At 52.5% G+C, this 70028-nt stretch overlaps 2 protein-coding genes across 7 annotated transcripts in view; both read left to right on the plus strand.

Moving 5' to 3' along the window:
* The first annotated feature begins 9127 nt into the window (after positions 1-9127).
* Positions 9128-47158, plus strand: LOC485179 (guanylate cyclase D-like). Its single transcript, XM_038569340.1, has 18 exons — positions 9128-9848; positions 12168-12463; positions 14485-14839; positions 18073-18157; positions 18781-18877; positions 18964-19092; positions 20400-20480; positions 23620-23796; positions 24027-24183; positions 24460-24609; positions 28121-28269; positions 31322-31485; positions 31897-32089; positions 38265-38439; positions 39455-39553; positions 40581-40675; positions 42440-42525; positions 46852-47158. The coding sequence occupies exons 1-18, from the start codon at positions 9128-9130 to the stop codon at positions 46958-46960; spliced, it is 3318 nt and encodes a 1105-aa protein (XP_038425268.1). The 3' UTR covers positions 46961-47158.
* Positions 47159-61791: 14633 nt separating this feature from the next.
* LRRC32 (leucine rich repeat containing 32) overlaps positions 61792-70028 on the plus strand; it is a 19450-nt gene continuing 11213 nt past the window's right edge. For 2 of the 6 annotated variants that reach the window (XR_005375638.1, XM_038568553.1), the window contains exons 1-3: positions 61795-61924; positions 65641-66014; positions 66680-66767. Coding sequence is in view for 5 of the 6 variants with exons in the window: in XM_038568553.1 (XP_038424481.1) it covers positions 66684-66767 (84 nt within the window). In the remaining variant the exon portion in view is untranslated. Of the gene's footprint in view, positions 61925-65640; positions 66112-66679; positions 66768-70028 lie in introns of all 6 variants that reach the window. The other 4 variants (XM_038568555.1, XM_038568556.1, XM_038568554.1 and 1 more) reach the window with 4 other exon arrangements.

A 70028-nucleotide genomic window follows, 5' to 3' on the forward strand; every position in this document is an offset into this window, starting at 1 on the left:
CATTATAGGAAAACTGGTGTCAATGAGGTCTGTGGATAGTTCTCTCAGAATAGGCACAGGGTATGAAGATACACATCCCATGCAAATGCCCCACCAGAGGGCATGCATGCCAGAGAAAGCCCTCAATACTTAGACGGACAAGATGAGCTGTGGTTATCAGTCAGCTTCTTCCCAGCCACTCCAGGCACTTGTTTAATGGGCTCATATACAAAGTGGCCATGGCAGCCAGAATGGAGACTGTGTGTGGGCTCCATAACATGGACTTCTGTGGCTCATCTGACCACTGCCACAGCTCAGTGCCCAACCTGCCAGTAGCAGAGGCCACGCTAAACACACAAACTAGCACCATTTCCCTAGGAGGCTCAGCCACCTACCTGTTATATCAGATCTTTCCCCTCATAGAGGAGGCAATACTTTTTTCTACTCACAGAGATAGGACTATAACTGTATATAGATTTGCTTTCCTTGCCCACTTTGTTTTTGTCAGAACTGTTATTCCTGGTTTTACTGTAGTGACTTCTACAACAGTGATCTGAGAAGGGGAGCATCTGACTGCAAAGAAGCTGCAGCAGTGGACTCGCTGATTTAACTTCAACTCCCATCATCCAGAAGCATCTGGCCTGATAGGACTGTGGGATGGTCTGCTGAGGCTCAGTTACAGAATGAGCTGGAAATGCTGGCTTGTACTTACAGGATGCAATATATGCTTTATACTATGACCGAGTGTGTTGTCTTCCTGTGGACAGAATGCACAGTTGGAAACCAAAATAAAGAGCAGTGGCCTCTCTCATTCTTAACCCACTGGAAGACTGTTTGCTGCCACTTGTGCTTGATCTTGGACCTGGCAGTCTGGAACATTTATTTTCTAGGAGACAAACAGTTCCACTGGAGAATGCAACAATTCATCTTAAGGATTGGAAGCTGAAGCTGTCCCTTGACCATTTTGTCCTTATGACCCTGAATCAACAGGCAGTGAAGGGAATCACTACTATAGAAGCCAAGTGATGGGTCCCAGTTGTTATGAGGAAATGTCATTTGTTGCCTCACAGTGGCAGGGAGGACTGTAACCAGCACCCAGGACATTAACTGGGGACCCTGTTAGTCCTCCCTTGCCACTCGGTCCTGATCAATAGTAAATGGGGTAAATCAGTAAAGAGCAGGCCACTGAGGACTCAGTTCCTTCAGGAATGAAGGTTTGGATCACTACACCAGGTAGAGAAGCCCCACCTGAGATGCTGTAAGAGGCTAAGGGTACATAGAATAATGGCAGATGGAGGCAGCTCTGATTGGTACCTCACATGACCAATAGGCTTTGGAGATGGGGACTGTAGCAGCCATGTGCTATGTAAATTATTTCTTTTGTACCCACTTTCCTATACAAAGAACACTAGTAGTGACTAATGTTTTAGTTTCAAGTGGTTGTAGGGTGAATTGACAGTCCCCTAATATAGTAGCTGAAGGGACTTCTCATGTCTTCTATCTAAGTGACAACCTCTCCTGGATGAAGGACAGGAGTGAACAGCGACAGGTAAAGAGGTGGGCTGTACCACACACTTTCCCTTTGCCTGCCAGGTGATCTCTCCACCTCCCTCACTCTGACCTGGGAAGCGGGCATGTGTGAAAACACCATCAAACCTCCGTGCCTGCTGGCTGCTGCCTGGGTTTGACCAAGTAGAGACCTGGGAGATCAAAAGGAGCAAGGTCAAGATATTTATTTCCATTGCTGCTTCCATGCAGGGTTGTCTCGAACTGGTTGTATCCTTCAACCAAAGGTCATTGCCTCCATCAAGGCAGCCTTCTCTCATGACTTTATCCTCCTAGGGGCTAGTAACTGTGCCTCCCCTCCCTTTGCAGCCAAGAATGGTAGCAGCTCACTACTGCTATATCCTTTTGTGAACAGTTCTTTGGTAAATAAATCCTCCTTGAATTATCCAAATTTGTGTGTACCTCTGCTTCTAGCTGGGATCCTGACTGATATAATCTTTCCTTTCTTTAAACACCCTCCTCTCCTGTATGACTCAAGGGCACTGAGAACTTTCTATTTTTCTATTTTATTTTTTACTTTGTATTTCTTGCACTTTCTTTTTAGAATTATGTGATCTGTACCTGCATCTAGTAAGTGCTTGGTAACGGTGATGATGGTGATTATTATCATTATTAGTGTTCATCGTTTACCAAATGCTTTAACATTCACCTCATAGCTTCCCTGTGAGATAGATACTATAATAGTATCACAGTTTTTAGATAAGGAAACTGAAGCTCAGAGAGGCTAAGTGACTTGCCTAGGGTTACTCAGAAAGTGAATGATGTGTTGATGATTTTAACCTAAGTCTATAGACCTCAGAGTTCCTAGTTACTGTGCCATGATGGGTTTATCCACTCTTAAATCATAACTGATTATTTCTTCCATCCCAAAACTCTCCCCAGTGATTATTTATGGTCCCAAGTGTCTAAGAGTCAACCTTAATTCTCTTGGAGCAAATCATCTTGTTGCCTTATTGTCTGTATCAGCCCAGCAGATACCCTGGGCTGGAAATCCTAGTAAGTCTATATTTACCATCAGTCCCTTAGTGCGAAAATGACCTTTATGTCCTCCTAAGAGAAGATTTTAGACTAGAGAATGGGGTCGTGCATGGAGCATGGCAGGGAGCAAGAGGAAGATGATAGAAGTTAGTGGTGGAGTATGGAGGGAAGGAAAGAAGATGGTTCTGGCTCTCCCCTTAGCAGAATCATAAAGCTAGTGATGATGATTTTCATAGGAAGCATGGGTTCTAGTTCTAGCCCTGACCCAGTTTGCTGTGGAAAGAACTCCTTGAGGCTCTCAGTTTCTTCCACTATTATATGCCTGTGGTGGACAGATTCTAAGGTTGCCTCCACAACTCCTGCCTCCTGGTATTTGTGCCCTTGTATAACTCTCCCTTTGAGTGTGAGTGGAACCTGCAACTTGCTTTGAACCCATAGAATATGGTAAATAATATAGTATGATGCTACTCTGATGATTCTGTTGCATTAGATTTTGTTATATCTTGTAAGACTATCTGGCTAGCAGACTCTGTTGCTGGCTTTAAAGAAGCAAGTTCCCATGAATCCTATAGACAACAACCTGAGGGAGTTTGGAAGCAGATCCTTCCCTAGCTGAGCCTCCAGATTACCTCAACCTTGACCAATATTGTGATTGTGCCCTGTGAGACCTTAACCTGAAGTCTCACTAAGCTGCACCCATACCTATGACCCACAGAAACTGAGATAATACACATATGCTGTTTTAAGTCACTAAGTTTGTGGTAATTTGTCATACAACATACAAAACTAATACAATGTATGATTTTTTAAAATGCTAGTTGAATTTTTAAAAATTAGGGGTGCCTGGGTGGCTCAGTCGGTCTCTTGATTTTGGCTCAGGTCATGATCTCAGGTTTGTGGGATCAAGCCCCATGTCAGGCTCTGCACTCAGCAGGGAATCTGCTTGGGATTTTCTCTCCCTCTCCCTCTGGGCCTCCCTTCACCCTACACTAGCTCTTGCACTCTCTCTCTCAAATAAATAATAAATAAATAAATCTTATTGTACTGAATGCTGAAGAGGATTTGGTGAAACTTGTATACCTACATTGTTAATTGGTATTAACACTACTTTCTCTTATTATGCAAGTTCTCAAACACAAGCAAAAGTAGGAAGAATAGTTATAACCAACCCAAGTACAACCATAGCTTACATTAAAAAATTAAGATATTTTCATACTTTATCTCTCCCAATTTGTATAATAATTTCAAAACAAATCCCAGAAATCATGTCGTTTCCCTCTACGTAATTCAAATATGCATAGTTGAAAACAAATGGCAAATTTCTTTACATAACCACCTTGCCATTATTACACCTAAAAATCTTAACAATAACTGTGTATCAGTTGAGGCTCAGTCCATCTTCAAATGTCTCCAATTATCTGAAGAATATTTTGACAATAATGTTGACATTAATACATTACAATATGAAGCAATATGTAGTGAGTCCCTTAAAAATGTTTCTTTGAGCTAGTCTGGCTATTCTAAGTTTTATCATAAAGAAAAATTAAAAAGATGATACAGGAATGATATTTATTAAAGAATTATTCATATTGATGAGAAATTGCAAACAACTCAAATATATAATATATGAGTCATGGTATACTCTGGAAAACACACTCCTCATCAATAGTGGGAAATTAGAGTAGGAGAGCAATTACAAAAGTGTTGGGATATGAAGCAGTTCACACATCAGCAACAGCAGAAAACCTCTACCACCCCTACTGGGGAAGGGGAAAGGGGGAAAGAAGGTGGTATAGTACCTGAGCCCGGAAATTGGAGCCACATCAGGAAGGATGTTTGAAGAGGCCAGGACCAGAGAGACACAGCCATTGCTGGGATATTCTCTACATGTGGGCGTGGGTGGGGGAATCTCTGGCTTCTCTCTTTCTCCTTTCCATCATTCTCCTTTGAATGTCTCCTCTTGGCTAGATCCAGCCAGAAGCCAGAGGCAAGGGATGCTGGGAGTGAAGTTTTCAAGTCAGCTCTCTGTGGGATAGAGCTGCCTCCTTAACCTCCCTACTGGGAGCCCAGTCGGGTTTGGGAAAGTCAGCAAATGGATCTGAGAGCAAAAAGCATAAGTCGGGCACATCAACAAGGGCCCTAAAATCCTTCCAGAAAAAGATTAGGGCTAAAAATATACAACAAAAAGATAATTACTGACTTATGAAACATCCACCCAGTGTGTTCCTTGACCATTAAGTTTATAAATATGAAGATTGAGTAGCAATATATAAAATACTTATGTTGAATTATACTACATTGTTATCTTTCTTTACTTTTTCTTTTTATACCAACTATCACTATGTAAAATAAAAAATAAATCTATTTATCATGTTTATTGTTTTTTAATAGCTTACCCCTGCTACAAAGTTAGTTCTGTGAAGGGGAACATTTTTTTTTGCTTTTTTTGTTTGTTTATCTTAAGTGAACAGTGCCTGAAACATAGTAGGTGGTAAGTCAATATTGTTAGTATGAATAAAGTGATGTGAAGTAAGGAAAATACAACACCCACTTTATAAGGTTGTAAAAGTTAAATGAATTGGGATCACTAGCACATGGTAAATACTTAGTGTACTTAGTCAATTTCACCTAGGTAGGAGAGAACAGGTAGAGAAGGAAAAGCTGAAAATCCACTGGACTATAGTATCTATCTTCATAAAAGGACTCACCCCAAAAAGGAAGATAGAAAAATCACCATTATAATCCCAAAGAATCAATGTGGTGTGAGGAGCAGAAGCCTGGACATGTAATTGGCCCTGCCACTTACTAGCTCTGTGCCCTTGGTCAATTTACCTAACCTCTCTGGGTAGTATTTTCCTTATCTATAGAGTGAGAACAACAATAATACCTGTCTCACTAGGTTGTATAAACGCTGCCCAGCACAGGGCTTGGCACATACTGGATGCTCAGTAATGCTGCTTTCTTTTTTGCGGCTTGCCCAGCCTTCCTTCCTCCAGGCTGGAGCTGTCCGGAGTGCTGAAGACATCCTCCCTCCTTCCCTCCCTCAGTTCCTTTCTCCTTCATTCTCTCCTTCCTTTCTCTGCTTGGCTCCCCAGAGCCCTAGCATCTAAATAGATTGAATTTTCCAAGTGGCTTCTTCAGGCCCCTGAAGGGGACAGGGAGGAAATGAGCCATATATGAGGCGCTCCTTGGGCAAGAGCCCTGGGAAGCTGACAGGCCACTGAAGCTGGAGTGTTAACTGTGGGGATTGTGGTGGGAATGGGGGCTCCCCAGGTCAGAGCCAACTTGACATCTGAGACCCTGGCACAACAACCTTAGGATCCACAATGAGATGGTGAGTCAGTCCAAATGGCACAGCATAGCAGCTGGGAAGACAAGAATGGCCAGGCTGGGGGCAGGGGTGGTGTGGGGTCCAGTCATGAGGATGACCCTTGGCTATAGGAGCTAAAGGAGCCCTGGCTCTAACAGGAATCCTCCATCTTCCTTCCTTGTGTTCCCATTACTTTTTAATTTTGCTCATTTGTCTTTTAATGCAGCCAAAGGCATCTTTCTCTTTTTGAATTATGATACTATGAGTTGACTAATTCCATGGGCTTGGCTCTATGAGCCAAGAAATCTGTGCCTATTCATCAGCATCCATCTCCTAGAGTCTAAAAATACAAATGGTTTTCCCTAGGAGGGTGTTGAATTAACCCATTGTGCTGGAGGCAGAAGCACTGACAGCTCACACACTCCTGGGGGAAGGGCTGGGAGATATGGCCAACTTCAGAGACAAAAACCACTCATTTCCTGATTTTTACTGACAAGGAGAGCATTAGAGCTGAAGGATCTTTGGAGACCTACACATCTAAACTAAGTCTTCCTTGTACAGATGGGAAAATCAAGGCACAGAAAGAGGTGTGGACTCTTGTTCCAAACGTCAGCAGCAGAGCTGAGCTAAAAGTAGCTCTGGGCCTGAGTCTACTCTGAGTCCCTGCATGCCATCAGCTGCAGGATTTCTGGGATGCTGAGTGTAGCCAGCAGGACTGTGTGCCATGGGAGCCTGCTCCTGATTTTTGGGACTAAAGGAAATCCATATGCCTTCTGTACCTCAGTTTCTCCATCTGTACATAGAGGAGTTGGTTTAAGTACTTAGATCTTCAAGGATCCTTCAGTTGTGATATTCTAGGCGTTTGATAAAAAGTTGATTTTTGTCTTTGGTTGGGAGGTAGGAAGCCAAGCTCCAGTCCCAACACAGTCCTAACTTTTGGCAAGAGCTTAGACGTATTGCTGTTCCCTCGGAGTCAATTTTCTGCTCCAGAAAAGAGGGTAAAAGGTTTCTTCTTGGGGTGTCTGGGAGGACAAGGCAAAGTAGTGGATCACAGGTGCTTTGGAAAGTACAAATTAGGGGGAGAGGTGGCTGTCATTAGCATCAGGCATATATGCTGACGTTTCCAACCGGAAACAATTAGCTCTCTGTGAGCCCAGAACAAGCCCAGCTGCTCAGAGGGGTTCATCCCGAGGGGTGGGGATGCTAGGAGACCACTTGGTGCATCATAGCAGAAGAGGAGGGAGGGCACAGAGCGTGCTCCTCAGAGGCTTGCAGGAGAGCAGCCTTCCCCAAGTCACTGAGTCCTGAGCTGAGAGAACAGCAGCATCACAGGCCTGAAGAGCTCGAGGTTGGCTAGCACTGCAACCTGGCTACTTTCACAGACAGGGAGGCGGAGGCCTCAAGGAGGGCAGGGGCAGGACTGGGGCTGAAACTCAGGCCTCCACCTCGCAGTCCAGCTCTCTCTACACCATACTAACCTGCTGCTCCTCAAAGATCTCAAGATGGTGATGATCATGGCGATGACAGTGCTGGTGATGATGATAACTATTCCACATAGTAAGTATCCACTTACTTCCATTTAGCGAGTACTACTTACTACTTCTTACCTCCCTACCATTGTAGGTACTCTACGCATTTTAGTCTTTGGCACAATATCTGCCAGATAGCTATTGTCGTCTGCACTTTACTGATGAGAAAATGGAGGCCAGAGAAGTTAAGCATCTCATCCAGGGTTAGGGACAAGGGAGTGATAAAATCAGGGCTTATTCCTCTGTATGATTCCAAGGAACTTCTTATTCCTCTGCACTGAACATAATATCTTTTTTAAAAATTATTTATTTATTTGAGAGAGAGCGAGAGCATGAGCAGAAGGGGCAGAGGGAGAGGGAGAGAGACTCTCCAGTGGGCACTGAGCTCACACAGGGCTCAATCTTGTAACCCTGAGATCATGACCTGAGTCAAAACCAAGAGTTGGATGCTTAACCTACTGCGCTAGTCAGGTGCTCAGGAATAAAATTTCTAAAGACCTCCTCTGCACAGACCATTGTTATTGGCATTGAGAAGGCATCCCCTTACTCTCCTGACCTGCACTTCCAAGTATAGGCTGCTTCCAGCCTGCCTCCTCTGGAAAGCCCTCCATGAGCTCACAGTACCTCTCTACTGGTCCTGCCTACTGCCTGCACTTGTGGTCAGCTCTTCATTTGGCTGGAAACTACCTCCCTATCGGCCTGGCAATTTCTTAAGGGTGAGATTGGATTTTACACCTTCCTGGGGCACCCATAGTGGAAGGTTGCTGGCTGCATGAGGGAGGTGGGATGACTTGGCTGAGTGCCATGGATCGGGAATGGGCCACAACAAGGCTGTTGGCAGAGGCTAAGCAGAAGTGGTAGGGCTTCAGGGTGGACATCAAAGTCGGGGACAGTAGGATGGAGTGGGGCTGCTCTAGTCTGAATATCCTTGTCAAGGAGGTCCTGCATGGGTTGGAGGATGCATTGGAGAGACTTGTCCTTATCCTGTCTCTCCGCCAACTCCATTCATCTCCCCTAGTTTCCTCACCTGTACAGTGAAGATAGAAAGATCGTTGTCTGAACAGGGCCGAGGGGATTAGAGATGGGACTGCGCATGTGCATTGTAAACCCACTTGCTGCAAACACGATGAGGTCCCTGCCCGTATCCAGGCCCTGGTAGCACTACAGAGCCCCAGAGTCCAGCAGAGTCAAGTGCTGTGGGATGGTGCTGGGCTGGAGGGGAAGGGCAGGGGCAGGCTCAGAAGGGCACCCGAAGAACTAGCCCACCTGGGATGATGAGTGCAGGAAACAAATCATAGATTGAGAAAAGCAGGATTTATTGAACACCTAAGGACCAGAGATTATGCTAAGTCATCACATAAAGTAGGCTTTGTTTTCCACATTTTTACAGGAATAGGGAATGAGACTCAGAAACCTCAGGGATTGGTCTAGGGCAAGAAGGATGGGAAGCAGTGAGCCAGGGCTGGCACATTCTGAGTCCAGAGCCTGAACTTCAGCCCAGGACTGTGCGTGGGCATCACCAGGCTGTGAGACAGTCTCAGAGAGGATGTTAGGCCCCTCGAGTGGGGGCAGCAGGGGATGTCTTCAGATATGATGGGCCCAAATCCCTCATATTATCAATGAGGAGGCTGAGATTCTGGGGGAAGGTGCTGTCTGCTTCAGAATCATGCAGGGAGTAATGGCAGAAAATGCTAGAAAGCAACTTTATTCTTGTCCCTTTTTCCCAGGACTAGAGGGAGGCTTGTACCCTGAAGGTTGGTACTGGATGCTGCCACATGGGAAGATGTGCCTGCCTTGCCAGGGCCCATGGGGGTCCACGTTCAGTCATCTGAGGACAGCATTTTTCCGTCCTCTTCTCTCTGTGGTGCTTTGGGGTGCTCTTCTGTGGGCCGGCTCCCTCCCTGATCTGGCCCAGGGGGCAGGGACCTTCACCTTAGGGGTGCTGGGTCCCTGGGACTGTGACCCCATCTTTGCCCAGGCCCTCCCCAGTGTGGCTGCCCAACTGGCTGTGGACCAAGCCAACCAGGACTCCTCCCTGGTGCTGGGCTCAAGGCTGGTTTCCGTGGTCCTTCCCACAGGCTGTGACACCCCTCACGCCCTGGCCACATTTCTGGCCCACAAGAATACCATAGCTGCTTTTGTGGGTCCCGTCAATCCTGGTTACTGCCAAGCAGCAGCCCTGCTGGCCCAAGGCTGGGGCAAGACCCTCTTCTCTTGGGCGTGCGGAGCTCCGGAAGGAGGAAGTGAGCTGGTGCCCACCTTGCCTTCTGCTGCCCATGTGCTGCTGTCTATCATGAGACACTTTGGCTGGGCTCACGTGGCCATTGTGTCCTCCCACCAGGACATCTGGGTGGCCACAGCCCGGCAGGTGGCCATGACTCTCAGGACACATGGGCTGCCTGTGGGGTTGGTGACCTCTCTAGGACCTGGAGAGCAGGGGGCCACGGAGGTCCTGGAGCAGCTCTGCAGCGTGGATGGCCTGAAAAGTAAGTGTACATGGGTGCCTTCCTCCCGCGGGCAACAGGGCCTCATATGGCCGCTGATGGGGAGTTTTCTCTGCCTCAGACACTGGCCTGAGCACTTGATGACAGCCCTGCGTTTAATCTCACAGCAGCTCTGTGAGCTAGTCCTGTGGAGCTCTGCACTTTGCAGCTCAGAGAAGGTATGTAACTTGCCCAAGTCACACAGCTGGCAAGCCGTGCAGTCAGATTTTGAGCTCTGATTCAAGCTCTGTGGAGTGGGAGCCAAAAGCTTTCTCGCTTCCTGCCTGGTAAACTGAGGGAAATGAGAATGTAGCAGTATTTGAGCCCAGGAAGGCAGCTAGAGTCAGAATCACTTTTTTCTTAAGATTTTATTTTTAAGTAATCTCTATACCCAACGCAGGGCTGGAGTTTACAACCTGGAGATTAAGAGGTGCATGCTCCACTTACTGAGCCAGCTGGGTGGCCTGATAAATCTCTTCTTGCATTTATCAAGTCCCTGCTGTGCTGAGTGCTGGGTCGCATGGGTGAACAGGACAGACAAGGGGGAGGGTCTCTGGGGAGACTATCTAATAGAGACACAGGTATATAAGCAGGTGGTTATGACAGAGAGGTCAAGGCCGTCCAAGGGAATAGAGCTTGGAGAATCAGAGGAGGAATAGAGCTGGGCCCTGGAGGTCTCAGGAGGTAGCAGAGGAAAGTGTTTTCTGAAACCCCCAACTGTGTCCTCCATCTGAGCGAATCAAAGCCGTTGCACGGGGAGGGTGGGTGGGCGGCCCCCGAGCTGGTGTGGCCGCATCCGGAGCTCCTGCCAGGTGGGCAGTGAGACCTGGCCCCAGTGAGCCTGCTGCCCATGAGGAACAGGACCTCGCTTCTCTGAGCCCTGGTTTTCCAGCAGGTGAAATGGGGATAATGACACCTCTCTCGCAGGGTCATGAGCAGCAGATGCTGAGCACTTTGTAAACACTTTATTCAGCCACATTGAGTGCTACTCGGGGCCAGAGCCTGGCTAGGAGCCTAGGGAGGTGGAGGGGAGAGGGTGCCCAGGGAGCTGGACGGGAGCCGCTTTACTCTGGGGGAGGGAGGGCTTCACAGAGGAGGTGGCACCAGGGTAGGGCCTGAGAAGAAGTTGATGGCAGGCGGCAAGGAAGAGGAAGGTGTTCCAGGCAAAGGGCTAGAGAAAAGGAATGGAGGAAACATGTTGATGGGACTAGGAAAATGGACAGCTCAGTTCTGTGTGGCCAGAGCACGGTGGCAGGAGGTGGAGGACACCTCATCAGACTCCTCCTCCACCCCTGCTGCAGGTTATTGAGTTCCAACCAAATTGGGGGCTTTCGGGGGCCAGGAGTCAGACTGGTTCAGGACACATTCCCTGAGGTTGGATTGCCAGAGTCTCATTCCTGGCCCCACCTCCTACCAGCTGTGTGACCTCCGGCAACTCACTGAACCTCTCTGTGCTATAGTGTCCTCATCAGTGACCTGAGGCTAATAAACCCCCTCCATCATAGGGTTGTGGAGATGAGAGGCCTACAGCACATAAGGGGCTTACAATAGTGCCCAGCATCAGTGACCACCGCTTGCCATCAGTGTGGAACTTGCCCAGTCCATGCTTCCTCCCGGATGTGGCCACCAGCTTTCCTTTGTGGCCAACTGCAGAACAGCTCCCCCAACTTATAAAACAAAGGCTTTTTTGGGGTTAGAAGCCAGAACAAGCACAAGGCAGAAGAGTTGGGGCAAAGGAAGCCCTGGTTCTGTTTCTTCCCAGTCTTAGTGAGTGAGTCTCTGAGGGTCCTCCCTGCTAAGCCAGGACAGGGAGCAAGTGGCTCGTGGTCCGTGGCCCACACAGCATCCAGAGGCTCCGCAGAGCCCAGGGCTCCAGGCTCTGACTCCCACATGACCAGAGGGCCTCAGGCACCAGCAGGGGAACCCCTAGCCTTCCTTGGTGGCTCCGTTTCCCTGGATTTCCTAGAGAAGGGGATTGCAGTAGGAACCTGGACCACGGCCAAGGTGAGTGGTGACCCTTTGTTGGGTGAGGCTGTAGCCCTGGCCAGGGACCCAAGTGGAGAAGAGAGGAAAGACCCAGGGGATCTCTACCTGGGAGAGGTGTGTGAGGCCCTTGCCTTGGACAGGGGCTCTCTTCTGTCCTGGGTGCCTGGGGACAAAACTGGCTGCCTTATCACCAAGGCCCTATCTCCTTCACTAAGGTAAAGAGCAATGTGTTCATGGTAGGGGAGTGGACCTGAGAGCCATGAGCAGCTCTCCAGGGCCACAAACCTTGGGCTTCAGGGAAGGCCTGCAAGGTAAGCCTGCCGCTTCTACCCCTAGTTGTGGTGCTGTGCATGCACTCGGCGCTCCTGGGGGGCTTGGAGCAGACTGCCCTGCTAAGCCGAGCGTGGGCCCAGGGCCTAGCAGATGGGAGGCTGGTCTTCCTGCCCTACGATACCATGCTCTTCGCCTTGCCCTACCGCAACCACTCCTACCTGGCCCTTGGCAACAGTGGGCCCCTGCAGGAGGTCTATGATGCAGTCCTCACCATCAGCCTGGAGTCTGACCCTGTGGACAAGGCCTTTGAAGCTGCCAAGGCCAGTGGAGAAGTGGCTGCCCACCTGGAGCCAGAGCAGGTAGGTCAGTACCGGCCCTCACAGGGCCCAGGGTGTGGGGCTGCAAGCAGGTTACGTGCATTTCTCACCCACTCTAGGCCTTCTTGGCCTTGGCCAGCCAACCACCTGGCCAACCAGTCCCACCTCCACTGTGGGTACATGACCTGTCCCTTGTCGGACCAAGTGTCTCTCCCTAGTCCCTAGATATATGTTCTCCAACTCTCTCTCTCTTTATCTCTTTCTCTCTCTCTCTCTCTCTCTCTCTCTCATGTCTATGTGTGTGTGTGTGTGTGTGTGTGTGCGTGTGTTCAGGCATGTGTGTGTCTATTAATTGCTCTCGGCCTGCTTTGTCAACTTTCCTTCTCTTGTGACTTTATGCTTCTATTTTTCTATCTCCAACTCAGTGCCCGGAATTTTCATTTCTGGCCCAGCTGTTCTTCTTCTCTCAGACACTGTCCCTTGTCTTCCTCTGCATCTGCCTAGCAAATTGTGCAGATGGGTAGGAGAGATATTGGGGTGTGGGAGAATGGGAAATTTTTCCGGAGTCACTGCTATAAATCTGAGGAGTGCCAGTGGTGGGGGTGTGGGTGCTGGCTCAGCTTTGATGTATAAGACTCAGCTGCTTAAGTCCCTCTTGGGATGTCTATTTCTTGGTGACAAGAAGGAAACAGTGTCTGGAGGTGGTGACAGGGATGCAGATGCTGATGGAGGGCCTTAGAACCAGCCATTCATCTGACAGACGTGAACTGAGTCTTTCTGCTGTGCCCCTGGGCCAGGCGTCAGGAACACAGTGATGGATAAGACAGCCCTGGCCTTCAGAGAGCTTCCATTATATTGGGGCAAACAGATAATACCCAAGCAACCATATAGCCAAATTCAAATCACAATAATGTTGCCAAAAAAATTAAACGGGATTAAATAACAGAGAGTGGTCGGGATGGAATAGTGGGTAACAAGCTTTATAACAGGCAGGGATGTCCACTGTGAGGAGGTGACACTTGAGCTGAGTCCTGAATGGGAAGGAGCAGGGAGGTGAAGATCTGTGTGAGAGTGACCAGGCAGGGCAAGTGTCAGGTGTAAAGGCCTGGGGGCAGAGTGAGCTTTGGAGGCTAGAGGAACAGGCAGAGGGCATGGAGAGGCTGGATTGTCATGAAAGGTGGGAACAGGGGTCTGAGATGAGCTTGGGGCCAAGCCACGTGAGGCATTGTATGCCAGGGTAGGGAGTCTCAACTTATAAGTGAAACGGGAAACCATCAACAGGTGTTAAGTATGAAATCATTTGATTTATGTTTTTGAAAAAGATTTTTTTGAGAGAGAAAGAGAGTACAAGTGGGAGGGGCAGAGAGAAAGGAAGGGAGAATCTGAAGCAGACTCTGTGCTGAGCATAGAGCCTGACCCAGGGCTCCATCCCACAACCCTGAGATCATGACCTGAGCCAAAACCAAGAGTCGGCCACCCAACTGACTGTGCCACCCAGGAGCCCCTAGATTTATGTTTTTTTAAAAAAAATTCTTTGGTTGCCTGAATGTTTTGAAGAGACCCAGATGAAGCAAGGAGGCCTTTAGGAGTTTCCTGTGTGGGCTGGGTGAGCAGTGAGGGAGCAGAGGGGGTGAGGAGTCAATTGGGTTGGGAATAAATTCTGAAATAAAACCAAAAAGATTCAAAGATGAACTGGACAAGAGAAAGAGAGGAATTGGGAATCAAACCTAGACTTGAGACACCAGATAGATGGTAGTTCCATTTCCCAAAGTGTGGGAAGAGTGGGGTTTGTGTAGCAGAATCAGAGAGAACCTACCTCAAAGAGGGCTCCAATTCAGACATATCAGGCAGATTTGAGATGCCTGTGAGAAATCAGAGTTGGTGGTGGCCTCGGAGACTGTGATACCACTGAGTAGGGGACTGAGGTCTGTGGGACCCCAGAGAGGATTGTGTTGGGGGCCTGGAAGGGGTAATAATCCACCCAATTGCTGCAGGTGGGGCTCAGAGATGTCTGGGAGCCTGTGCAATGGGGTTATAGAGTTGAGGGACCTTCTCTTCCACAGGTGTCCCCGCTCTTTGGGACCATCTATGATGCTGTTGTCCTGCTGGCCCACGCCCTGAACCGCTCTGAGAGCCATGGTGCAGGACTCTCAGGGGCCCGTTTGGGGGACCATACTGGGGCTCTGAATGTGGCTGGCTTTAGCCAGAGGATCCGGACAGATGAGAAGGGCAGGAGGCTGGCTCAGTATGTCATTTTGGACACAGATGGTCGGGGAAGCCAGCTGGTCCCCACTCACATTCTGGACACAGGCACATGGCAAGTGCAGCCCCTGGACAGGGCCATACACTTTCCAGGAGGGGCCCCTCCGGCACGTGACTCCAGCTGCTGGTTTGACCCCAAAATGCTATGCGTGAGAGGTAATTCACCATTCATCTATCCATTCATCTCTCCGTCCATCCATCCATCCATCCATCCATCCACCCAACCAATGCATTTTCCTCTTCCTGGAGTGCTCCCCACCTTGCCTGGTTAAATCTTACTTGTCTTACCTGTTAGGGCTGAAGGCCCCTCCTTTGTGCTCCCCACAGCACGTGAGTGAATTGCTTTATGTTCATAGGGTGTGTGTCCTATGCTGAGAAGGACCAGTGTCATCTGTTCCCCAGACTCATGAAGCTACATTCACCCAATTGTTTCTTTGCACCTTCTCTTCCACAAATACTGCTGGAGGACCTCCCAAGTCTCAGGCACTGTGCACAGCCCCAGGGCTCTAGGAGTGAATGAAAAGATGTCCCTGCCCCCATAGAGCTGATGTACTTGAAGACCAGCCCCAGAGCCTGCTTTCCAGGGGCTTCGGTCTGGTGGCAGAGACAGGGACAGCTGAAAACAACATAACACAGTGTGATCAGAGCTATGAATAGGGAAGCCAGGGTGATGGGAGGCTGAGCAGCAGCACTGGCCCCAGGATGGGCCTTATCTCAGGGATCCAAACACGGTGACTTACACTGTAGCCCAGGATTGTCATGATCATCCCCAATACAACTGATCAGCCACCATGGATTGAGAGAACAGACGGCAGCGGCATTGGAGCAAATGTACTTACGGTTACAGCTCAGTGCTGCTGCCGACCAGCTGTGTGACCTTGGGCAAGTTGCATACCCTCTCTAGGTCTCCATCTCTGATACATAAATAGGAACAAAGACCTAGCACCCTCAACCACCTGTCCTTGCACGAGGGGCAAGGCCGAGTCCAGGAGCAGGTTCTGTCTCCTTGTACTTCAAGGAGACAGAACGAGCTGTGTGGTCAGGTGTTCTCAGTGAAAACCACTCCCCCAGGTGACACCTGGGAACCCTGGGGACCGGCTGGACTGTCCTATCCAGGGCTGGCTTCTCTGCTGCCTGAGTCTCAGGGTTCTTTTGGCAAGAGGATATGCCACGTTCTTTGTTTTATCTGATTCTCTTGAAATATTAACCTTAGAGATTCATTCATTCGTTCACGTCTCCTCTCAGCCCAAGCCATATTCCTTGACTCCCATTGGCAACAAGATTCCTTGAAACAGCGTCCATGCTAAGTGGATTAAATGTCACTTCCCCTCTTCTCTTCAATCTTCTCCACTGACTCTGTCCACCATTCTCTTAACAGGAGCAGCCATATGGAGGCCACCAATGGCCTCCATGGGGCTGAGGCCTAGGGCCAACTGTCATGTCAGTCTTTGCCTTGCTTGGCCAGGGCCAGGGAGAGCTCAGCTCCACTGCTCATGCCACTTCTCAGTCACCTTTTCTGTCCTCCTACAGTGCTGACCTGTTACCACCGACTCCTGTGGGCTCAGTGCTTTGAGCCTTTCTGCATTCTCTCTGCGCTCGCTCCCTTGGCAACTTATCCATTCTTATGGTCCCAGGTTGACATCTCCATCCTTGTTAGCGCCTGAACTCCATATCTCCCCAATCTCCTACTTGACAGTAAAGAGCTACCTGGAGGTCTAGTAGGCATCTCAAACTTGATGTTGTCTGAAACTGAACTCCTGATCTGCCCCCAACCTGCCTCCCACCATCTTCCCCATTGCAGGTAATGGCACCCCCAACCTCCCAGAGGCGCAGGAGCCCTCTGTCTCCTCATACCCCACATCCAGTGGGTCAACATACCCTGGGGGCTCTATCTTTAGAATTTGGCCAGAAGCAGAGCCGTTCATCATTCACTGCCCCCACCCTGGACCAGGCCCCTGACATCTCTTGCTGGATTATACCCTGTTACCCCTGGTCCTTGTACAACCTGGCAGGTTGGAGGATCCTTTAGAAACATAATCAGGTCTGACACTCTCCCTGCAGAGGCTTGGCCTTGCCTGGAGTTAAGTAGGAGTCCTGGCCTCAAGCTTCACAGCACCCTGGCCCCCTGGGCTCCTTGGCATGTCTTCTGCTCTGCTCTGCCCTCACGTGATCACACCAGGCTGCTCCTGCTTCAGATCTTGGCATTTGCTGCCATCTAGGCCTGGAATGCTTTTCTGCCACATACTGTGTGCTGGCTCCCTCCAGAAAGACTCAGAGCTTACCCCCTCGGACCCGGGGTGAGAGCCAGATTGGTGCTCTGGTTAGAAGCCCAGATGCCAGAGAAAAACTGCCACTGGGTTTGAACCCAGGCTCTGCCACTCATAGACAGTAACTTCTCTCTGTTTTCATCTTCTGTTTTCAACTCCTCTGTTTCAAAATTGTGATCATGACCATGCCTACTTCCAGAGGTCATTGTGCAGAATAACTGAAATGAAATACATAATATCCTCAGAATACGTGCTTAATGCAATACAATAGTATAATAGGATTGCAGGGTATTCACTGCTATTATTATGATGGCGTTAACTCAGATTGGGGCCTCAGCAGGGGGCAGACAGCAGTGCACCAGGGAAGGGAGGAGGCATGGAAGGAAGAAGGGATGGCTCCCTTCCTGTGGCAGCAAGAGGGCTGGGCATTTAGCTTCCTTGGCAGCCTAAGCTGAGGCCAGGGTTGCCTGAGCAAAGTAGCCCTCCCAATCTTGCCCAGTGATCCTTAGCAGCCTCTTTACATCCAGCTCCTGACACGAGGGCTGGAGACTTGGATTCAGTGTAAGGAGGGCTCTCCTAACAGTCAGAGTGAAGGACAATGAGACTGGCTGCCATAAAAGGTAGTGAGTGGCCCATCACAGCATGGATGTAAGAAGTAGGACAGCAATTGACTGGGTTACAAAATTTTTATTCAGTACCTGCCTTGTCCAGGCCCTGTGTTGGGTGCCAGGGACAGTGTGGCGAATAAGACACAGGCCCTGGTATCCAGCTACTCTGTCTAGTAGGAAGGGACCTGATAAGCCAACAGACAAAAGACCATAGTATGATCAGGACTGTAAAGGGATCTGGGCAGGATCCATGGGGACCTGGGGACAGGGAGCCCAAGAGCCCAGCTGGAAGTGCTAGGAATTAGTATCTGTGTGTGATGACCAGGCCACAGATCGGACCTTCCCACTTGGAGGCCGTTCTGAGCCTCATCCCTGGGGAGGGTTTGGATAGGGGTTTGTGCTCCCATTTCCCAGAGGAAGGACAAGGAGTAGGTGCAGGAGCTGGGGGAATGGGGTTGCCCTCCTTGTGTGGTTGTTACTGTTAGAACTCACATGCGCCCTGCTTCCGCCACAGATGTGCAGCCCCCGGGCAGCCTCATCGCTTTTGCCCTGGCCTGTATCCTGGTACTGGCCGGCGGGGCCCTCACTTGCCTCATCAGGTGAGACTCTGCCTGTACGGGAGCCTCATCCTTCCCTACCCCACAGGGGTAGGGACAGTCTTGGCAACCTGCAGGAGGCTTTCCTACCCTCCAACCCAGGACCTCAGGACCACCCAGCACTCCTGTCCATCCTAGAGCCTCCCTCAGGGCCCTATGGAGGCTGGGGTGCCTCTAGGAAAGGTCTATTTGAAAGTTGGGGAAGAAGCCTGGGACCTTAGACAAGACTGTCCCTCCCTGAGGGCAATGAGGGCTTGACCACGATGACTCCCTGGGCCCTTTAGCATTGAAAACAATTCTTCCTGGGTCTGAGCCCCAGCCACAACTGGGAGGGGTTGCACTCCGCCCTCAGCCCTCACCCCAGGCTCTGACTCCCCAGGAACCTTCCCAGGCAGTTTGGGAACTTCCAGGCTAGGGACCAGCAGGCATATCAGGTAAGGGGCCGAGCCCAGAACTGAGGTCAAGGCCTCTGCAGGAGGCAGTGCTCAGCGGTGCCATCCCAGCCCAGTTTGGGACTCCCGGGGAGACAGGAAGAGAACTCTGGATCAGCGTAGGTCCAAGGGGCCAGATCAAAGTGGAGTGGCGTGTGTGCCATCCCTCCATCCTGTACTTTCTCTTGCCTCCAGATTGGGCATCCAACAGCTGCGGCTGGTGCGGGGCCCCCACCGGATCCTGCTGACAGCCCAGGAGCTCACCTTCATCCATCGGCCCCCGAGCAGACGGGTAGGCGGGGCAGGCCTGGGGTTGGCTGGGCAAGGCGCTGACCGCACCCTGCTCCAGGGGCTTGACCATGCCTGCCCCCCCTCCAGCGGCTGCACATGGACAGTGTGAGCGATTCAAGGAGTGCGGTGGAAGGTGGGAGCCTGAGGTCGGTGGCCCAGGGGTCAGCAAGGAGCCTGCTAGCTCCCCAGGAACCCACCAATGTGGCCCTGTACCAGGTGAGGGCCTCTGCCACCCATGTCCAGGCCCAAGGAGCTGCAGTCAGTTTGGGAGAAGCCGAGGGAGCCCACAGCCTCTTGGTCTTCCATATGCCATTCTTCCTGTTACGGAGTGAGAAACTGAGGCTTGAAGAGCACCAGTGACTTTCCTGGGTCCCACAGCATATCAGTGGCCTGGGAGGAGTGGGGAAGCAGGACTCCCAGCTCCCAGTTCAGCATGATTTGTGATCTGACCTTGGGAATGGCCAGGCTCTGGCCACTTGGGGCTGGGCAGTCCCAGCATGTGGGCTTCGCTCAGCACCAGGGCCAGCCTGGGTCACCCTCTTGCCTGGTTCAGCAAGGGACAGTGAGATCGCAGGTCCCTGGGGCCCCGAGGTGTGGGGCCACGCACAACCCCAGACAGCCTGTGGGCAGAGCCTCAGCACCAGCTGATAGGGAGGCTGCAAAGTGGGGGATTAGACCCGCAGGATTCTAAAGCTGCTGAGGACACCGCGGCTCCTCGGGTGCTGTGTTCTTAAATTCGACAATCCGCTGGTGCTCTGATTCTCATATTCTGTGACTCAGTAGTTGATGAGCCGGGCTAATCACTCGGGAAGCAGCATGAGGCTCATGCTCTTTCTTTTCCACCTTCTCCCCAGGGAAATCGCATCTCTTTTATTTCTTTGATGCTGAAAGGAGGCTTCCACGATGTACACAGTGTGTTTTGTCTCTCCTCTGAGTTAGCTGACAGGCTGTGGGTGAGGCTGAGGAGACAGAAAGCCATCAGTGACAGAGCACCAAGGGCTCAGGCTGCAGCCAGCTCTGGGCCAGGTCAGGGAGGACAGAGCCCCGGCCCGCGCTTCCTTCTCTCCCGCCCGCCCCTCCCCTGCAGGCCCTGGGTCACCGAGGCCCGGTCACTTCGCGGGCTTTGGGGTGTTGTGGGTGCCCGAGGCCAGCAGAGTAAAGCTGACCCTGAGACCGGGAGCTAACATGCGCTCCATGCACCCATTGTTAGTTAGCCCTTGGCAGTGTGGGTGGGGCTCTCATCCTCGCTTTACAGAGTTGGAACACGAGGCTCAGAGAACCAAAGTCACTTGTCCGAGGTGACAGAGCCAGACAGTGGCAGAGTTAAGACTGAATTCGGGTCTGTCAGCCAAAGCCAGGCCCCTGGCTTTGCCCCACCAAAGTGAAAGTCTTTGGTTTCTGCTGGCCAGGAGCACACAGAACGGATACATTGATGGGGAAGAAGGAGAGGCCCAGGGACACTGAGGGATTTACCCAAGGTCGCATAGCAAGTAGTGAATTCTTTCTTGTTCTTCCTTGAACAGGGGGAGTGGGTGTGGCTGAAGAGGTTTGAAGCGGGGACTGCCCCGGAGCTGCGGCCCAGCTGCCTCAGCCTCCTGAGAAAGGTAGGGCTGCAGGGGGTGTGGGGAGTGGGTTGTGGAGGGGGTGCTGTCAGGAGACCCTTAGTGGGATGGAGTAGTCCCCACTCAACATAGAAGCTTCTAGTCTCAGCAAGGAGTCCTTCTTCTTCTTTTTTTAAAAAGATTTTATTTATTTGTTCATGAGAGACACACAGAGAGAGGCAGAGACACAGGCAGAAGGAGAAGCAGGCATCCCACCGAGTCCTTCTTATTGTCACAATCACTGTCCCATGGCTGACACCTCAACCACAGTTACATACCATCACTGTCATCCTTACATACCAGCATCCCTAAAGTCACATCACCACCCCAATATGGCCATCACCATGACCACCAGGGGCACCGTCCCTTCTGTCAGTATCATCAATACCCCCGAAGGACCTTATCCTGTGCCCTCCATCCCTCCATCCATATACCCATTTATTCACTGTGTATTGAGCACCCCCTATGTGCCAGGCCATGTTCTAGGTTTGGGGCTACAGCTGAGAAGAATGAGGTTCCTTCCTTCAGGGAGTTTCCACTTACTTGTTATCACTAACCACATAAGCCCCTTCACCCCTGAGATTGCCATCATCCTGAGAGGCACTGTGGGTTAGGGGACATTGCAGAGGATTTGAGTCAGGAAGGTCTCAGGTAGGGACACTTGGGTGGCTTAGAGGTTGAGCGTCTGCCTTTGGCTCACGTCATGATCCCGGGGTCCTGGGATGGAGTCCCACATTGGGCTCCCTGCGGGGAGCCTGCTTCTCCCTCTGCCTATGTCTCTGCCGCTCTCTGTGCATCTCTCGTGAATAAATTAAATAAAATAAATTTAAAAAGAAGGTCCCAGGTAGAAATCTGCCTCCATGAAATGCTTAGCTTTCCTGTAAAATGGAGCTAATTAAGTCCACTCCTGGGGAATCATGAGGTTTAGAGAGAACATATGAAATAACCCAGAACTGTCCCTGGCCAGGAGTGGGCCTTTGATAAATGGTGAATTTTATTATTATTATTTCCCATATGACTATCATCTAAAATCAAGTTTGGAAAGATTAAGTGACTAGAGGCGAGGGTAGGCATTTCCCAGTGGGCATCTTGCAACCAGAATGAGTAGATGTTCCTTAAAAGAAAAGGTCTTATATGTGGTCAAATTTCCAATTTTGGAAATTGCTTAGGTTAGCCATTGGGCTTTTCAGAATCTTTAATATGCTCTGATTATCTCTGACTGTGTAACAAATTCCCCAAAATGTTGTGGCTTCAAACAACAATCATTTTTATGATATAATTGTGTGGGTTGGAAATTTGGGCAGGGCTCAGCTGAGCAAGTCTTTGGTCCTACTTGGCATTGGTTGGGAGTCCCTCAATGGTATTCAGCTTGTAAATGGCCTGTCAGAGGTTGGCAAACTATGGCCTGTGAGCCAAACCAGTTCTACTGTTTGGTTTTATAGAGAAAGCTTTACTGGAACTCATGCTTATTCCTTTACATATTGTCTATGTCAGCTTTTGGCTTTGGATGGCAGAGGTAAGAAGTCTTTGTGACAGAGACAGTATGGGCTGCAAAGCCTAAAATATTTACTAACTGGACTTTTACAGAAGAGTTTGCTGACCTCTGGTCCAGAGGGCCTAAAATGGCTTTACTTACATACTCGGTTACTCACATGCGTGGCAGGTCATTTGGAAATGTCTGGAAGTCAGGTAGACCTGACTTTCCACTCTGTAGTCCCAGGCCTCTTCACGTGATCCCTCCAGTGTGGTGACTCTGGGTAGAGGGATTGTTTTTTTAAGATTTTATTTATTTATTTGACAGAGAGAGAGAGAGAGAGAGAGAGAGACAGCACAAACAGGGGGAGTGGCAGGTAGAGGGTGAGGGGGAAGCAGACTCCCCGATGAGCGAGAAGCCTGATGTGGGGCTTGATCTCAGGACGCTGGGATCACAAACTGAGTTGAAGGCAGGCCCTCCTGGGGAGAGGGACTTCTTACAGTCATTCAGGGTTCCAACAGAGAGGGCTCCAAGAGACAGGAAATAGAAGCTGCCAGTGTCCTAAGAACCAGACCCAACATGCACAAGATCACTTCCACCATGTTCTGTTGGTCACGGTCATCACAGAGCTCACTCATATTCAAGGGGAAAGGACAGAGGTCCCACGTCTTGAGGTCAGGAGTGTCATAGGATTGATGTCATTCTCAATTCACCGTGTATATTAATATGATTGTGACTTGTATTCAGGTCTCCCCCACTCACTTGACTCGAACTGTTTCTGTGAGGAAAGCCGCATCAAATAAGCCTTCTATCTTTCCTGCTTGAACAAATGTTAAAATTGCTGGTTGGGTTGGGGCTCTCTGACTTGCTGGGCAGCCATCAAGGAAGCTGTTTTCTTCATGAGACTGACCTCTTCTGATCTTCTTCCTCTCCTCATCAGGCCTTAAGTTTTGGGGGGAGAGAATGTACAGTTTTCAGGCACATTTTGCCAGTTAGGTTGGGAAACAGGCCTAGATCCCTATACTGTGCAGTTGGTTACAACTTATTCACTTATTTACTCATGATGCTTCCACTCACTTGTTGTTTTTTTTTAAGATTTTTATTTATTTATTCATAAGAGACACACACAGAGAGAGAGAGGCAGAGACATAGGCAGAGGGAGAAGCAGGCTCCATGAAGAGAGTCTGATATGGGACTTGATCCCAGGACTCCAGGATCACGCCCTGAGCCAAAGGCAGGCGCTTAACCACTAAGCCACCCAGGCATCCCTCCCCTCACTTGTTTACCTACTCATTTATCCATCCATCATCTATTATCCATCCATCATCCATCTATCCATCATTTATCATCCATCCATCATCCATCCATCCAATCACCCATTTATCCATCCATCCATCCATCCATCCATCCATCCATCCATCCATCTATCCATCAATAATCTATCCATCTATTATCCATCATCCATGCATCCATTCACCATCCATTCATCCATTCATCATCCATGCATCTATGCATCCATCCATCTACCCAACCATTCAACATTTCTGGTGCCTCTCTGTGCTCTGCCCTGTCCTGGGTGCTAAATATTGGAGGCCCAGGTGTGGATTGTACCTGGTCCAGCCTTGGACAAGCCCCTGGGGGCTGCTACTGTGCCTGTTGCCCCAACAGATACGGGAGCTGAGGCATGAGAACGTTGCTGCCTGCCTGGGAGTCTTTGTGGCCCCTGGGGTCAGCGCGCTCGTGCTGGAGCACTGTGCCCGGGGCAGCCTGGAGGACCTGCTGCGGAATGAAGCTCTGCGGCTGGATTGGACCTTCAAGGCCTCTCTGTTGCTGGATTTGATCCGTGTGAGAACCGTCCCTGGGCCTGGAACTATGGGGGCCATGGGGCGGGGAGGGAGACAAGAGATGCTCATATTCCCAAGACCTGGTCTCTTTCCCCTTTAAGAAAAATTTGAATAGGTGGGAAAAGGTAAGAGCAGGCAGGAAGGGTTTCTGAGGTCTATGGGATTCTGAGAGGATCAGGGGTCCCTTTCATTCATCACAGCCCTCATGGACCACCTTTATGTCCACTCCAGGGCATGAGGTATCTGCACCATCGGCATTTCCCTCACGGCCGCCTCAAGTCCCGAAACTGTGTGGTGGATGGACGCTTTGTTCTCAAGGTCACTGACCATGGTTATGCGGAACTCCTGGATGCTCAGCGGGCTCCCCGCCCCCGGCCAGCCCCAGAAGGTCAGCTCAGGGGGAGGCAGGGGCTGCCAGTAGGTTTTGAGGCCTCTGTTTAAATCAGATGCTTATGAGGCAGGGGAGGGAGGAGATGTCTGATCCTCCAGCACTTTCCATGGTGTGACCTTGAGGGTGCCTCAGGCCCTTTGCCTGTGAATGGGGCAGAACCGAAGTACCTACCTCCTCCTGGGCGAGGACGCCACCCGCGTGAAGCACCGCCCATCTCGGCCCAGCTTGGTGGTCAGTGGGTGAGGACGGCGTGGCCCTGCCCTGTGACTGCAGAGCTGCTGTGGACGGCTCCGGAGCTGCTGCGGGCGCCGGGGGCGCCTGGGCGGGGCACCCTCAAAGCAGACATCTTCAGCATCGGCATCGTCCTACAGGAGGTGCTGACTCGAGGCCCACCCTACAGCTCCTCGGGGCTCTCCGCAGAAGGTACGGCACCCCTGTCCTCCCTCCTCGGCCTTTCCCTGGCTGGAGTCCCCATGTAGCTGGGGAGCCCTGTGGCCATCAGCGGAGCGAGGCCTGGAAATAACCACACAGACGCACTTGCCCTGTGGTCACTTGGTTTGACCACGAGAATTGAGTTTCTCTGGCTTAAGCCAGGCAGCCTGCAGCAGCTCGGCCCAAATGGCAGCCGACCAGCTCCAGGGCCGAAGACATTGGTGTCTGGAAGGAAACCTCCACTCCCTTCTGCCTTTGCCAGCCAGAGTCATTGCCGTGTCTGCGGGTGCTCATGCCCTAACTAGCCCCCTTGCCCAGTGTTGACTTTGTGCTTTTACAGACCTGTTTTCCCCCTCTGTGTCACTTACTTACTACACGGTCTTACACAAATCACTTCCCCTCTCTGAGCCGCAGTTTTCTCATCTTTAAAATGGGGATGGAATAAAAAAGAATGGGCCAGACATCTGGTCCGTGTCAGAAGGGGCCAGGCTGCTCAGTATTGCGGGACTTGCTTCTCTGCCCAGATGGGGCTCCTTCAGGAGCATCTCAGTCCCTATATTTTAGGTGTGCAGGATTGTCACTCACAGCTTCCCCATCATCACCTGATCTTAGACGTTTTCTTTTCTGGGTCAGTTTCAGGGCCCAATTTCAGAAACATTTTCTCCCCTTCTGTGTTCCCTGTCAGGGTGACCCAGACTCTGGGCAGTTCTTCCAGCCATCCCCACAGCCACCCTGGCTTCTCAGCCTCAGTCCAGGACAGCGATGGAGCCGAGCCTACTATCCCCTCCCACCCCCAGTGGATAATCTTTAACTCATGGGAGGCCTGGCTCACTTCCTGTCTCCACCAAAGCACTGCTCAATGAGTAATGAGCATTCCAGGCCCCAAATTTATGAGGTGGAGGAGTGAGAAAGAGAGGGGCCTTTGTCAGACCATTTGTTCAACACTCCTCAGCAGCCCGGCCCCCCACATTTGCCCACCGAGAGAGGGAAGACCAGCCAGATGGGGTGTGCAAGCCATGCTGCCAGTGCACAGCCCTCTGGGCCTAGACTCCATGAGCCTTAAGGGGAATGGACCAGGCCTGGAATGCTCGGATGGTCACCACTGGATTGGGCTGTCTAGGGCCTGCTACTTCCTGGGGAGTGCCTTCCCTGGTCTCAGGGAGTTAAATGCAAAGAGCACCGGTACTGGGGGACACCAACCTCAGCCCAGCTCCATGCCAATCCACTTCATAACTGAGTAAATCCCTTTCAGGCAAAGAGCCTCGGTTTCATCTATCTATAAATGGGGACCATGTTGCCGGCCTCCCAGAGTGGTTGTGGGGATTCAGTGAAATAAATTCTTTATACAAAGTGCCTGACACATGATGGGCATTCCATACATATTTGCCTGACTGGTTTTAGGGATGTGCCACATTCTCTCCTGACTTCCCAACTTGGAAGCAGACCCTCGGGGAACACTTGCAGCCCCTGTGAAATGGGTAGTGCATTCCTCATAGGTAGTCAAGTGAGGCTCAGAGATGTGAAGGGACTTCTCATTCAGCAGAGAGCAGTGGGTCAGTGCTCTTGCCCTAAAATCTCCTAGAGTCATCCATGGGGCATGTTCCCACATTGCTGGATGCGTATAGCCTCTTTCCTCACCCACTGGCGTGGCTGGTCAATCACGGTGATGCATTGGGTGTGGACAGTGGGCCTGGCACGGTGAGGGAACACGAGACCTGGCCTGGCCTGGGCCGGCGGTTTGCAGCACGTCCACATATAAGGGCTCCATTTTAATGTCAAAAACGTTTGGGGCCTCACATGCCACTATTTGATTTTTAATATCCGCTGACTGAGACAATACCCAAAGACAGAATCTGCTCTGAAATCAGCAACACTTGGAAATGGATTTGTATTTTATTCATCACAACACCATCCGGACACTCTTGAAAAAAAGTTGTACGTGTGTGTGTGATGTATTATTGATTCCATCTGCCCACACTCTTTTGAAAGCACATACAGCTTTCCAGACCCTTTACTCAGAGGCCCTCAGGGTCTGATGCCTGCAGGCTGGAAGCCTCCAGGCAAAGAAAATTATGCAGGCCAGGAGATCAGGCTCAGATCTAGAGTTGGCTTTTTACCAGCCCTGTAGCTGTAGGTGAGCTACTTCATTCCCAGGAGCCTCAGTTTCCCTATCTGTAAAATGAGACAGGGGCTCAAGCAGTATTCCTGACAAGGAGGCCAACAGAAGTGTGTGTGTGTGTGTGGGGGGGGGGGTGCGTATTGAAATCCAGAAAGAAACTTCTTACTGGTGCCAAGGGCTCCCACCTCCTCCGCCAAGAGAGGAGGATCCCAGTCCTCCTCGGAGAGAAACCTGCTGTAGCTCTGACAGCTCTGGGTCTGTACTATTTTATACCCTTTTTATATGTGAGTAAACTGAGGCTCAGGGAAGTGACATAACTTAGAACATGATCTAAAAGTCCCCTCCGGATCCACTGCAAGTCTGAGCTTGGTACCCAACCTCACTTCCTCACAGTGCCCTTGTGAATCTCTTAGCTCCCTCAGTATTCCCAACAGCTTCCTGAGGCAGAGCTTTATTGGGCAGTTGTTAGATGGGGAAACTGAGGCACAGAGTGACAGCGAGTGGCTGAGCCAGAACTAGAACACTGATCTGTTGGACCTCAACTTGGTCTGGTAGTCTTTACCACAGGGAGTGGGGGCAGGAAGATCATGGCAGGGGCTGTCTTGGGAAATAATAATGTTGATGGTAATGAAAGCAGACGGTCCGGTTTCTTACATGGGGAAGTGGCACCAGAAAGTGTCTGGGTGGCAGAGCTGGTGGAAAGAGCCACAGTGTCAGGGTTTCAAGCACATGGATGGGCATCACTGGCAAGCAGCAGCAGTTGAGTTTGGGGTTAGGGGAGAGCCTGCTAGGTGTTGGCTGTCTAACATCCATCATCTCTTCCCTCTACACCCCTCTCAAGAAGGCAGTTAATTTTTTTTTAAGATTTTATTTATTTATTTGACACAGAGAGAGAGAGAGCACAAGCAGGGGGAGCAGCAGGAAGAGGGAGAAGCAGGCTCCCTGCTCCATGTGGGGCTCCCTCTCAGAACTCTGGGATCATGACTTGAGCCGAAGGCAGATGCCAACTGCCCAACTGAGCCACCCAGGCGCTCTAAGAAGGCAGTTTATTAAGTTCATTTCACAGATGGGAAGACTGAGGTTCAGAGAGATCACTCTATTGTTCACCAGCTCCTAAAGAGATGGTGGGAGATCCAGAAATCAAAACCCACTCTTTCAGCCTCTTAGCGTGAGACTCTTTCCCTGGCCACATCCTGGGCAACCCTGGCTCCATTAATAGCTTGCTCTGGGGTACGGAACAGGGGAGCCGAGAAGTACCCTCAAGGCCCGATCCCTGCACCCCCAGAGGCCTCCCTGCCTTCTCTCTCAGGACCCCAGGCCAACCGCTTCCCACGAGCCTTCCTGGGAACCTCGAGCCTGTCATCCACATGGTGTTTATTGCAGAAATCATCAGGAAGGTGGTATCACCCCCTCCCTTGTGCCGGCCCCGGGTGTCTCCTGACCATGGGCCACCCGAGTGTATCCAGCTGATGGAGCAGTGCTGGGAGGAGGCTCCAGAGGACAGACCCAGCCTAGACCAGATCTACACCCAGGTCAGTGCTTCCCAGGCCACTGCTCACATGAAATGGCTGATCAGTTCACCTCACTTTGCCCAGTAGGAGCCAGACTCTACCTCTGGGGCCTAGAAACCCTGTGTAATAAGGGGGCACAGGCCAACACCATCACTCTTGAGGGCTGGGCCTGAGGTCTACCCCCTGAGGAAAGCTTTCTCAGAACCCCAGGTTCTGGGGATGTTGGTTGAGTGCCTTCCTAAGTGTCAAGCCCCATGCTAAGTGTTATGCTTACTTCATTTGATCTTATAACAGCCCTCCAAAGAAGCACTATTATTATCTTGGCCTCATAGGAGAGAAACTGAGGCACAGAGAGGTGAAGGGCTCACCCAAGGTAACTCAGGGAGTGAAAAGTGGGGCTGGAATCCAAACTCGGGTTGGCCTCTCTGCAGAGCTGGTGCTGTACACCTCAACCCTTACTGGCCTCCCGGCACCGGAGCACACAGGCCCTTTGTGGCTGTGGAGGCAGTGCTGGTTCCCCTTGTCCGTGAGTGGAACCTGTGAGGGGCACAGGTGCCTCCCCTTCCCCCCACCAAAGTCTGCCTTGGGACTTGCCACAAGAGGGGTGAGGCAAGTCTGTACGAGTTTGCAGGGCGGTGGTGGAGTGTGCGGGCCTGATTGAGCTGGCTCAGGCTCCCACAGGACCAACCCATCAAGCCTGCGGTGACAGCTTCATGCCTCCCCTTTCTGCCCTCCACTCCCCAGCCGCAGGGAAACGTTGCCAAGGAGAGGCTCAGCAAGCAAGAGGGGCGTCCAGACAGGTGATGTGGGAGCGAGAGCCAGGAAGACAGACAGGAGGAATGCACAGGTGTCCTCCGAGAACTGCCACCCCTGACTTCCCACATCCTCTTTCCACCTCAGCTCTGGCATCAGGGGTGGTGTCCCCCTTCCACAGATGAGAAATCTGGGTCTCAGAGTAAATGAGCTCTCAGTGGCCACAGTGAGGGTGGGTTGCTGAGCTGGGACCAGCAGCCAATTCTTAAAACACGAGCCTGGAGTCTATCCAGGGATCAGAGATTGCCATGGCCAGCGGCAGGTGACTGTGGGGACAGATCCTGCCCAAGGCTCTGGGGCAGAGAAGTCAGGGACAGACATGAGGTAGGGTGAGCACCATGAGGGCTCCAAGAGCTCCAGGAATTGCATCACATTGCGGGAGTGGGGGTGGGGGGTGGAATGGAGGTGGGGGATGGGGGGTTGGGGGGAGGGCTCTGCTAAGAGCCAGAATGCCTGCATTCACATCTATCTGCAATTTACTTCCTTGCCCTTGGGCAAGTTGATTGCTCTATTGAACTTCAACCTCCCTAAAAGTGGGCCTGGAAAGACTAACTCTGGCCTGACTTGCCATACTGGAGTGACCATCAAGTGGGATAACTAAGTTAAAACGTGGTGGTTCTCTGAGAAAGAGATAGTGGATGAGGCATTAGAGAAAGAACACTGATGCCAAAATCAAAAGGCTTGGGTTCATGTTCACTTAACATTGTTCTGGGATATGTTAATATTGCTAATGCAATTAAGCAAGAAAATGAATATCAAAAAGGGAGAAGAAAACGATTGCTATCTGTAAATCCTATGATTGTGTTCCCGGGCAACCCGAGAGAAACAGTGGAAAACACATCTAAAATTTTAAAATAATTCAGTGGCGTGGCTGATGATAAAATTAACATATGGAAGATCTCAATTTGAAACTCAGTCCCGCCATTATGAGGTCCTTGGCAAGTTATTTTACCTCTTGACCTTGATCTTGGTTTTTTCATTTGTATTATGGGAGCCTTCCTTGCCAAAGTGAACCTCCGGTCAGCATTGTGTCCTTGGAGTCTCAAGGTCAGCAGCTGCCATGCCCACCCTGAGTAATCTTTAAAGCTTGCACCCCTGCTTTTAACAGGCAATACAAAATAGATGCACGTTAGCGGCTGCTGCCACTCCCCACCTCATAGGCGTTTGGTTGAGAGAAGTGGTACTAATGGAGGTAAGATATGCACATCTACACACATGCACACACATGCATATACACACACATACACACACTAAGCTGCTGGATTTAGCAGGAATGTACTCCTTCACTTTGGCCATCATTAATTTCCTTTTCTCACTGACTGCACTTTGGGAAGGTGTGAACCAGATTGGGGAAGGTTCTAGTAAACCTTTTTTGGGAACACACTGCTATATTTCCTGTAAGCTTTTCATTGAAGGTATGATTGATGACCACACATGAATGTCCTCCTATGGAGACCTAAGAGAGGTATTTCTCTTTGTTCAGCAATCAGCAGTAGTTGTGTTTCTTTTGAGCAACCAATTTAATGCTCCACTGTCTCATGGACTCTGGATTGTGTAATCTATATTTCCCTCTTTGTTGCTAGGAAGCTCATGTCCAAAATTGTGAACACTTCTAGCATGCATTTTGCTACACCAAAGTAGAAAGCATTTATTCTCCTTTTGTCCCAGTGTTTTATCATTTTATTTTGTAAAACAAAATTTTTTTGAACAAGGAGAGAAATGGAGAGGTAGAAATGATTATATACATAAATAATCTACTTATATCCTTTCTATAGATCTGTTTATCTATGCATCCATCCTTCCAACCATCATATCCACCCATCTGTGTATTTAACTATTCATCCAATCATCCATCCATCCACCTGTCTATCATCTATCATCTGTGTATCCATCCACTCATCTGTCCATCTATCCATCCACCTTTGAGAAGAACAGAGAATGTCTCTTCTATAGTGTTGTTGTGAGAACCAGAGCAGTAGGATCAGTGTTTGTTAATGGTAATGCTATGCTGGGCACAGTCCCCTTTGTAAAGTCATCTCCCTGCCTGCCCGCCCCATACAGAACTAACTCACTTTTCCTCCCATCTGTCTGTGCTTTCCCTTCTCAGAGCTGCCATCCCTTGTCTGTTCCATATCTACTCCCCACCAGCAGAGCTCCTCCAGCCAGGGATTATGTCTGCTTCTTTCCCGTGGCCCAGATTTCCAACCTGAGAGTGTGTTCACCTTCAAGGATGAATGGGGATTTTTGTTCTATTTTTCAGTTCAAAAGCATCAATCAAGGCAAGAAGACCAGTGTTGCTGACTCTATGCTATGGATGCTAGAGAAGTATTCCCAGAACCTGGAGGACCTGATCCAGGAGAGGACTGAGGAACTGGAGGTGGAGAAGCAGAAGACAGAGAGACTGCTCTCTCAGATGCTCCCTTCGTGAGTGGCCCCTTAGGGCTTGATTGGCTCTGAGCATGGGACCTGGGACATAGTAGGTGCTCAGTAAATCTAGGTTCTATGAATTCATTCAATTTATTCATTATTTATCTAATATATTTTCATAGAGTCCTTTTATGTGCCAGGCACTATGTTGCACTTTTAAGTATTAATTCTGCTACCTCACTCCCTTGAGAGCAAGGAGAGAGCATGGTGTCCCCCATTGGATTTCAGAGGAAATAATGTCCAGAAAGAAATAGGTCTTTGTTGGGGGGTGCCCAGCACACAAGCAGACCTGACCCAGATCCCCTGTTTCTCAACCCAGAAATTTCCCCCCAGTATCCATCCCTCACCTCCAAACTGTGGGAAGAGGGTCCTCCCACCTCGTCACTCTGGTCCTTCCCATTATTTCAGGTCTGTGGCTGAAGCTCTGAAAATGGGGGTACCTGTGGAACCAGAGTACTTTGACCAGGTCACCATATACTTCAGTGACATTGTGGGCTTCACCATCATCTCAGCCCTGAGTGAGCCCATTGAGGTGGTCGGCTTGCTCAACGACCTCTATACACTGTTCGATGCTGTTCTGGGCAGCCACGATGTGTATAAGGTGAGAAGACCAGGAGGCTGGCATCCCACCTCTCCTTTCTTTACTGCTGGGTTTGTGGTATACATTCACTTCTGGTCATTTATCTGTGTGTTTGTATCAGTTAGCTATTGCCATGTAACAAATAACACCAAAACCCAGTAGTGTAAAATTATAAGCATTTATTATGGCTCACAAACCTATAGGTCAGCTGGAAAGTTCTCTGGACTCAGCTGGACCACTCTGTGGGCAGTTGTGGGTGAGATAGGAAGTTCTGCTGATCTTTGCTGGGCTCTCTCACATCTCTGGAACCTTGAATGGAACAGTACATGGTCTGTTAGCCTCAAGCAGCCTGGTTGGTATCGTTCACCTGGTGTGGCAGGGTTCCGAGAGAGAAGGCAGAAGCACAGAAGCCTCTGGAGGTCTAAGTTGGGATTGGATGTGTGGCTGTTTCTGACATATTCTATTGGTCAGAGGAAGTTAAAAAGTCAACCCAGGAGCACCTGGCTAGCTCAGTCAGTAGAGCATATAATTCTTAATCTCAGGGTCATGAGTTCAAGCCCCACATTGGGCATAGAGTTGAATTAACAAAAAAGGCCAACCCAGATTCAAGAAAGGGGAAATAAAATCCACCTGTGCTAGGCAAGGGCCAACAGATGATTCATCTCCTATGCCTCCCGTCAGGGAGCTCTCAGTGCTGTAGATGAGAGAGGAAGACAATCCATAGTAAAAATGATGATCAGGGCAGGCAGAGGAGGCGAGAGGGCCCCCAACCCGGCTAGGGATAGATATGTACAGTAAAAAGCAAGAAAGGCTTCCCAGAGGAGGTGCTGTCTTGCTAGTGCTGTCCGATCTGGGTGTGGTTGCTCCAGGCAAGCCATGGAGGAGCAATGTGCCAAAGCTGGAGCCTTGGGAGGATGGGCCCAGTGAGTATGAGGAGTGCTGAATGGGTTGTAATGGCTGGACATGAAGTGGCCCAGTGGTGGAGTGGGCGGTGGCTGGCTGTCAAGACCTTCCATGATTGAGTTCCTATTCATCTCTCCATCCTGGGTCTGAGTCCCAGCTTGGCCACCAGCTTCTGTGTAGCTTCGGGAAAATGGCTTCCCCTCTCTGGACTTCTGTTTCCTCATCTATAAAATAGGAATGATGATCCCAGCCCTAGGCATTTACAGATGATGGTGGATCCTGTCCCCCTTGAAGAAGTGCTGTGTAAATTGAGACTGTAAAAGTGAATAGCATCCTAGCCCTCTGTGCCTGCTGTGTGGACCCCACCCTGATCTTGCCCCTTATGCTGATCCAGTTGCTGGATCTTGGGTCACTCCAGATACAGTGAGGGTGGGGTTGGGAGAGAGCTCCCCAGAAACCACCAGACTCAGACTCCACTGACCTCAGCCTTCTGTTGGGACCCACCAGTCACCTTCCAGCCACAGCCTCCAGGGAGGCAGGGACAGGCGAGGGTCAGGCCCTGGAGCAGAAGCCAGGACAGACAGGAGGCCTGGGCAGGAAGTTTCAGAGGCAGTCTGCTGATAGCATTATGTACAGTATCCCAACAACAATAATTGCCGGTACTTATTGAGTGCTTACTGTATACTGGACACTAGTCTAAGTACTTTTATATGTACTAGTTCATTTAACCATCGTAACAATCTGTGAGGTAGGAGATGGTGCCCCTAATGCATAGATGAAATGGGTGATTAACAGGCTTATCTAATTACATATTTCCAACGGGTTGTGAAGCTGAGATTTGAACTTGGGCATTCTGATCCCAAGACCCCCTCCAGGGGGCTCACCATCCTCATGACATGGACGTCCTTAAGATAAAGCCCAGGTTCATAGGGGCCCACAAGACCCCCTAAAAGCTGGCCCCCTTTACCTCTCCAACTGTACCTCTGGCCACTCCACATAGACCTCTGCATTCCTCACACGTGCTTTGCTCTCAGGACCACCAGGCATTTGTATATGTTGTTGCCTCCTCCTGGGACACTGCTCTCCCACCTTTTCATCTGGTTCCCTCCTACTCATTCTTCTGGCCCTGGGGTAGCTTCCTTCCCCTCCAAGACATGGTTAGGAGTTCCTGTGTGGTGCTCTCCTAAGTACCCCTGGGCAGCATAGCCACACTTTATGGCTCTAACCCAAATCACTCTGTCCCTAGAGCATGGCAATGTCCAAACCATAGTAGGTCCTCTGGAAATATATATTGACTATGTGAGGAGCTTGCTGAAGCCCAGAGAGGAAAGTGACTTGCCCAAGGTCACACAGCCGGTAGGTGGTAGAGACAGGACAAGACCTGCAACGTCTACCACCACTGCCCGGCTCTGTCTGCTACAGTGCACAGCCTCACACTGGGCCTCAGAGACCTGAGCCCCCAACACTGCATGGACGTGGCTTCCCTCCTGCTCCCTTCTCAGGAGCCCACACTCCCACCCCAGCCCCTGGTTTGGAGGTGTCGTCTCTCACACTGGCTGCATGTCCGTCTTACTTCCAGAGCCGCCCTGGCCCTGTGGGCCCCAGGAAAAGATTCTTCATCTCATCTTGCTCGGCCCTGCAGCTTTGATGTGCCCTGAGTCACCCCTGGCCTTGTCTCTTCTTCTCCTGCTAATCTTTTCTCACACATGTGTCCCTCCCAGCTCTGAATCATGCTTTCTGATCTGCTCTGAACCCTGGCCAAGAGGTCTGCATCTTTCTGGCAGAATGAAATGAAATAAAACAAGGCCCACACGCCCCTCCAGATGTGGGGGAACAGGCAGCCTGTTCCTGATGATGTGCGAGCGCGTCTCTCATCACTCACGCCATCCGCCTCGGTTTCCCCTCCGTCCCCAGCAGGATCTGGTTACCTGCTCTCTAATCCGGCCTGGGTTGGGAGGCAGCCAGGCGATCATTTCCTGGTTCCGCTGGGGTTTGTGGTTCCCTGCCAGCACGCACTGAATAAGTACTTTATGGACATCGCCCCAGAGCAGAGCCCAGGTGGACCACGGGGGCAGAGAGGACTTACCCCAGCCAATAGCCCCAGTGGGCGAGACTGGCCTTGGCCACACTGCCAAGCGACCCTGGGCAGATCACTTGGCCTCTCTGAATCTCAAGCTCCCGTTTGTAAAACAGAGACGAAAGTGCCCATGGCTTAGAAGCGTTTCACAGATTGAGCAATGCGAGAGGACGTGCTATGGTTCATTCATTCACCAACTTCAAGCCGAGCACCACCATGTTCAGGGGCTAAAACAGAGTGGGGCAGGGGCCGGGGGTGGGGCCCAGTGTCAGTCAAGCATCTACAGAGGACTGGTGCAGCCTAGGGACTATCACAGGGATGTCATTAACCCTCCCAATGGCCCGCAGAAGAATGGGCCATTATCCTTTCAGATGCAACACAGGTTCAGAGAGGTAAGTAACTAGGCCAAGGTCACACAGCAAGTCAGTGTCTAGAGTTGGAATTCACATCTGTGTTTGCTAGTGTGGAAACCTTTGCCTCACTCCTCTGGCCGTGTTCTCCCATCTGCAAAAGGACCGCAGCTGTGTATACCCTTGTTTGCAGCTGAGTGCCCACTATCATAGGGGTCTTTGAGTCAGCATCACTATGGGTCTGAGCTCCTAGGGGCCTGTGCCTGGTCGTATTTTTGTCACTGGAGTTGTAGGGGTGATTGTTAATGACACCAATCAGGTGAGCTCAGGTGGGAGGCAGGCGGATGGAGGGCTAGAGGTCAGTTTAACAGCTTAGAACAACAACCATGTTCCTCATCCCCAGTCTGGGTCTTAGGTCACCTAACAGAGGCAGCGTTGGGTCCCCAAAGTAGACATACTCTCTCTGAATGGCAGCTGTACACTTGGCGGCTAGAAGTGGGGTCAGTGAGCTGTAGGTCTCCAGGGCAGCCCCTGGGAAGCAGGAGGGACCTACAGGCACGTGCTTACCACGTGCAGGGCAAGAGCAGAGGGAAACCCCACACCACAGCCACTCTCCCCGAAAGAGAGAGGGAAAGGGCCCGAGCCATGTGTAATCAAGAGGCAGCACAGCATACAGGCTCTGGAGCTGGACTGACCCAGTTCAAGTCTGCACTGCGTGACGTTGGCAAGTGACTTCATTCTCTGGCCAGCTGCCCCCCTGCAAAGTGGTAATAGAACCTACCCCGCAGAATTCTTGTAAAGGTCTACGCGTTAATATTTGTGAAGGGTTTGGAACAGCATCTGGCATGTAAGAGCTGCTGTCCAAGTACTTAAGTGCTACGTCCTTCTTCCAAACTTGACAGATCATGTGTTCTTCCTCCCATGGGGGAGAAGTGGGTGGGCAGAGGGAAAGCCGGGCTTGATCATATTTTTCCCTCCTGGGGTATGGGGTGGGAGGTCCTCCGTGGAAATGTGCACAGAGGGGAGTAGCCATGTCCGTGCCACATTTGTTGCCAGCCCACCAGCGCTGGGTGGGCAACAGCTGGTGATGGAGAGCAAGGTGGAGCTCACAGCCCGGAGGAGGGAAACATCTGGTGACCAGGGAGATTTTATGGACATGATGAAGTGGGAGCCGGGCTGATGGAGGGCTTGGATCTCAACGAACAGGGACTGAGAGCGAGCATTTTGGGCAGAGGGACCAGGCCATCAAGTAAGCACTGGGTGTCTCTGCGGACAGCAGAAAGATTCCCGTGGGCAGAAACATGGGGAACCAGGAGCAACTGTTAGGAATTATTCAGGAAATTCTCCAAATCATGGGAATTCCTGATTGCCAGGGCCCAGGGAGCAGATGAAGGTATCTGAACAGAATGTGGCATGATTCAGGCAGGTCACTCCCTGGTTGGGGTAGAGATAGCCTGGGTGAGGGAGAGGTTTGGAGGGTGCAGGTAATAGGGCACAGTCCACAGCAAATGTGTGAGAGATTTATTGAATTACAACGCCCCCTATGGGCAGGGATATTATTATTTTATTATTATTATTACCCACCAGGTGCTGAGGAGAGCAGATAGGCCAGGCCAGGACTGCTCTGCTCCCCGGGTCCTGGGGGTGCCAGCATTTGCTCGCTTCAGGAGAGGCAGTGCAGGAGCTGGGCTCTTTAGCCTGCAGAGGGGAAAACTTGGGTGGGGCCGGTGGTGGGTAGAGTTGCCATCTTGAGTGGCCTGGCCCATGGCAGAGAAGAAGGCCACAGTACATATCTGTGTCCCCAGTACCTGAAACAGAGAAGGAGCTTGGGAAGGGTTTGTGGCTGGAGTTCAGGAGGTGGAGCTGAAACCAGCGGGTGAAAGGCAGGTTTCAATTCAACTCAACTTTTGAAAATCAGAGTTACCCAAAGGAAGAAGCAGCCACCTCTAGAAGGGGGGAACTTTCCTATCACAAGATGTAAGCACGCTGGGCCAGCCACTGAGGAGGCAGGAGGCAGGTGGGTGGACTTCAAAGCCCATCCAAGTTCTGAGATTCTGGGATTCTTTCATCTCCAAAACCATTAGCCAGGGAAATGATGATGATGACCGTGGTGGTGACAGGAGTCTCCTATCCATTGAGCATCTATGATGAGCCTAGTTCTTTAAAAAAAATTTGTTTAGGTAATATACAGTGTACTATTAGTTTCAAGGGTGGAATCTAGTGATTCAACACTTCCATACAACATCTGCTGCTCATCACAAGTGCCCTCCTTAATCCCCAACACCTGTTTCACCCATCCCCCCACTTCCCCTCTGGTAACCAGGGCCTAGTTCTTTCAATACTTTATCTTTAATATGCATTCCACCTAAGAGGAAACTGAGGCTCGCACAAGTGGGCTGCCCAAAGTAAATGGCAGAGATGGGGATTAAACCCACATTTATATGATTCCGACCCTACATTTTTTTCTAGTACATTTTGGAAAGCCTACTAGGTGTACTCCTTTTCTAAACCCCCCAGGGTATATATGGGTCCAATGTACACGCGCTCCTCTCCAGATGAAGAAGTCCTGACCTGTCGCTGTGGCATTGTGGAGACAGGGTGCCTATGTCTCCTGCCAAGGCGCTCGTGGCCTGGGGCCGGTGGACAGCAGATAGGCACGGTCACCTGCAATTCAGACCAAGGCAATTTGAAGTGTGCAGATCTAACTGTTGCTAGAGCACTGGGATGGGAGGCCTGGTAGAGACGGCACTGTGGGCCAGAGACTTGAGGGGTGGGTCAGGGGTCCTCAGAAGGGCCTTGTGCGGACTGTGGGATAGTCCAGGGAGGACGTGTTCTTGCACTGGAACATGAGGGCTGTGACTTCTAGGTGGAGACCATCGGGGATGCCTACATGGTGGCGTCGGGGCTGCCCCGGCGCAACGGGAGCCGGCACGCGGCTGAGATCGCCAACATGGCCCTGGACATCCTTAGCTCTGTGAGAGGCTTCCGGATGAGGCATGCACCTGAGGTGCCTATTTACATCCGGGCTGGCCTGCACTCAGGTATAAACAGGGGTGTGGGGGGTGACGGGCCAGACCACCCTCCCAACCCTGCCAGGGGCACTGGCCGGGGCAACCCCAGTGGTGTGCTTCTGGAATTCTGAGATTCTAAAACTCTATGATAGAAAATTTGACATTTGTTTTTTCCTTCTAATTATTTGAAGCTTCTGAGATGTTATAAGTCAAAGAATCTGTGATGCTCAGTTTCATACACACACACACACACACACACACACACACATTTTGTCTCAGCATCTGTCAAAGTCATCTGAGGCCATGCTGAGGAGCTGATAGTCTGATGGAAGAGGCAGGACAGAGACCTTCTGTGGCTTTGCAAACAACTAAATGTTTGCTGGGATGAGTCTAGGAGAGATCTCACAGTCTGTAATACAGGCTTCTCGGGCCCCCACCCCTTCCTCCCTCCATGGTTTCACCTGCAGGATAAAGTCCAAATTCCTGCCCCCCCCCCCCACAGCTTCCCAGATTCCATCCAACCTCGTCTCCTGCCACCTCCCACTTGCCACTCCAACCCCACTCAGCTGCTTGCAGCTTCCCACAGACATGTGCCTCTCTGCCTCTGTGCCTTGGCACCTGCTGTTCCCTGCCAACTCATTCTCTCGTCCTTCAAGATACGGCTCATTACACTACCTCTTCCAGAAAGTCCTCTGGGCTGGGTCAGACTCCCTTTTCTGGGCTGCCACAGCTCTGGTGCTTCCGTCTTACAACACTGATCACAGTTTACACGTCTCCTCCTACCCCCAGCAGGCTGGGAACTCCTCAAGAGCAAAAACTGCCTCTGATCTATCTGTGTCCCCCTATTGCTGGCCCAGAGCCTGGCACAGATACATCTCTTCTCTAGGTATAGTTGCAGACAGCATATAGCTTTATCTTCACCCCCAAGCTGGAGCCCTGGAAGTGGGGCCGAGATGGTAGGGGTTGGAGGGGAGGGCAAGACTGTCACGGAACCTCTCTTGGGTCCAGGACCTCCTGGAGTTCACTGGGCACATTTGAGTTTCAGGGCCCTGCGTGGCAGGGGTCGTGGGCCTCACCATGCCGCGGTACTGCCTCTTTGGTGATACTGTTAACACTGCATCCCGGATGGAGTCCACAGGACTGCGTGAGTGTCTTATATTTCTATCTTGCCTGGGGGAGGACGCTCAATGACCCCTGCAGCCTGGCTATTTGAAATAGTGCTTAGTAACCAAACCACCACCTGGTGGCAGTGTACCTCAGCTGTCAGTAAAACAATTATATGGGGATAACCTATGTCACTGGTTCTTTTAAATTTCCGTGGGGCTTTTGCGATGATCTCATGAGGGAAGACATGACTTGAGAGGCAGGAAGCCTGGGTCCTAGCCCTGTCTGCCACTGGCTTGCTTAAGTGTCCTCGGGCAAAATACTCTTCCTCTAGGTCTTGGTTTTCACATCTTTACAACTAGGAGATCCCCTCTCAATTTTTTAAAAAATATTTTATTTATTTATTCATGAGAGACACAGCGAGAAAGGTAGAGACACAGGCAGAGGGAGAAGCAGGCTCCATGCAGGGAGCCTGACGTGGGACTTGATCCTCGGACTCTAGGATTATGCCCTGGGCTGAAGGCAGCGCTAAACCGCTGAGCCACCCAGGGATCCCCCCTCTCAATTTTTTAATGCCATTTTAGGCCCTTGCTGGCAGCAGAGGCCACTCTGATGGCTTGGTTAGAGAAGGTATAAAAATTGAAGTCCTAGGACCTCTGCTTCTGGCTGTGTAAGTTGTGTGCTCTGTTGTGTCATTTGGTACACATCCTGCCTGACTAGATGTGCTGGCTCTAGTGGGAGCCCAGCTCTTAAAAGAAAAATAACTGCTTATCTGCTCTGACTCAGCCTTCACAGACTTCCTTATAAATGAAAATTATGTTCCTAGGAGTTCTGATTTCATCTTGAGTTCCTCTTAACACTCATTCTATATAATTTGTTTTTCCTCAAGGCCTCTAATTTAGTGACCAACAGTCTACCAGAGGGACAGGAAGGTCAGGTGAAGGGCATGTATGGACCAGAATTGTGTATGTCACTGGCTGGAACTGGGGCTGTTACAGGTCTTAGTATTACCAAACACCAGGTATGCTGCCACCAGGTGGTGACTTGATTACTATCTTTCTCATCAGCATACAGAATTCACGTCAGCGGAAGCACAGCCCAGACACTGCGCAGCCTGGATGAAGGCTACAGAATTGACATCAGAGGCCAGACTGAGCTAAAGGTAGGGGACTTTCTTTCCTGGAATTGATGGAAAAATCCCCCCCGAATCCAGTTTCTGTGGGCAGCATGAGAGATTCTTACTCATCTGACTGATATAGAAGGAAATGCCTGCCTGTAGTTGAGGTTGGAGCTGATCACCTTACACATCCTCATCACTCCCCAAACTCTCAAGAACTGTTTCTTCCTGGAAACCACTCCCTCAATGACTCCTCATAGAAAGAAGGACCAGGATTGAGAAGTTACTTTTTTTTTTTAAGATTTTATTTATTTATTTGTGAGACACACAGAGAGAGGCAGAGACACAAACAGAGGGAGAAGCAGACTCCCCACAGGAAGCCTGATGCGGGACTAGATCCCAGGACCCTGGGATCATGCCCTGAGCCAAAGGCAGATGCTCAACCACTGAACCACCCACGCATCCCTTTGAGAAATTACTTCTACTGATGACATACCTGGGCGGCAGGCTGGTGCTCAACATTAACATATTTATTGCCACAGTAATAATGAAAGAAGGATCAATGGCCCCATTTTATAGTTGAGGAAATGAAATTAGGCAAAATCATTCGCCCAAAGTCACATAGCTTGTATGCCAGATCTGACGGCTCTAAAGCTTGTGCTTTCTCCATAACATGATCGGGTTCCTACTCATCCCTCAGAGCCCAGGAGCAGATCTCACCTGTCACGGAAGCCTGCCCGGACCCAGGTACACCCATCTTCCTTCTCCCCAGCAGTCACTATCATGCCTTCTCTCTGTACACCCCACCGGTCCCATGATCGCCCTCTGCTGCTGCAGGTGTGTCACTGGGTTACACCTGCCCATGAGCACCTCTGCATTTTTAAAATGTTAACATTCAATAACGGTAAGGGCTCGTATTCCTACGAGTGAGTGACTTTTCTTCCTACCCTACCACCTCTCATTCTCCCATTCCTCCCAGTCAGGCTGGTGGTATGACAAGAGCAGCCTAGGCATTCAAGGCCCAGAACTATGAGTGAGCCCTAGAAATTGCCTGCTCCCTGGAACTCACTTCATCTCGCTGTGAAATGTCAGAGCAGGAGGGTGCAGCTCAGAGAGGAGCAGCAACTTGTCCATGGTCACACAGCCCCTGAGGGCTGGCATGTGTGGAATCCTTTGCTCTGGAGGTTATGGCAGAGTGAGCCGGAATGAGTCTTGTATGGGGGGAGCTGGCACGAGATGTCCTGAGGAACAGAGGATTCTGATGCCAGAGGGGAATGCAGAGAGGGGGTGGGGAGGGCAACAGGCCAACCTCACATTCTTCAAGATGGCCTGGGGGCTCTGCAGGGCAATACCCATCCCTGGCCAAGGGTGGGGTACAGAATCTATAGCCAGCCAGCCCTGGCCCCAGGGCCCCTAATGCTCTCTCTACTCCTAAGTTCCAGGCAGTCGTACCCTCATTCCAGGAAGCAACCAGGTCCTTCCCAACCAGTTTGGGAAAAATCACAGATCGTAGCATCTTGGGATCTCAGTTTTCCAGATCTGCTGGTCATAGAATTCATGATTTATTATTCATTTACTTCTCTAATAGATAAATATTAATTCACATAATCCTCACAACAACTCATGAGGTATTGAGGAACAGAGAGGTGCGGGAATTTGGCCAGAGTACACAGCTAGCCAGGGATGGAGCAGGATTTGGACCCAAAGAGTGTGGCTCCCACTCCCGCCGCTCTGCTTAGAACTGAGCCCTTTCCTCTGGCCTCGCTCTGCCCAGGAGGTGCGCTCAATCCCCTTCCCTCTCTCCTCCAGGGGAAGGGCGTAGAGGAGACCTACTGGCTGGTGGGCAAGGCAGGCTTCCCTGGGTCCCTCCCCACGCCTCTGGACATCAAACCTGGGTGAGTACCAGGAGTTTCCCCCCAAAGCTCGGCCCCCCTTTTGTTTGAAATTTGATATTCATTCTTTCTTTTCTGATTATAAGAGTGTTATCTGCCCAATGCGGGAAACCTGGAAAACACAGGATTCTTTAACGACGAGAAAGTCGGTCACCTCTCTCCGCTGCGAGACAGCCTGCTGCTGACGTTGGCGTGGGGAGGTCGGGCTGCCTGGCTAGGGCCTCGCTGACCTGTGCGCTGGTCCGCTGGTCCGGGCCGGGCCGGGCACTTCAGAACCGCGCATCCCTCCGGGCTTCGGATGGCAACACGTGGGTGCGCCGTGGGCGGCTCGGCCTCTCTCGCTGGGCACGACGGCACGAGTCCAGTCCTCCCACTCTGAGCCGGTCACGGGGGATGCATGGATAAAAAGTGACTGGGCCACTTTTGTGGTTTGTCGCCATTCAGGCTATTTCTGCAGATGAGGGATTTAGAGATCAAAAAGCAGGCACGCTTTCAGGGCCAAGTGAGGCAGATCCACAGAGAGCCTGTGCCTGCCTGGCAGTTTGGCTCTTCCCCTTGTCCTCTGTCCTTTGTGACCCTATGTCCTTCCCTGAGGGCAGTGAGGATGGGTGGCAGGAAAAGCTGTTGCACTGCCCCGTGCTCTTCTCAAGCAGTAGACAGGACAGGCCACAGGGGGCCCAGCGCAGGGCGTCTGGGGGCTGCCGATGGCTGAAGTGACAGCTTCCCCGCAGGGACCCACAGACTCATTGCAGGTGTAGAGGCTGAGCCCCACGAGTGTCCCACAGCACCAGCGCATCAGAGCTTCCAGCCCAGGGTTTTCCATCATCAGAACTTCTGACTGGCTTCTCTCAACTCTCCCAGGATGACCCCCGCCCTGCCCCGCCCCATCTCTTAAGGACAAGATGTATGCGGGACACACACGTGTGTCCTGGGAAAAGACCAGCACTAAAGCGGCCCAGGAGGACGGGCTGGTGTGGGCAGGGGCTCCTGGCAGGGAGATGCTCATGGAGGCCGTTTCCTCTCCACCTGCTGTCTGGGGGGCCCAAGGGAATCTCTTGAGTACCCTTCCCCAGCACGGAGTTGGGGAGGGTTCCAGTGCAGCAGAGCTGGGGGGAAGGGGTGGACGGACACACGCTGGTGTACTGGCCAGGGTGCAGGACACACAGGGGCACCCTTTTTATAAGGACACCCCAGCCTCCTGGGTACAGAAAGCTTCTGCTTACAGAAAGGCCTCCACGCCGCCCAGGGTCCCTTCCACTTTGCAGACTGCCTCTGTGGGGACGGTTTGCTGGGGCAGCAATGTGGGGTGAGGAGCATGGTATGGCCTGGGGCCTTCCCATGTGCCATAGCACCCTGGCTCACCCATCCCCAGGAGAACAGCTCCAGCCCACTGCGTCCTTCCCACTTCCACCAAGGCCCTCTGCTCCAGCCCACCTCTCGTGCCCCTCAAGGAGCCTCCCTGGCCTCCTGGCCTCCCGGCCCCCCAGCCTCCCAGCCTCTCAGCCTCCAGGTGCTCCCAGGTTCCGCCCCCACAGGGAGCTGCTCTTCTCAGAAGGCCTGTCTGCTGACGGTGACTTCACTTCCTCACCCACTGCTCCCTGCCCAGCCCCCGCAGTCTGACTTCTACCCCACGTGCCCAGAAGGTCTCCAGTGACCTCCATCCATGTCACTAGGTCCGTGGGCAGTTTTAGTTCTCAATCCGATTGACAGCTCGGCAGCATTTCCCCTTTGCCCTCCCTCTTCCCAGAAATCTGCCCCAGGCCTCCCAGCTGTGCTCCTTCCTTCCTCTCCAGCTCTCAGCTCTCCCTCCTCAGGCTCTGGGCCAGCCAGCTCTGCTCCTCTCCGTGACCCTGCAATGCGGGAGTGGTGGTGGTGGGGGGGTGGTCCCTTTCCATCTGGATGTGCTGATGACATCTGTCACAGGCTGATCAGCCTGGCCTCCCCTCTGGAACTCTGGGCTGTAGAGCTCATGCTGTCCCTCACCAGACCCTTCGGGAGCTCCACCTGGCAGCCTGGCCCTCTTTCAGAGCTCTCTCCTTGTGGGTGGCCTTGCCATCCTCAGTCAGAAAGGTGGAGGACGCTGTCCTAAAGTCCCCAGGACCCCTGCCTCCAACACACCCCCGCCTGAGGGCTTCACCTTGGCATCTCTCTTCTGGCCCGCAGCAGGGGCTGCTCACCATTCCCCCTTCCACTGTGCCCCTCCACCCAGACTACCTGGCAGTTGGAGCAAGGTCTTTTCTTTTTTTATTTCATTTATTTATTCATGAGAGACACAGAGAGAGGCAATGGCATAGGCAGAGGGAGAAGCAGGCTCTCTGTGGGCGCCTGATCAGGACTCTATCCCAGGACCCCAGGATCACACCCTGAGCCAAAGGCAGACACTCAACCACTGAGCCACCCAGGTGTCCCTGGATCAAGGTCTTAAGTACAAAGTTACCATGATCCATAGAAGATGCCCTGGTTGACACCCTCTAGGGCTTCCTACTGCTCTGAGGCTCGAGCCCAAACTCTTTCACCCTAGCCTGGAGGCCTGCTCCCCTGGGCCTGGGTCTGCTCCTGGCCTTGGCTCTTTGGAACACAAGCATACTGCCTGCTTGGGACCTCCTTGCAGTGGCCTTAAAACACCCTGGAAGTCTCTCTAACTCAGGGCCTTTGCTCCTGCTATCCCCTGTACCTGGAATGCCCTGGCCTGCTCCCTTCCACCCTGCAGGCCTCAGCTCTGATGCTGCTCCTTCGCCAGGCAGCTCTGATTGCACGTGTGAAAGGAAGCCCTGGTGTCACCTCCTTCTCATCTCCTAGCACTACATCCCCGTAGCACTTGCTGCTTCCTGACACTTCTTTTTGATTCATTTTTGGAACTTTCCCCTGCTTGCATCAGCCCCAGGAGATATGGCTGCTGATGCACCCGCAGGTCTTCCAGCAGCAGCAGCCTAGGGAAGGGGCTCTCTGAAGCTCCCGCTGCCTCCCATCAGCGCCCTGGCTCACCCCATCCTAGGAGCAGGAATAGCAGGTCTGGCAAACATTTGTCATCTTGAGCTCCCTCAGCTGATGACTTTTCCACTCCCTGATGGAAACTTTAGAAAGTGCCAGAAACGTTTTCATCGTCTTGGCTCAGGGAGAGAAGAGAGCTGAGATTAGTCCCAGTGAGCTCCGCCTGACTTGGGAGCCCCTCAGGCCTTCAGGCAGGCAGGGGAGAATCGGCACCCACCTAGCCCACGGACTCAGACCTAAGACAGGGCCCACAAACGGAGGTGTGCATCCATGTGTGTACACCCACATCACATCTGTCGTGGGCATCCAATACATGCACAATACATGTGGCAAGGCCACCTGAGGCCCCTCTGCTTGCCTGGAGATGACGTCTTTCTCTCTCTCTCTCTCTCTCTCTCTCACACACACACACACACACACACACACACACACACACACAGAATCTCTGCAGGAAGGGCTTAGGGAGACTTATCTTGGAGTTGTATTTATAAGGCAGTTACCAAATTTTTACTTGACCTAGATGCTATAATATATTTTCTTAAAGTAGAGTTTTCTAAAGCTGCTTTTATCCTCACTTTCTGTACTTGCCATACCTGCAGAAGTAATTTAGCTTCATACTTTGGGATGTTTGGGGAAGCTGGTGAAGATCAGGGCAAGGACCAAAGCCCCCCTCCCATGTCTTGGTGTAGCCACAACAGAAGTGCCCATGGAAGTGCCTTCTGTCTCATGTCACAGAAACACTCCACAGAATGGTCCCTTCTCTCCCCACCTACCCCTGCCATACAGGCTCCAAAGTGCTTCCTGCCAGGATGATGTGACACCCTGGCTGTCAGTCAAGCCTTGCTCTCTTTTCCAAGCAAGGGACATAACCCTAACCTGCCCTCCTTTTTTATTTATTTATTTATTTATTTATTTATTTATTTATTTATTTATTTATTTATTTTCTAATCTGCCCTCCTTTAGGCACTGAAGAAAAGCAAATAAGAAAATGAAAGTGTGTGCAGGGTGGGGGTCCAGGGTCCCAATCCCAGTTATACCTCATGCCCCAAGAGTCACAGAGCCCCCTCAGCCCACGGCATTTGGCTTCTTCAGCTCACATGTGGAGCGGGGGATGGAACTGGGGCTGGCTCTCCATCTCCTGGAAGGCTGCTGGGCACGAAAGCCCCACATGCACATGAGTCTGCGACACTTCACCTCTCTGAGCCTGGTCTGGGTATGCCCCTGGAGGGACTGCTGCAGGGATCAGGAGAAGCCCAAGCAGAAGGGGCTCCTTACAAGAAGGGCACCCTGTTGTTCTGGGTGGTGGTATTATTATCCTTGTTTCTCCTTCTCCCCTAGGGATCCCTGGCAGGACCTGATCAACCAAGAAATCAGGGTGGCCTTTGACAAAGCACGCCAGAGCATGGCCAGGCCTGGGAGCTCGAGTAAGGCCTTCGCTGGGCCCTGAGGAGGACAGAGGGGCAGAGGCCTGTGCCAGCCCAGAAACTCTTGTGCCTGGATACCCCCAAACCCTCTCCCTGCTGCAATCCCCACAAAGAATTCTCTTGCTGAGCAACCTGGCAGCCAATAGGGTACTCATTACTAAGTGCCCTAGAGCGATATTAATTGATGCATTCCAGTATGAATCCTGTGGGTAAACTTGCCTCTTGACACAAAAACAATAAAAATAGAAATATTCCCTCCCTTTCACGCAGTGCTTTGTTCTTGACAAATCGTTTTGACTCTGAGAGCTTGTTATCATAGAGCTGATTATTCCCCACATCAAGAACACTGTTCCCACTGTGTAGCTGAGGGGCCTGGGCCCCGAGGGAGGAGGCCCTGTGCCCCAAGTGGCACAGCTGTCACAGGGAAAAGCAAGACAAGGACCAGGAGCTAGAGCCAGGCAGATGAGGGTCCCAGATTTAGATGGATAGCCTACTGACGTCACCATCCTTCTGGGAGACTGTCATCTCTAAAATGTGTTGACAAGGCCCATGTAAGACCTGTTCCTGAAACAGGGCTCGACCACAGCAAACACTATAAGTATGTTGCCTCCTTCTCTGCCTCTCCTGCCCTCGCCAGCCTAACCCTGTGGGTACCTGTGAGCACTGTGTTGGGAGTCCAGGTCTTGGGCTCCCAGAATCTCAGGGGAAGGAAGGGGAGTAGAGTGATAATACCTTAGTTCTTAGGAAAATGAGACTTCTGTCTTACAGAAAAAAAAGCAAACAAACCCGCAACCAGCTCATTAAACTGGCTTCTCACATCAAAGCGTGCTCACCAAAGCCCCCAGGCTGATTTCAGAGCGGGCAGACAGACGCAGGTGGAATTCATTTCCCTGACTGAGGGCAGAGGGCCAGGGGCCAGGGGGCCGGGCCAGCCCTAAACAAACTTGTCCTTCTTCAAAAGACCCCTTGGGAAGCAGAGCTGGCACGATACCGAACTGGGGGTTGTTGGAAAAATGTTCTGGCAGGGGCTGCGCTCACAGAAGCCAGGCTGTGTGTGTGTGTGTGTGTGTGTGTGTGTGTGTGCATACACCCACGTACTGGAGCAAGAGAGAGATGTGAGAAGCCTGTGGATGATGTGTGAATGAAGCCACAAACAGCCGTGTGGTGGAAAGTGCTAGACTCAGCTTTGGGAGATGCCACTGCCGGTCCTGACCTGCCTTTGGGCAGCGGGTCCCTCTGTGCCCCGGGCTCCCGACCGCACGTAGGGACCAGCCCCTGCCCTGCCTGCCTAGTGTGGCTGCTGTGGGGCGAGGGCGGCACCGCTGGGAGGCACGCTGCCACCTGGGGAAGGACTTGGGGCACACACGAGTGTGAACAGACCTGCGTGGCTCTGTGTACATCATGTGGATGTCTGAGGTGACAGGGCTCCCAGCGGGCGAGTGACACTGTTCCTGTGCACGGGTCCGCGTCTGTGTGCACGCGCTTGTCTACGGATGCGTGCGTCAGGGCACCTGTACGTGCACTTATGTGTCTCAGTGTGTGTTTGTGTACATGCCAGCCTTGGGGTGTCTGCACCTGGACCACGTTAGCCGGGTATTATGGGCCCCCGTGTGTGTGCATCTGGGCACCAACATCTGGGAGCAATGGCAGATCTCCATATGCTCGTGTCCGTGCCCACAATGTGTGTTCAGCATTTGCGGCGCGTGTCCAAGTGCATGCCTTGTACATGGGGGTGTATGTCCTGTTGTGCCTGGATCCAGCTGTGGGGGGCGGGGGGTCCTTGCTCTCGGATCCTGCAGAACAGTGTGGGGAGAGTACGCCTTGTCCTGCCCACCCTCTGAGCTGCCCACGTTGAGAACAGACGCTCCAGGGCAGAACTTGGGGGTTCTGTGGGGGGGAGAACTCTGTCTCCAAGGCTGACACACTGCATATGAATAGATGCTCCCCACATTGGGGTCCTTACCTTTACCCAACTTTCCCTCATCAGCTGGGGGCGAGGTCACGGAGGACAAATGCCAGCACCCGACCTGGCTCCTGCATCGTGCCTCTGACTGGGGCTGGGCTGGTTTCCTTGGTGCTGGGAGACATTAGGGCTTCTTCTTTCCATACTCACCCACTACCCAGCCTGTGCCTGGAGCCTCCAAGTACATTGTCTCAATCAAGACACAAGTTATTGGCCCACTTTCCAGATGAGGAAACAGGCTCAGAGGGGTGAGGTGATTGTCCATGCCAGCCTCTGTCTGTCTTCTGATCCAAGGTGGTTACACAGCATGACAAAAGCCCAGAGAAATAGCAGTGGTCTCTGGAAAGCTCCCAGAGGAGGCAGCAGCAGGGGGGCACACGGCTTTTCTGTGAATTGAGGGAGGGTAAGGACAGAACTTTCCTGGTGAGGCAGAGGAGGCTTTGAGGTGCTCATCCTCCTCTCACCAGGAGCCAGCCTGGCATTTACCTGGGGTTCCACGCATACCCCCAGGTGGAACCCCAGAGATGGGTTCATGACTTGGGGCCCCATGAAGTCCTCCATCTTTGCCATCAACCTTGTGCTGTCCTCCTGTCCCTTAGTCCATTTCCAGCAATGGGCTTCTCCTGGCACCTCTAAGGAGTGGAGTTCTCACGATGGCAGACAGAACCTCAGAGCTCCAGAAGGTCATTGCCCGGCCTGGTGATCTGGAAGTGTTTGGTGCATGGTTCTTCAGGCAGGCACAGTTTAGGTCGGACTCCTTGGAAAAACCAAATGCTTTAGCCTGGCATTCTTTTTTTTTTTCTTTAAGATCTGCTTTTCTTTTTTTAAATATTTTATTTATTTATTCATGAGAGACACACACAGAGAGAGGCAGAGGCACAGGCAGAGGGAGAAGCAGGCTCCATGCAGGGAGCCCGATGTGGGACTCGATCCCGGGTCTCCGGGGTCACAACCTGGGCTGAAGGCAGGTGCTCAACCACTGAGCCACCCGGGCTGCCCTAGCCTGGCATTCCTCTTCTCATGCTGGCCTCACCTCATCTGCCCCCTTCCACTCAACTCTGGTCCTGGCAGACTGACTGCTTCCTCTTCCCCAAGACCCGAGTGATGCCACTTCTTAGTCTTGTTGTCTACCTACATGTCTTTATCTTTTTTCAACATTTGGTGAACTCCCAAACATTGTTCAAAGCCCGCCTAGAGGCCACCTCCTCCTGAAACACTTTCCCAAACCACCCTCTATACGTAATTTGTCGTTGCTATGCCTGACCCTCACTGGATGGCAGGAGTTATATCTAGTTCATTCCTTTAGTCCAATGCCCAGGAGGAGGTGTGCAGTGGGAAACTGAATGGATGAACTAACAAACTAAAGAACTAGGTAGCCCGAAGACTTGCAGTGAACAGTCTCCCCTCTGCAATGCCAGCTCCCACGCTCTCCTGTCTAGTTTCTCCTCTGCTATTCTCTGCATTGGGCTTGCTTAGCCTAATGCTTATTTGGGACCCTGCACGCCAGGTGTGGGCAATGCATCAGTCCACAGCTTCTCCTGGCTGCCCTGTCTCTCCTTACCACCATCTCTCCTGTGGCTCTCACCTCCACCCCTGAAGTCGCCAGCTTCCCACCCGTTCTGACCAACTCCTCCTCACCCTCCACACTTCTGTTCCTCTTCTGCCTCTTCCAGGAAGCCTTCCCTGAAACCCTCATGTCACCCCTATTACTGCAAGGAGGGGCACCTCCTCTGGCCCCTCAGCTCCCAGCCACCCTTTCCAGCCCTGTCCTTGTAGACTGGGGGCTTCCTAAAGGCAGGGCTGGGTCTAAGCCCTCTTTCTGTGACCCCCATAGGAGTAGAAATATAATACGGCAGGGGAGATAAAGGAGGCCACTATGGTGGCAGGTGAACCTCACTTTGAGGAAATCCACTTCCACGAAGATCCAGGTTTGCTCAAAGACTGTTAGAGCTGAGTCTATGGTCTTACAGAGGGAGGTGACACGCTGTAGAGCAGGACGAAAGGGCTACACATTACTGGACATGTTGTGTGTGTGTTGTCTCAGCAGTCCCTGTAGCCTTGCAGGGGCTGTCATCATCCCCACTGCTGCTGAGTTTACCTGGGGCTGTAGGACGCCAAAGCCTGGGTTCTTTCCCAAGGGCCAGCCATGCCACCTCTTGTCCCAGCTCCTGCCCGGACTTGCACAAGTCATTCCTGCTGGGGGCTTCAGTCTCCCCATTGGGATGAGGACAGGGCGGACTGAATCTCCAAGGTCTCTTTCCAGTCTCTGTGAGTCCCTGAGACTCTTCAGAAGTCCACTAGGGGGCAGGCAAGCTATTCCTGAGAGAAGCAGGAGCCCCTCCAGCCACCCCAAGATTCCTGGCCCCTCCCCAGCCAGCAGGCTCCAGGAGCTGAGAGCGAAGAGCGATACATGGGGGGGGGGGGGGGTTTTCACCCCACAGAGGAATCCTGCTGAGGGACTCTCCGATGAGTGAGGCATAGTGAGAGGATAGCCGACCTCAGTGTCCTGTCCTCATCCAAAAAGCCTAGCCCAAGTTGGCTTACGTCAGAGTTTTGTCCAGTCTCCAGCCATTTGCCCTCCTATGAAATAACATCCAGGTGATGTCCACATGGCCTACCAGGTCTTCTAGGAGGCAGGTGTACTGGTCCCCATGCATAGATGGGAGAATGAAGCTCTTGCTGGCAATTCTCTTCCATTGCTGACATAGACATCTTTCTGGGCTCAAGGCCCAGCATCTGGCTGCCTGCTGGGCATCTCCCCAGTAAGGCACCAATCACCCTAACTGTGCTGTCCCCTGGCCAGAACCAGGAGTGATCACCCTCTCATCCCTGTCCTTCCCATAACTCTCCCTGACCCCTGTCCCCACAATCAATCTCCAAATCTGCCCACCCACCCTACTGGCCTCTCCCTCTGTCCAGACCCCATCATCAGGATGGTACTCAGTGATGGCATCGACCTCTGGGCCACTCTCCTGCCTCCATTCCCCATTGGCCTGTGCCATCCCCAGTCACCTTCCTACTTAGCATGTTCCCCACTGCTGATGGCCAGGGCTCTTCATCTGCCAGGCAGCTCCTGCCTATGGACCCACCCACCATCTCCTCTGGCACCCAGCCCTTTCCCACTCACGTGCCTGGCCCAACCTTGTCCTCCTAAATTGCTCAGACCCTCTGTTTCAAACTAGAGGATTGTTATTGTGAACCATTCTTATGAGTAGTTTTAATAACCCTCCAAGATCTGGCCTCAGGGGCCTGGAGACCGTTATGTCCAAGTCCTAAATCCTAACTTGAGGACCATCACTATATCCATTTGACCCATTTTCCACTTGTCACTGGATGCATGGCCTGGGGAAAGCCAGGCCGTTTTCCCTGTGTGTCCACCTGGAGCCCACACTCAGCACTTCGGCACAACCTTAAGACCAGACTCCACCTCCTGCCGCATCGTGAGAATGGAGAGTTTACTGGAGATTTCCCAGGAGCCAGAGAAGAGAGTGCATCACTGCACATCATACAGCTGGGCTCTGTGAACCCCTCCCAGCCTCTCAGCTCTTCCTCCAGGCTCTTCCCTGGCAGAGCCACCCCTTCCTTTTCCCCAGGCTCAGCCCCTACCCCCCAAACCCCCATTATCCCAAGATAACCAGCACCCAGCCTCTGCTTCCTGCTTCATTGGGAGCTACCCAAAGAGCGATTATAAGATTGATCAAAGGCCCAAGAGCCTTTTAAAGGGCTGAATCAGGCCTGCCCAGGCACTGGGCAAGTTGTCCTCAAGGCTCACCTGCCTGTGGGGAGCCCTTGGGAGGGTCTTCATTCCACTGAGAAGAAACAACTGACATGGATGAATAGCTGCGCTTGAAGCCTTAGTAGGATTGTGCAAGGTAGGCGTTATTCTCCCATATTTTCCATGAAGCTCTAGAGATTCAGTCCAAGGTTATCCAGCAAGCCAACAGCAGAGCCAGACCTCGACTTCAAAGCCCCCACCACATGCACCATCCTGCCTGCTTTGTTGGCCACAGTTACATGCTACATGGAAAAAGCTGACGTGGACACGGTGGTGGCCCAGCCGCCAGCTACAGGGTGGGACCAGCCAAAGGAAATGGGGTGAGCTCTTGGGTGAGGTCCAGAGGAGCAAGCAGGTGAGGCCGGGTCCCGGGTGAAGCCAAGGCCAACAGCCAGGTGTCCGGATGGCAGATGGAGGAGCTGAATCAGCAGACATCAGAGTGTGTTGTGGACAGGGGTCAAGGTCCGTGTCTGAGGTGTCAATAGGGCAGTTGGAGAATGAAATAGCAAGGGCGCCAATGAACTCTGGCCATCCAGAAGCCTTCGAAGGGCCTCCCAGGCATTGGGCAGGATGTCTTCCAGGCAAGCAGCCCTAGGGAGGGTGGTCCTCTGACAACTCTAAATGTAGAGAGGGGCAGAGACACAAGGAAGAAGTAGGAATGGGGAAGAGCAGGGGAGAGTGGGGGGCAGGGAGAGCAGGAGTGTGGCGGAGATAACTGAGCACAGTTGGGAGACAGCAGGAAAGGAGCCGATGGAGGATGTATGTGGGTGCGTGATATGGAATCTGGTCCCCGTGAGTAGTGAAAGAGACAGGAAAATGGGAAATTTGACATGTGCTTGGACCCCCCAGGGCCATCAAAGGGTTTTCAGCAGGGAGTGACCTGGTCAAATCTGTGTTTTGGAAAGACTCCATCTGGCCGCCACGTGGAGGATGAATGGCTGGATGGATGAACAGGAAAGGGAGACCCTGGGGCAGGAAGGTCTCCTGGAGGGAGGGCAAGGAGAAAGACAAGGCAGGCCAAAGGCAGAGGCAGATCCAGGAGCTTCCACGTTTAAAGATCAGATGGAAGAGGAGGAGGGGCCAGAGAAGGATCTGGGAGGAGTTGCTGGAGAGGTGGCAAGAGAGCTAGGAGAGGGAGTCCCAAGGTGCCAATGGGAGAGGGCGATTCAGGATGGAGGGAGTGGGCAGCTGTGAAGAATGCAGCCAAGTGACCAAGTGACCGAGGGACCTAGGGATAGAAGAGTGTGTGTCCGCAGCAGTTCTGGACGTGGAGGCTGGGGATGAGGGGGCTGGAGTGATGAGGCTGGAGACAGGCGGAGGGAGAAGTGAGGCATGTGTGTGCGGGAGGGGGTTGGGGACAGGTGGGATAGACACAGCAAGGGTAGGCAGCAGCCCGGGCAGGTCTCACTAGGAGGCAAAAGGACCGGGCAGTAGCTGGAGGAGACATGGGTCAGCCTGGAAGGGGTTCGTGAAATAGAGGAGTGTCCCTGCTGATGGGAGAGCCTGTGGGGAGAGGGTCTGCGCAGTTCTCTGGAGAGAGGGCCCCTGCCAGCGGGAAGCCCAGCCCAGCCCCCAGGAGGTCAGGTGAGCCCTGATGCAAGAGGGGAGGATGGTTCTAGTTCTAGGGTCCGGGTCAGGCCTCAAGGCCTGGTCTCCCACCCTCAGCATACACGGAGAGGGAAAGCAAGCAGAGAGAAGTCACACAGCCCAGAAGAGCCCAGAGAACCGCAGCCTGTAGGATGGAATACCCTTTCCCAAGCTTCCAGTGAGAGGGGCTGGCTTTGGGGACAGGGACAGGCATCCACTTCTTAGGAGACAGGATCCAGCCCTCTGCATCCTGCAGCCCCAGCCCAGCCTCTAACCTTCCGGGGTCCTGAGCTCACAGCCTCCCATCAGGATGAATCACCGGCTCCCCTGAAGGCCATGACTCTCGGTCAGACTGTGTCCTTTCCCTTCTTCACTTTCACTCCCAGGAAATCAGCCACTTGACTCGTGTCTGATCTGCTTTGGAGAAAATCAGAGTCACAAGAGATGTGAGGTCACAGCCTAGTTCCCACGCATGAGCCCACGTGTCTATGTATGTGCCCTGGGTTTGGGAGCCTGGGTATTTTAAGTCTTTGCTGTGTACATAGGATATGAAGTATGTTTGTGGGCAATGTGCACGATGTGTTTGTGACTGGCATTTGATGATGTGTGCACATCACATATGCACGTTTGTGTGTGATGTGTGCGGCACGCGTAGTGCTGACACAAGAGTTGAATCTGCGAGGGTGTAGGTATCTGTGTGTTGTGACGATGTGACTTTCAAGGGTGTCTCTGTGGAATGTTTGAAATGTTAGTGGACAGTGTGCACCCATGTGAAATGTTTGTGTAAGTTTGATGCATGTTAAAAAAAAAAAAAAAGTTTGATGCATGTTGTCTTCATGAGTTGTAGCCCTTTGTGTCCTGTATGGTTGTCGAGGGGATATATGAAGGGTGTGTGTGTGTGTGTGTGTGTGCTTAGGGAGTGTGGCATGTGCTTTTGCAGGTGCATTGTGTCTGTGGTGTGTGAAGGGACTTCATGGCGGGAGGCAGGACAGTCCAACACTGCAGAGACGGGCAAAGTTTATAGCTTCCACGTTGCCATCTCCTGGCTGTGTGACATGAGCTAGCACTGCCCCCTCAAGCTTCAGATTCCCCCCCAAAGACCAGTACTTGAAGTATTCTAGGGAAGCCTTCTGATCATGAGGAAGGCCAGGTGAGTAGGACAAGATGGGGGGGTCACAGTGGCCTATGCCAAAGAAGATGGCACCAATAAGAGCTGAGTGTGCCTAGACCTCTGACCCCGGGCCCACGTCTGAAGGCCCCACCTGTCCCCCTGAGGAATGGGGATGCCATTCACTCTCATGCCTGGGGGTGGCCACAGATACATTTTTAGACAGGTTCCCTCCCCACATCTTCCAAGCACAGCTAGGGGAAACTTCACAAACCACTTCACTCCTTCCCTGAACAAAACCGGCATGAAGAAGATAGAGCTGCTGCCAAAAAAAAAAAAAAGCAAACAATAACCAGCCGGAAGTCACAAGCAGTGCCATCGACTGGATGAATGCCACAGGCAGGGGCAGGCACTGACACAAAGGAGCGCACTCTTCAAACAGCCCTAATGGTCCATCATTGCTCCACCTGACAGAGACGGAATGTGTTCAGAGAGGTGAGGCCGCCGGTCCAAAGCCACACAGCCGTGGGCAGCACAGTGAGGCTGGGAACCCAGGTGGGTCCCCCCTCTGAAATCTGGGCTCTCTCCCTCAGCTTTGCCCTCCTCAGGCCACTCCTCATCCCACCCAAGAGGGGAGAAAATACAATGTTCCACACAAGGGGCATCATGGTAAATTTAAAGAGTTTTAGATCACTTGCTCTTTTGGCTAATTAACGTCCCATCAAGTGACAATACGTTAAAGTGTTAAATGGGTAGGTGATGGAGCCCTGCTGCCTGGACTCGACTGTACTGGCTGTGCAAGCTTGAGTTAATCACTTAACCTCTCTGGGTTTCCTCATATCTCATCTACATAAAATGGAGGTAATAATGATATAATAATAATAATAATAATAATATGGACCTCATTGGGTGTTGTAGGACTAAATGAGTTACACTAGGAAAGCTGCATTAGAAAACTGCCTGGGTCAGCCCGTTCCCTTCCCAACTTGAAAGCATACAGAGGCCCCACACTGGTCTCAGAATTTCACTCATGGTAAGAAAGACTCATAATCCTGTTAACCACAGCTGTCCATTCCATGCCTTCATTTCGGCAGCTCCGTGACGTGGGGCCATGGTCACCTCCGTCCCACAGAGGACGAAGGCCGCCCGCTGCCTCACAGGTGTGGCGCTTCTCCGAGGGCGGCCTGTAGCCAGGCAGCACCCACGCCACTGAGGGTTTGCGGGAGACTCAGCTTCCGGGCCCCACCTCAGACCTACTGAAGCAGAGTGTTGGGGGTACCCGGGAGTCTGTTTTATCAAGCGCTCTGGGATTCCCATTGTCTCCACAGTTTGAGAGAAGCTAGGCGAGACCTCTGAAAAGCCTGTGGTGTGAAACCAGGAGTACCTCTTAAGGGGCAAGTCAAAGAAAGTAGGGTGGGAGAGAGGAATCACCCCCTCAGCACCCTCTTGGGGCCTAGAATCTGCTGTTTCTCTTGGAGTGGAAGTAGAAGAGGCAAGCAAGAGTCTCTGAAACTTCAGGAGGTGATCTTTATCTATGGGGTCATCTGGGTACTTGTGAACCAGTTTCTAGAAGCTGTGCCAGACCTTGGGGTTTTGACCCTCCCCACCCCATCCCCACCCAAGGGAGACAGGAGCCCAGAGCCTGCTGAGATCTCAGCACAGTGGGGAACTCGACGTTGGGAAGGGACCTCCAGGGAACCCCTGGATGCAGGGTACACCCCTCATGGGATGCCCTCCCTGGGCCACAGCCCTTCCCCTCATGGGAGCTGAGCCTTGCTTGAGGAGCCCAGGGCCCATCTCTGCCTACAGCTCTCGGATCCCTCCACCTCAGCCCCTCCCAGTCATTGTCTCCTATCACTGAGTGCTTCATCTGCCAACAGCAGGTCCCTTCAATCAACCAAAGTCACAGCCTCTCAGGTGATGAAGATGTCATCAAGAGTCATACTGACCCAACACCTACTCCATTCATCTTTCCATAGTATCATCTCAACGGTCCCTTAAATGTGGCAGAATGACGGTCCCCAGTACACAGATGAGAAACTGAGACTACTAGGGAAGAAGGACTTGCCCGAGGTAGTCCAGCTGGCCTGTGGCGGGCTGTCCCCGAGGCAGCCTGGCCTCTGCCTAATGCTGCCTTCAGGGACGCTCATAGGCTTGCTGTCGTCTCGGCCCTCCCCCAGGCTTGGCTGTGCTGCTGCTGGAAACTGGAACATTATACCTTATGACATCGTGGACTATAACCCAAGCCCATACTGATAACTCTGGATCATCGGGAAGAGGTTGCATCAGGTTTAACCTTCAAATGGTTAATTATGGAGGAGAAAGTTGTGTGGCTCAAAGGGACAAACCCTCAAGTTCTCAGCAGCCTGGGTGCCGCAGAGAGCTGTGGTTTCATGGTCCACGGCACAGCCCAGTCAAGCTCTGGAGACGCTTCTGATCCTGCCTGCCTGCTTTGCCCAGTCTCGAAATGTCTTGCCTACCATCCCCCTCTCCCCTGGGGCCTCCCAGAGCCTCCAGACTCCTCAGAACCAGTTTTTGCTGAGCAGACTCAGAGCCAGGAGCCTCCTGTGTGGCAGCGGAGGGGTACACAGGCCCTCGCCTTCCCCAGTATCGCTCACTCCCCCGCTGAGCACAGAAGCCTGGCCAAGCTAGTCTCTGAGGGCCTTGGAGTCCGAGGACTCCGATGACAATGGTTGCTGTGCCTGCCCCATTAGCTGTGTCACACCATCCCTCTGAGCCTCGGTCTCTCTTTTGTAAAAGGGGGGGCAACAGTAGTCTCTACCTAGTGGGATGGCCATGAGGAAGAGATCATTGAGTATAGTACCTAGCCCCAGGCCTGGTCTTGCAAGCCCTCATTATTCGCATTTAACACATCAGCTATTCCCCAGAGCAAGGGATACGCCTCTCGTCCCTTTATAAGTGTTAATTTCCCAAGCACCCAACATTGGCCTTTGGCTCTCAAACTCCCTCCAGCTGACACCCAGCAATGTCTGCTTTCCTCTCCTACTGTAAGTCCAGGAGATGGCCCATAGCTGATAGGGTCTGACCCAGTTGCCCTAGGGAGCAAAGGAGGGTTGGCGGTAAAAGAACCGGGGAACCCAGGGTTTTGCCCCAGAAGGCAGGGCCCCAGGAGGGGCTGATAAGGGACTTCCTGACTCCCAGGGGCCCACAGAGGTGCTAAGCAGGGGCAGGGAGTGAGAACAGCTATATCCTTATACTGAGATCTGGCCTGGGAGCACACAGACCTGGGTTCAATTCCTGACTTTAAAGCTGTGTGACTTGGGCCAGTTACTTAACCTCTCTAAACCTGTTTCCTAGTCAGTAATTGCTAATGAAGACACCTAACTGAAAGGCAGTCTCTGCTTGTCTTTATCTTGATTTGCCACGTGAGGCGAAACAGACTGACCCACAGTGGGTATCCAGCAAACAGCAGTGGAAACCAAATCGAGACCCCAAGGCACCATGGTCCTTTCCATTCCATTTTTACAGTTAGATGAGGACAGCAAGGCCCAGAGGTCTAGCGACTTGCCCAAGGTCACACAGGATGTGTACATCATTTGCCTTCCTGGGCCATCCTGTGTGGTCTCAGGGGCTACTTGCTCTACACTTGAGACTTTTGGGTTTCATCTTGGCCTGAGGTGAAGCCCTCCTGGGGAGCCTCGAGCCTGACTCGGTGCCTGAGAGGGTCCTCTCAGCTGGGCATGGCAGTCCTAAGGACACTGGAAAAGACACGTCTACTGTCTTCGCTGACAGATGCATGAAGGAACAGAAGCATAGTCACAAATATACCAACACAATCAAGGCAGAGCCGCCCACTGATGGGCCGTTCAGGAGAACCTCCAGGAACAGGGATGGAAAGCTGGCTTCGGTGGCCTTTTAAAGAAAGCCACTCTCTACATGGCTGCCAGGCAGCCCGGACTCTGTGGAGTTCCCACCCCTCCCCGCCTCAGATCAAGCTCAGACTCCTGAACTCAGCCTTCGAGGCCTGTGAACTCAACCGTCCTCCATTCTCATCTGCCTCCCGTCTGGTCTGTGAGCTCCATGAGGGTAGGTTCTGGACATTTTTACTCTTCAGCTTTCTGCGGCCCATCAGGGCAAGGAGGTCATGTTTACCTAGCAAGTGCCGTGGGCCAGGCCTCTCTGACCAGGTACTTTACATACACAGCAAGCCATGACGTCAGATGCTATTAGTCTCCCTTTGCAGATCCGCAAACTGCGTTTAGAAAGATCAAGCAACCTGCCAAAAGTCACACAGTGACGTGACTGCCAAAGAAGTGAGGAGATGAAGGGAGGGGTGGCTGAGCACGTGCGTTCTTGGCTTTTGGCCACCAGGCCCAAGGGGCACCTATGGCAGGTAGGCACACTTGGTTGCCCATCCGTCTCCAACTCTTGGGGAGCCCCATCCGGGCACTGAGTGAGGTGGAACCCCATGAACTAACTAACCACAACCACAGCCTTTGGAGGTGTGTGGGAGGCCGACTGCTGTCCCCTAGCCTGTCAGAGCCCCACCCCCGCCCTACCCCAACACCAGTCAAAGCTCTGTGCCAGCCCAGTGGTTTCTGCTTGGCAGCAGCTCAGGAAAAATAAGCTGGCTCTCAGCCGGCCTGGGCCTGGATGTGGCAGGAGCAGGTCATGAGGGAGAACCTGGGAAATGCTTGAGTCCGGCTCAGCCATGCTCTGCCCATGCTGTTGGGATGTCACGAAGCACTTTCTGGATGTTTGGCCCCTTGGACAAGGATCTGGAAAAGGAAGCCAGTAGAGGTATCACCAATAAACACAGCAAGAAGTTACCTGACATGCACCGGGTCCAGGCTCCAGGCTGGTTCGCCATACTTCATTCTGGCACCAACCCCAAGAAGTAGCTACTATCTTCCTCACTTCACAGACAGGGATACAGAGGCTCCAGTTGACCTGAAGAGCACTGGAGTCCAGAGAGAGGGTTGGGGTGAGGAGCTGGGACCTCCACGCGCATAAATCTGAGCTCTCCAGTGGCCAAGAGGGACGGGGTGGGGGTGGGGGGAGGTTTAGACATCTTTCACTGTTCCTGCACCCTTTCCTACTCATGCTTTCATTGCTGTTCAGGCCTCTCCTTAGGGAAGATTTCCCTGACCTCCTTCCTGGGCCACGTGCTATCAAGTTTGTCCTCTCTGGACTGTCCCCATCTACACAGGCCTGTACCCACAGTGAGCCAGTTGGGAGGAAGTAACGATGGCAGCCACCTAGGGACTCAGGGATTCCAGCTTCTACTCCCAGCTTTACCCTGATTTACCACAAGGCTTTGGGTGGTCACTTTCCCATCTGTAAAATGGGGCACCCTGTGTCACATTCAGGGCTGGGAAGGGAAACAATTCTATCCTTGGAACCAGGGCTCAGAGGAGGGCCATGAGCTTTGTCTCCCAGGCACCCTCACCCTTGGGTCAACACCTAGCAGGGCAGAGCACCTGTGACTACCGAGGGCCAAGGCATCTAGGAGAAGGGGTGGCTTTAGAGGTAGACATGCCTCAACCTCTAATGCAAAAGACAAGACTACCACCAGGCCACTTTCCCTCGGCACTGGAAACCAACCTGAGCAAGGTGGTGCCTGGAAGAGAGCACCCAGATGGGCCTGGACTTAGCTTTGTGGACAGATGGGGCTCAGATCCCCGCTCTAACAGGCTGTGGGACTCTAGGTACGCCATGTAACCTTCCTGAGACTCAGTTTCCCCAAACATAAATGGGGACCTTACTAGTCCCAGACAACTGGTTTTTATCTATGCTTCCCCTCCCATCCCTAGCCTCAGTTTCTCCATCTGAGAACTGGGGACTTCGACGGTACCATTTCACAGGACTGCTTCAGGGTCCCGGAGCTGATGGAGGAAGGCGAGCGTGGATACAAGAGCACAATCAGAGAGGGGAAGTGACCTGCCAGGACTCGGCCGAGGGGGTGGCCGCGGCGTGGGGAACCCTGTGGCCGCCCCAGGGCCAGTGAAGGGTCATTTCCTTCCGCGTTCAGCCCCGCCGGCACCTCTCCTGTTTGCCCACCCCTAAGTGCGGCGGCGCCGGCAGCGGGGGAAATCGGGGCCAGGCCGGATTTCCTCTGCGGACCTGCAGCTCCTAGAGCCCCCCCCCCCCGCCCCGCTCCCTCCCCTCCGGACCCCGCGGGGCCACGAGCTGCACGTGCGGCGGTCGGGGCGGCCTCGCCCGCCGCCCGCCGGCGCCTCCCCAGCGCCCCCCACCCGGCCCTTCCATCCCGCCCCCTGCCTCCCCGCCCCCCCAGCCGGGTTCCAGCGGGAAGATGCTTCGCCGCCTCGCGCGTTCCGGAGAAACCGAGTCACGCGGGGGCGCGCCGGCCGGGCGCTAGGACCCCGCAGCGGGGCCGGGGGGGCGTGGTGGGGCGGGTCGGCGGGAGAGGTATTTAAATTGGAGCCCGAGCCGCCCCCTCGCGGGTCGGGTTCCCGTGGGGCGGTGGAGCAGCCGCGGGCCGCCGCGGGCCGTGACCCCGGGGTCTGGGCGGCAGGTTTGCGCAAGATGTGCCGGGGCTGCGCGCCAGAGGAGCGGCGGCCGCGCTGAGCCAGGTAGGAGCGCCCGCCGGCGAGGTGCCGCCCGGGGACGGGGACGGGGCCGGACGGGGACGGGACGGGCCGGGGCCGGGCCGGGGGACCCCGCCGTGCGCCCCTGCAGAGCGCCGGCCGCCGCGGCTCCATCCCGGGCGCCTCCCGCCCCCCCCCCCCCCCCACGCGCCGAGCCCGGCAGGACCCGCCCTCGCCCCCGAGGCTCCCGTCGCAGCTGCTCTTTCCCGCGAAGGCGGAGGCCGGCGTTCCTATTTGACAGATGGCAAAACTGCGGCAGCAGGGCCGGCACGCACTTTCCCGGGAACTCACAGCCAGTCGAGGGCAGAGCAGGATTTGAATCCAAGGCTCTTACCGCCGCGGGACTCCGCCGGCCGGGCGCGTCCCCGCGCACCGCACCTAGCAGCTGGCCCGACTCTGGGGTGGGATTGGGGCCGGGCGGAGGGGCACCCACCTCTCCCCGAGGGGCTCGCAAGCCGGCCTCCTTGGTGAGTGGTAAGATGTGAGGGACCCCGACCCCCACCCCCACCCGAGCTGCCTGAAATTCCGCCATCACAGCTACATTCCTTTGGGTTAAGGTCTAATTCCCCCGTGGGATGCACATGTCTCCAGAATGGGGCTTGCCCTTAGTGATTCACTGCTTGGTATGAACGTCCACAGCAGCTCTCCCAGGACCCCACTCTGCTGGTGACTGGGGCTGAGAGGAGGGAGAGGAGCACCCCAGAGCCCAGCCCTGGGAGCCTGCCTGTCGGTAGGGGTGGTAGGGGTGCCGGTGGGGGGTCGCTGGATGTGGTTAGGGAGGGAGATCTTGGCCTGCTGTAGTGGAAACATTTGCTCTGGAGGCAGACCGACCAGATTCTGAATTCATCTATTTACTGCCTGTGTGACTTTGGGTAAGTCACCTCTCTGAGCTTCATTTTCCTCATGGGCAAAATAAGGACAGTTCTATAGGGAGCAGGCTACTAGGCACCTGATGGAGAAAACACAGCCTTTGGATCATGTAGACCTGGGCCAACCCCCCACCCCCACCCTCAAATGCTTATGAGCCGGCTAACTGTGTGCTAGGTCTCTTTCTGAACGTCAGTTTTCTCATCTGTAAAATGGAAATTATGGTAACCACCTTATTGGGTTGTGACTTCAAATGAGATAATACAGATCATGTGCTTAGAAGAGTGTCTAACACCCTGAAATAGTAGGGATAGGCTTATTACAATAGTAGGCATTGCCCCCCTGACACACACACTCTCCCTCCCTCTCTCTCACATACACACACACTCACACACACACTCGGGTATTTTCTGGTATTGGTCCTCCCAGAGTCCTGAAATGTCTCCTGCCTTCTCTTGCCTAGGCTACTAGTCTGCAGGCCTGGGGCCCCTATCCTCGGCATGCCTCACCTGTGCCGTTTGGCCCTCTGGGTCATTGCCCCAGGTGGGAAAGACCGTGTGTCCAGGACACCTTCATTACCATTCTCAGCTTTATCATCACAATGGTTAGGGGAAGCCAGTGGCAGAACAGCCACCAGGAGACTTGCTGTACAGATGGGACACTTAGGCCCTGAAAGGTTAAGGGACTTACCTGGGGAGCGCAATACACAGTAGTGTCTGGATGTAAGCCTGGGTCTAAGTGACCACAGTCTTCCCTATTGAAAGTCACATGCTACACACCGAGTCTGGGGCAGTCCTGAAGGGTGCCCACAGATGAGATGCCAGGGCAGATTTCCCCGTGCTAGAGGGACTTCTGCAGGATGCACAGATGCCCACCTTGGGGGTGGGGAGAGATTTGGCAGGCAGAAGAGGGGCTGGTGAGGGCGCCTTTGAGCAGCACTGCCTTCAGGTTCAGAACTAAGCCAGGTCCCTCCTGTCCTGACCTCACAGCCTCCTGAAGTAGAGCTTCTACCCCTCTCTTTGCCATTCTTTCAATAGATGTTTGGTGAGCACCACTTAATAGACCCCTGTTCTCATAGAATCAAAAATACATTAGCAGGAAGTGATCAATGCAAGGAAACAATGAAATGTGTGAGAATCCAGAGAATAGCATTCCAGGCAGAGAGAGTAGCAGGGGCAAAGGCCCTGGGGTAGGAATGCACTTGCTATGTTTGAGGAATGGTGAGAAAGCTAGAATTTGGTAAGGGCAAGGCAAATGGGAGATGTGGTCAGGGAGGAGATTGTGTAAAGCTTGGATTTTATTGGAAGTGCTCAAGCAGTGAGAGTCACGCTCCAATACATGATTTAAAGGCATCAGCCTGGCTGTGTATGGAGGACAACCTGGAGGGGCCAGCGTGGGAGCGGGGCTGTTGCTGCTTTCGAGCCCAGGGCTGTGGTGGTACCTCAGTGCGGAGCAGTGGTGGAGGAGGGAGGTAGCCGACCCAGCGTCTGTTTTTCAGGCAGGGCAGACGTAACCTGCTGATGGGAAGGAGTGTGTCTGGGAGATGAAGGGAGAGTCCAGAAGGAGTGCTCTTGCCACCGTCACCTTGTGTCAGTTCTCAGTGGCTCACTGGCCTGCCTGGTGATGTGAGATGGATCCCAGGGGAGACTGAGTCCTCTTTGCCCTGGGCCACTTCCCACAGGAGTGGGTCAGAGGAACTAACCCCGCAGAGCTCAGTGCTGTGCCCACTGGAACCTCAGAGTCTGTGGAACCTGGAGGATGAGCTATACATTGGCCAGCCTTGGGGAATCAGAGAGGGCTTCCTGGAGGAAGTGATATCTAAGCTGAAACCCAGAGGATGAGGAGGCATTCAGCACAAGAGAGGGGAGGAAGTGAAGGTTTAGGGCAGTGAAAAGGTGCTCACAGAACCGAAGGAAATAGGAGGCTGCCATAAGCCAGAGTGGGAGAGGGGACAGTGAGAAGTGAAGCCGAGGGGGAAGAGCTGGCTGGGCAGGCACGCTCCCCAAGGGCCTCAAAGGTCCCAGTGAGAGGTTTCCATTCAATTCTGAACACACTAGCTTTCAAATGGGTGGTGATGTTCTGCTTTTTAAACAGCAGAACCAAATTTCCTGTGAACACAGGTGAGAGGCGAGCAGCTGTGGGGGGCAGGGGGCCCAAGGCCCCGAGCTGAACCCAGGGAATGGGGTTGAAAACACAGCATGGTGGCCTGTGTGTGTTTGGGTGAGAAAGAGCCTCAGAGTAGCCATCTTCACTTAAAATTCATCACAAGGATAGTAGTGGATCCTAAAAGTCGAAGACCTAGCCCTCACAGGTCCTATAGATGCTTCTTCTTCTAAAGCACCCTTCAGAGTTGCAACTCAGCGCTCATTTATTGAGTAACCTTCTAGCGTAGAGGTTCAGGGTACAGATTGCTGGGCCTGCCACTAGTAAGCTGTGTAGCCTTGGTCCTGCTACTTGATCTCTCCAAGCCTCGGTTTCCCCATCTGCAAAATGGGAATCGTCATCCTAGAACCAAGTCCTTGGATTACTATGAGGATTAAGTGAGTTAATACATGTAAAGTACCGAGAAGAGTGCCTGGTGCGTGATAAGGGCTTTGTAAGGGCACTTTCATTTGATCTTTAGCAAAACTTAGGCAAATTGGCATTAACCTGGAAAGAGGAAACTGAGGTTCAAGACTTGTACAAGGCCCCATAGGAGCAGGAGCAGGTCAGTGGAGGGAAAGAGAGCAGTTACGGGTGACTGAGTCTAGTGCTCTTGGAAGGCTTTATGTGTCCTCCCTTGTTAACACTCAGTATGCATTCTGACACTTCTCTGCATTTAATTATGGCCCCAGGTCGGAGGACAGAGCCAAACTTGAGGAGGCATTCAGTTAAAGTATGAAAGGAAGAAAGAAGGAAAGAGAGAGAGAGAGAGAGAGAGAGAGAAATAAAAAGAGAGAAGAAAGAAAGAAAGAAAGAAAGAAAGAAAGAAAGAAAGAAAGAAAGAAAGAAAGAAAAAAGAGAAGAGAAGAGAAGAGAAGAGAAGAGAAGAGAAGAGAAGAGAAGAGAAGAGAAAAAGAAAGAAAAGAAAAGGCTTGATGTGTACTCCTAGCACTTGGCCCAGGTCCTCAGTGAGTGAGCCCCTAACAGCACAGGGAATCAACTCTGCTCAGGGCCTGTGAGGTTGCCCTTACTCCACCTCAGCTGCACACAGAGAAGACACCAGCAGGTCTGAGTGGCCCCCTGCACTGGCGGTAACTTCAGTGAAAGTAAAGAGCCTGGAGCCTACTCCTGGGGAAGTCCACAGCAACAGTGCTGGGGGCAGGGTAGGCCTCCTGGCGGAGCTTCCTGTCAGGGCTCCAGGCCCAGCCTTCAAACAATGGCAGGGACTCCAGAATCAGAAAATCAAAAGAAAAAGGGCAAAATAAAAGTCCAGGGGTGGGGGGATTGAGGAATTCCGTTCGAGGGCCTAAGAAAGTAAGATGGGGGATCTGCTTCTGACCTGGGTGGAAATGTAGTCAGAGGCCTAGCTACCCAGCTCACCCCATCCCAGCCCTGAGCTTGGCCCAGGGCAGCCCTTAGAGTCCCTCTGTCTCCTGCTCACCCCCTCCAGGTGGTCTTCCAGCAGGTAGGGTCTTTTGAAACCTGCATCTGACCAAGTCACCGCTGTTTCAAAGCTCTCGCTGTCTGGAGTGACAGCTTAGCTCCTTGGCCCAGCACTAGAGACCCTCTGGGATAGGCTACAGACCCCAGCACCCATGGCTGCCTCACTCACAGCACCTTTTGTCCAGCTCTGGCTGTGATGTGGGGCTCCCTGAAGGATGGGAGCAATGGGGGCTGGCAGTGGAAACCAGTGGTCTTACAGTGTTCCCCTTTTCTCCCCACCCTCTGCAGAGCCATGAGCCACCAGATCCTGCTGCTTCTGGCCCTGCTGACCCTGGGCCTGGCCACCTCCCAACGAGACAAGGTGCCCTGTAAGATGGTAAGCAGCCCCACCCAGGTGGGCTAAGCCCCCGAGACTGTCCTCCTGTCCCAGCCCTACAGGCCAGAAGTCAGAGGAGTTAGAAGAGGAAAGGGAATGCATTGAACACATTTAAACCTTGCATTTAATGAGTACCTGCTAGGATGTTTAAACACTTTATTATGTACTCTGAATCCTGTCAGGTAAGTACCATTCTATCTCATTTGATAGAATTGGAAATTGTGGTTTAGAGAGGTTAGATGGCTTGTCCAGGTTCAACCGGCTAGGACCAGTGGGGCTGAGATTGGACTCTATTTCCCCAAGTTGCCCCTGCAGGGCAGCAGACCCCCTGGGTGATATAGAATATGTGTATGTGTAGGGAACTAGAGGTTGGCTAGCGGGGTCCCTCCTGGGCCAAATCCCCTTTTCTTGACTTGGGCCCAAATGCTGCTTTCCTGGTGGGACACCTCTCACTCATTGCTGCTCAGATCCAAAGCTGCCTCCTCCAGAAAGCCCCACCCTGACCGCTCCCAGGCTGATGTGCTTCTGTTTGCTCCCCGTCCTGGACTCTCATACTGAGCAAATGGGATAGCTGGTGAATGCATCCAAGCCTGTCTCACTTGCTGGACCAAGAACTTCTTCTTGGGTAGCAGGTTGTCCAAGGGCAGCTCTGAACTTGGCTCTGTCTGGAAGCTCAGAGCTTAGGGAGCAGTGGGCACCCTTAGAAACCAAGTTCTGTGAGCCACCCTGGCCTGCAAGCTTCCTCCTGGTTGGGCAGCCCAGTGCCGCCCTGCCTACCAGCAGCCCCCGCTGGGCCTCATGGGCACTGGGGTAGAAAGCAAGTATTAGGCCCTGGGCTTGGCCAGCTTTGTGTCCTGGCTCAGCTCTCAGAGGCTGGTGTCCTGGCAGCTTTTAATATCCTGAGGTGAGGCAGAGTGGGGGTAACGAGGGTCCCAGTACAGTGCCCCCCCCGCAAATGCTCAGTAAGTGCTGGCTGATACTATATACTGTGCTGAAGAACAGTAGGAAAAGGAACTTGCACTGGTACTTGGGCGCCTCTGACTCTCTGATCCAGGGGAAGCTCACCCCTGAGTCTCAGTTTCCTTAGGTGGGTTCAACAGGGTAAATAATGCATGCCAGGATTAAACGAGGCAAGGGGTCTGTGTACCCAGCCATGGAGCCTGCCACAGAACTAGTGTGCCATGACAGTGGTGGTCATGGTGTTCCTTTTGCTGTTTCTTTCTCAAGTCAGGATGGGCCGGGTTGCTGAGGATAGGGATGAGGAGGCTGTACCTAGTGGCCCAAGCTGGTGGAGACGTTGTGAGGGACCAAGGGGCAAGAGCCAGGCAGGGCTGGCAAGGTGGCCGGGCTAGGTATGTGGTTTAGAGGGGCATTCAGCTGCCCGATACCCTCGAGGATGCTGCTTGGCTGGAGGTGCTAGGGCCAAGTGACTGGACTGCCAGGACCAGGACAACTGATTAGTCAGGTGCCCCACGAGGGCAGGTCCCATGAGGGCAGGTCTGTGCCCCCCATCCCACTCCCACCCTCCCACGCACCTTGGAGCTCTGGGGAAGGAGCTGAGAGCTGGGCCGGCAGGGAGTGCCCAGGCTGGTGTTCCTGCTCCATGGACTCCGCCACTCACTGTGACCTTGTGCTGGTCACTGCTGTCTTCAGTTTTGTCTCCCCATCTGGGAAGTGGGCAAGCCAGAGTCTTTTTTACTCTACTGGTCTTTAACTCTGGTTAGAATACATGGATTCTCTATTTTTTCCTTTTAGAAAGGTGATGATTCAGTCCCTTAGCCCTTTACCAAGCCACTGTGGTGTCCGTGACTCTTTCATTCATTGAAAAAATTTATTGAGTACCTTTAGTGGGCCAGGTCCAAGGCATCCACATCCATCACACCGACCCCTGTTGACTCTGAGCTCCCTGCCTAGCATGTCCTGCCCAGACTGCCACAGTCAGGAGCCAGAGCTATGAGAGAGGGAGCACAGGGCTGTGGTACTCCCTCAGAGCCCAGGGAGGGCTCCCCACCTCCAGGCTCAGTGCCCCAAACACCAAGCTCAAGCCCTGCAGATCTGGGTGGGGAGGGGTAAGGATAACCAGAGTGGGGACCAGCAGGGAGGAGGCCCAGAGGCAGGTGTGGGAGGGCACAGAGGGCAGTGGTCAGGTGTGGTTACTGCAGCAAGGGCTGGGCTGGAGGGGGCTGGGAGGAGAGGAGACAGGTCTGCAGGGGCTAAAAACAGCCTTAAAACCTGCTGAGGGTCCTGGACTTGCCCTGGAGGGTTTAAGCAGAGAGTAGCATGGAGAGGAGGTTTCTTGTAGCAATTGCCAGGAATTTGGCAGTTGGAGAGGTCAGAAGGGGTCTGTGGATACAGAGAGTCCGGGGTAGGAGTGGGCCTGCACTGGGTGGTTGTGGAAGTCAGACCATTTCCTGGAAAAGTCTGGATTCCTGGGCTCTTTGAAAAGATGAGAGGGAGATTGTATTTGCACAGAAAAAAAAGAAAAACTCGGGCTCCTTCGAAGTCACATGTGCTAGGAGGACAAAGTTGGCCTTTGGCTCTAAAACAGATATACGTTCAAACCCCAGCTCTGCTCCTCCTCAGCTGAGTGATCTCAGAGCCCCCTACCCTCTCTGAGTTTGGGTTTCTGAAAAGAGGGGTGACCATATCTGATGGGCTTGCTTTTGTGAGGCTCCAGTGAGACAGTGGGCCTGAATGAGCTAAATAAAATGTAATACACTGAGTCAGTGCTGGGGAAAGGTGTTACTCTGTGGATAAGAAGCCTGGAGTGGTAATGTGACTTGGTGAGGCTCACACAGCAAAATCCTAGTCTTGTCACCAAAGAAGGTGGGTTGGGACCCTGGCCATGTTTCCCCTGCTTCCTACCCCCTCCCCTCTCCAGGGGCCAGTCTGGACCAGGCCATGGTGGGCAAGGCCACTGATGGAAGTGGGTCAGGTAGCAGCAGCAAAAAGGAGGTCTCATCTGGGGATAGGCAGTGAGAAAGGCAGGCACTAGGACCCGGGACTCTGCCCCATGGAATGAGGGCTTGAATGAGGTCTGAGGGTAGGAGGCCAAAATAAAAACTGTTGAGAGGAGTGCAAATTGCATTTTGGAAACATTTCTCCCCCAAAATGGTTTCTGGTGTAACAGCAGTTGGGTAAATTTAACTATCTGAGCACATAAAAGGAACCCAGGATGTGAACCAGAAGGCCCCAGGTTCCTGCTCAGTCCTATTATTCTCTGGCTTGGGGTGGTTCTGGGTGATATATGGCTTAGTTTCC

This window comes from Canis lupus, chromosome 21 (genome assembly GCF_011100685.1).
Source record: "Canis lupus familiaris isolate Mischka breed German Shepherd chromosome 21, alternate assembly UU_Cfam_GSD_1.0, whole genome shotgun sequence".
Taxonomy (NCBI): domain Eukaryota; kingdom Metazoa; phylum Chordata; class Mammalia; order Carnivora; family Canidae; genus Canis; species Canis lupus.

Coding starts and splice junctions, on each gene's coding strand:
- LOC485179 (XM_038569340.1), top strand. CDS start 9,128: ATGCTGCCACATGGGAAGATGTGCCTGCCTTGCCAGGGCCCATGGGGG. Junction 14,840..18,072: donor CAAAATGCTATGCGTGAGAG/GTAATTCACCAT, acceptor CTTCCGCCACAG/ATGTGCAGCCCCCGGGCAGC. Junction 23,797..24,026: donor TGTTGCTGGATTTGATCCGT/GTGAGAACCGTC, acceptor TGTCCACTCCAG/GGCATGAGGTATCTGCACCA.